Source organism: Terrapene carolina, unplaced genomic scaffold (genome assembly GCF_002925995.2).
Source record: "Terrapene carolina triunguis isolate 2854851 unplaced genomic scaffold, T_m_triunguis-2.0 Scaffold210, whole genome shotgun sequence".
Taxonomy (NCBI): domain Eukaryota; kingdom Metazoa; phylum Chordata; order Testudines; family Emydidae; genus Terrapene; species Terrapene triunguis.
In genome coordinates, this window is record NW_020664561.1 from 37,823,132 (window position 1) to 37,895,220 (window position 72,089).

Consider the following 72,089-nt stretch of genomic DNA (forward strand, 5'->3'; position numbering starts at 1 on the left):
CAGATGCTAAGAGGATAATGAAGCAAAGCTAATCCTGACACTTGGCTCAAACTAACTGGCTGTAATATCTTTTTTAACATCGCTAGCGATCGTTTTTTGGTACAAACTGCTATTTCCTAATTGAATGTTATTCTGCATTCCATCAGGCAAAAGGATCATATGTTTTGAATGAGAAAATCATGTGTGTAACATACACAAGAGACAAATATGTGTGTGTAGTTTGGTGTAAAGAGTTTAGTGGCATGTATTTAGGATGCTTAGTTACAAAAGATAAAGTGAGTCATCTCAAATGAATGCTAACACAGACGCTTACCCTGCAAAGACTTACGTACATGCTTAACTATATGCACTGTGGGTAGTCCCACTGAAGCAGAAAGCTAAGCATGTGTGTAAGTCTTTGTGGAGTTGGGGCCCCAATCTTTTTTCCACACCATTTTGTGTTTTGTTTAATGCCACACACTAATTTCTTAGGGTATGTCTACACTACGGGATTAATCCGAATTTAGATAATTCGAATTTGGGAAACAGGTTGTATAAATTCGATTGTGCGCGGCCACACTAAGCACATTAATTCGGGTTTTAACCACATTAATTTGGTGGTGTGCGGCCACACTACCCCATTAATTTAACCACATTAATTCGGTGGTGTGCGGCCACACTAACCCTAATTCGAATTAACAAAATCGATTTTGGCGCTACTCTGCTCGTCGAGGTGGAGTACAGAAATCGATTTTAAGTGCCCTTTAATTCGAATTAACTGGCTCTGTAGTGTGGACGGGTGAAGGGTTAATTCGGATTAACGCAGCTAAATCCGAATTAAAGTCGTAGTGTAGACCAGTCCTTAGAGCAAACTCTTTTAGGAATGGGACAGTTCTCAATTTTTATTGATGCTATTTTTCAGATATCTGCCTCTGCTTGAAAACCCTGTGCTTAGTATCATGAGTGCAAGATACATTTTAATTCTCTACAAATAATCTAAAATAGTTTTTCTATACATGTTCTGTCATGATTTATAGTTTAATATCATAGACTACCAGAGCTAGATACAAAAGGTTTACATGATTGGAAAGGGGGCAATTCCTAGCTCTCCAGTGGTATATAGTACCTGTTTCTAGCTCTGAAGGCTTGTGAACTATTGCCCTTTAAACATGTTAATAGTCCTAGACTGAATACCGCTTGTCCTCCTCAGAAATGTATAGTTAGGAGGCAATTCTACAGTTGTGTTAAATAAAAACATTCTCAAGCTTGGCTTTTATAAAAAGAAAAGTGCTGTTTGAAAGCTACATAGGTCTCTATCCTGTATACACTTATTCATGTGCTTAACTTTAAGTTAAGTTTCCACAGGCATCCTCCCCACCCCTTTTCTAAGCATCCAATTTATAGGCCTTCCTCACAGGATCTCTGTTAGAGGAGGGGGAAACTGAGCTGAGGCTAAATAATTGTTCTCAGGGAAACTGGTAGTACCACTACAATCTGGATTTTTTGGATCTACCACTGTCAGGCAGACTAAAAAGCCTTCTCATTCATACGAATGCTGCCACATGCAGAGACAAATAATAAATTATCTCTAAATATATAATTCAGTTAATTATAGTCCATTTGGCATAGAAGGAATTTATTTACATGGTATATGTTTATTTATGTGGTTTTTCAAATACTTTCTTCTTTAAGGTTTGATATGTATGCACTGTATAATTCATGGCCTACAGTGCTGCTTTAGGAAGCACTAGCTATATCCCAAGAGAAAGCTGCCCTACCTTGTGTGCTTTGCATCAATATGTTCATTGGACCAAGATGCAGGTACTGTAGGCTCTTGTCTGCACACAACTATGGTAGATAACTCCAGCAAACAAGACAGCTGTTCTTTCCATTACAGTTAAGAGTGTGATCTGAACTGCATCCAAGTTCTGCAAAGGAATTTTTTCCAGTCTAATTGAACTAGCTTACAATAATCTGTTATAAACTGTGGAGACTCTTGACCATAACTCCTCTTTTACAAATAAGATTTAGCTGTATTATAGTAAAAGAAAATCAGATTTAAAGACTTTATTTCTTACTTCTCATTACAACAGTTGAAGACAGAAATGAATTTCCTGCTATAATTTTTTATTATAAATTCAAATCCAAGTTTTGTTAAAAAGTAACAAACAAGGTGTTATGTGTGATAGTGTGTTAGGCAGGGATATACAGGATACAATACTGTGTATTAACGAAATGTATAAGAAACTCATAAATTCAAAGTTAATCACAGATATTTCCTGCTCTTTAAAATTATGCTACGTTACCCTTTGTGTGGATGTTGAATTAATTAATTATTCTAAATATAAACAATATCTTCTCTTTTCTAAATATGACAAAGAAATCCACAAATGCAAATATCTAGCCACACACCTAAAGGTGTACTTGTTATAGGTAGGTCTTGGGGTTTTGATTTGTTTTTTAATTTTACTAATACTTTGGAAAGTACTGGTTATAAATGTTTATTTAATCCATCAGATCAATAGGTTCAAATGTCATTGTTCCTGCTTTCACTACTGTGGAATAGCTTTTACAGTTACTGGTGTTTGAAAAAGAATCTTTTAGTGTTAAGCTTGCCAACAACATGACTAAGGCTTTGTCTACTAGCACTTCTGTTGGCAAAACTTTTGCCAGTCGGGTGTGAAAAAACACACCTGTGACTGACATAAGTTTAACCGACAAAAGCACCAATGTGAACAGCGCTATGTTGGTGGGAGCGGCTACACAGGAGACCTTACAGCAGCGCAGCTGCAGCAACACAGCTGTGCCGCTGTATGGTCTGTAGTGTAGACATAGCCTTAGGCTTAGTTGCTTAATTAATTTACTCTAAAAGAATCAGGAAGCAAGAGCCTTCTTCAAAATTTTCTGATGAGACATAAAAAAGTCTGTGCAGCACAGAGCACACAAGGTTACAATATGTAATTAATTAAATTGTTTGTCAAATTTGGGAAGAGCTTGTAAGATGTTAGGTAGTACAGAGAGTAACTAGAATTTTCAGTGTGGTCAGCTAACTAGTTGCCAATCACTATAGCAGACTTAATCAATTAACCATGGTCGGGGTGAAAGTAACATTAAGCACTATGGGGCCGGCTCTGGCCCCCGGAAGGGGCGGGGCCTCGGGCGGAAGAGGCGGGCTGGGGGTCAGTATCCCCCAACCAGCCCTTCTGCACTGCCTGGCCTGTGCCGCTTTGGGTTCTAGTGGTGATTTAAAGGGCCCGGGGCTCTGTAGCAGCAGCAGCAGCGGTCGGAGCCCCGGGCCTTTTTAAATTGTGGCCCCGGGACAGCTGCTCCTTTTGCCCCCCTCCCCCGTCAGTGGCCCAGGGGAGGGCAAAAGGGGCAATGACAGCAGTGCTTTAAGCAGGGTCCTTTGCTGTGGCAGTGCTTTAACGTCAGCTGAGTACAGGCCGGTACCGGCGGCCACTTTTTACCGGTATGCCGTACCGGCCCGTACCCAGGGCCGGTGCAACCACTAGGCGGACTAGGTGGCCGCCTAGGCCGCCAAGTGGTTGGGGGCGCCAAAAAGCGGCGCCCCAAACATTTTTTTTAAACAGCGGAGCACAAGGCTGCCACTGCTCCCCACCTCCCGGCTCCAGAGGGGCTGCCTGCGGCGCGGCCAGTCCCTCCCCCCAGGGGAGCAGCCAGCGGTGGAGTGGGGAAGAGGAGGGTCTAGCGCTAGCAGCTGCGCCTTCTTCCCCACACCGCGGGCCGAGTCGGGCTCCCCGCCGCCCCCGGGGCTCTCAGCGGCGGCGGTGGCAGCAAGCTCAGGCGCGGGGGGGCTGGCTGCCTGTGCCGCCGCTAAGAGTCCCGGGGGCGGCGGAGAGCCCGTCTCGGCCCGCGGTGCAGGGAAGAAGGCGCAGCTGCGCTCTGCTCTTCCGGCGGAGAAGCTGGGTGTCTACTCTGCCTGCAAGGTACCTAGCTAGGCCGCAGGGAGCCGCACGAGCCCGCGGAGCGCCGGGGGGTGGGCAGGTCCAGTCCCTGGCCTGGGAAATGGTGTATGTGGGAGCAACCCGGGCACCCCTCCCCCATCCAGCACCACCCCCTCCAACACCCACCGACCAGCTACCTTCTCCCCTGTGCACCCCCTGTCCCAACAACCCACCCTGTCCTGCCACTTTTGCCTCTGGGCAACCTCCACCCAGCCAGCCAGCCACGGTCACCTTCACCCCTGCATCAACCTCGGGACACCCCCCCCCACACCTGCCATCTCCCTTCTGCCCATTCCTCCCTTGTGCAAACCCCTCCGTGCCACCTTCACCCCCCTGCAACAACCTCGGGTACAGACACCCCCCTGCCTGCCAGCCCCTTGCAACAACCCCCTTCTGCCCACTTCTCCCTTGTGCCACTCTGTGCAATCTCTTCCCTGCCACTACACCCCCGCCCCCTCCACCTCTTGGCCACCTCCACCCCCTGCAACAATCCCATGCACCCCCCTCTCTGCCACCTTCACCCCCTGGAAGAGCACTCATACGACCCCCCTCTTTGCAGCCCCCCCGCCGTGCCCCCTGCACTTTGTGAACATCTGAGCCCTTGGGGGGAACTTGGCCGTAGGAAGGTGGGGGCTGGACATTGGAGGGGGGGCGCCAGGTGAAAGTTTCGCCTAGGGCGCAAAATATCCTTGCACCGGCCCTGCCCGTGCCAGTTTACTTTCACCCCTGACCACGGTCCTCCTTTAGTAGCTGGATCTGCTGTGTGTCCTACACATTACTGCAACTGAGACTTAAACCAAGACCCTCGTGACAGGCAGGAAACAGCTGTATCAGGTTAGCCAAAAGGGAGCAGTTCTCTAATCAAGGCAGTACAAGCGCGACTGGTGCTCTTTGCCATTCTTGCACATACAGTTATGCAATGGATTCTATTCACCCATATGTGTACAACCTCCAGTATCACAAAAAGGTTGTTTGGTGTCACTTAATTAGCTATTAAACTAGATCCTCCAGTTTGGCTGAGTTGTGATTGTTGTAGAACTAAAGGGGTGGGGCAAAAGTGGCTTTAAGCTACTTTTATGTTCCCCTGAAGTGGTGACCAGACCTGTCCCTGACATAGTTTATGCAATTCAGGGATTGATCTAGTGGCAAAGGAGTTGTTTCAGCAGCTCGGGATCAGCCAGACTCAGCAGCATCCTACCCATGTACACTTCACCCAAGCTTGTGGAGAGGGAGGTTGTGTAGGAGCTGGTATGGGAGTATATACCCATCATTGCCTGGATTTTTCAGATGCATGTTGTCTTTGTGCTAGCAGACTTGTGCAAAGTTGCTGCATCAAGACCATGAATCTGGCTCAAATCTTTCTAAAATTAAGGTCTTTCCGGCTGTTAAACATTATTGTGGCAAGTAAAAGTTTATCATCTGCTGCCCTCTGGTGGACATTTTGAGAGGTTACTTTGAAGAGTAGGTCCTGTGGAAGCTCTGCTTTGGAAACATTAGATGATTAGAATGAAGTATTGTTGCTAAGGCCTTGTCTACAGGGAAAATTTGATCTAAGCTACGTAAATTGAGTTACGTGAATAGTGTAACTCAAATTGACGTAGCTTAGACCTCCTTAGTGCGGGGTCCACACTATGTGATGTCAACGGGAGACACTCTCCCGTCGACTCCCCCTACTCTTCTTGATCTGGTGGAGTACAGGAGTCAACGGGAGAGCGATCTGCGGTCGATTTAGCGGGTCTTTAGTAGACCTGCTAAATCGACCTCTGATGCATCGATCGCTGCTTGTGGATCTCCCGGTAAGTGTAGACAAGCCCTAAGTGTTAATGAAAAAAAGCTAAATAAAATGTTCATCACTTTGCAAATCTTTTTTCACATGTGACTTCCTCTTCTTAGCTCCATGCATGCTGCCTCTAGCTGTCTGACTACTTCTAGCTATTAGAGAGACAAGGTGGGTCAGATAATATCTTTTATTGGACCAATTTCTAAAAGTGAGAGAGAAGTTGGGCCAATAAAAGCTATTACCTCACCCATCTTGTCTCTCTAATATCCTGGGACCTACGTGGCTACAACTACACTACATAATTCTAGCTATATCTAGGCAGGTTTCTTCTGGTTAGTTTCTGACACACTGATTCTCTTCAACCAACTCCTTCTCTCTTACTGTATATGTATTAACAGATATATACACACATTAAATATGTACTGGTAATATCCATGTAATACATTTATCATCTGCATTCCAGCCTGATAATCTCTCTCTTCCATTACTACTACTGACATGTTAAGCCTCTTAGCAGCTTCACATCGTTCCCATTAAAAAATAAAATAAAATAAAAAATCACCAGAAAATGGATTCTCCTATCCCTCTCATGTGTAATTCCCCATCCAAATAACACTCGTCTATGGTGCTGGATGTTGTAAAACAAGAATTGGATTTAAGATCTAATATCTTGCAACATCTATGTACCCTTGTAACAGGAAGATTCATGCTGTTTCTTCTAACTCGACAAAGTTCTATGATATTGGACCTTAAAAATCACAACATTATTTTGCACAGAAAAGCTACTTAAATCATATTTGGAGTTTTCTAAAATGTGTTAGTGTGGAGAATAAGGGAAATATCATGTACACCTCAATTCACCTGGCTGATATTATGCTGCCTGACTGCATAGTTAAATCAAAGGAGGCGGTTGAGGGGAAACAAACAGGAAACAAAACAATGGAAAAGATAAGGTGCAGTGAGAGAATACTAATGGTCTTTGATGAAACAGTGGGGAAACTGTTGATTGGGGGATAACCCCCGCCTGACTCCAGAGAGGCTGGCAAGGTTTATTTTTCCAGGACTCAAATCTAGGATCAACCGGTACTAAAGCCGTAGAGATCCTGGGCTAGAAGGAAAGGACAGGGGGAGTGAGCAGCAGCGACTGAAACGCTGACAGAGAAAGAGAAAGAGAAAGAGTACATACTGCAGCAGGGCATCTTGCTTTTCCCAGACAGAAATTGGAGTAACTGGGCTGAAGGGAACTTACAGAAGCCTGCAAGGAAGGATTACCATATATGCTGTTTTCCTGCTTTGCTCTGTGTGCTATATATGTTTGGGTGAAGAAATAAATAATGCTTTGTTTTGAAGAAGCTGCTTTTTGAGTCATTTTAATCAGCTGCTGTCACAGGCTACTGGAGTAAGGCCTGGCCTACACTACAGAGTTAGGTTGACGTAATTACTCATAAGCGTAACTCTGTAAGCGTATACAGTAAAATGGAGCTCCCACCGATGTAAGTCGCCCACTACATCGACTAAGGCTACGTCTACACTACAGATCTTAAGGCAGCACAGCTGTACCGCTACAGCTATGCCATTGCAGGAGAGAGCTCTCTCGCTGGCATAATTAAACCATCCCTGCTGACATAGTGCAGTCCACACCAGCACTTTTGTTGGTGAAACTTATGTCAGTCAGGGGTGTGTTTTTTCACACAAGTGGGGGTTGCCAGACTGAGATCCAGTCTCAGGGTATGTCTACACAGCAGTATGTACCCAAGTATGTACCTACAATCCTGGGCAGGATTGTACTTCTGTGGCTAGCCCATGTTGCTGCAGCTACACTGCTATTTTTAGCGAGTTAGGTTGGGTAGGGCTGCATGGGCTGCAGTTGCACCTCCCAATTGCTGTGTAGACATACCTCCAGAGTGGTTGAACCATGTGGCCACACCCACTATAGAGGGAGAAGAAGCCAGGCCAGTCAGCCAAAGGGTCCACTCAAGGAGGACAAAATGGAGTCTAAAACATAGCTTGCCCTGTGATTGTGACAATTAGTTATAAACTTTCCCACTCTCTCAAAATCTTGTACAGTTGGATTTATGATTAGGGCACTACCAAATTCACAGCCATGAAAAACACATCACTGACCATGAAATCTGGTCTTTTGTGTGCTTTTACCCTATACAATACAGATTTCAGGGGGGAGACCAGCATTTCTCAAATTGGGGGTCCTGACTCAAAAGGGAATTTCAGAAGGGTCACAAGGTTTTTTAGGGGGCGTCGCAGTGTTGCCACCCTTACTTCTGCGCTGCCTTCAGAACTGGGCAGCCCGAGAGCGACGGCTGTTGGCTGGGTGCCCAGCTTTGAAGGCAGCGCCATGCCAGCAGCAGCACAGAAGTAACGCTGGCAATACCATACCATGCCACCCTTAGTTCTGCACGGCTGCCTTCAGAGCTGGGTGGCCAGAGTGGCAACTGCTGACTGAGGGCCCTGCTCTGCAGGTATCAATGCAGAAGTAAGGGTGACAATATCATACCATGCCATCCTTACCTCTGTGCTGCTGCTGGCGGCAGCTCTGCCTTCAGAGCTGGGCTCCCAGCCAACAGGCGCCGCTCTCCGGCCGCCCAGCTCTGAAGGCAGCACCACCATCAGCAGCAGTGAAAAAGTAAGGGTTGCAGTACCGTAACCCCCGCTACAATAACCTTGTGACCCCTGCAACTCCTTTTTGGGTCAGGACCCTTACAATTACAACATTGTGCTATCCTGTGACCTGTATGGTATTTGGTACCACACACAAGCTGTACATTGTTTACCATTTTGTATTTTTTAATAATTCTTTATGAACATTAATAAAATATTAATCACACACACAAATCGATCCTGGGAAACCTGGATAGGTGGCTACATATCCTGCTTGTTCCATGTAGGGATGGAAGGATTAATCCCCATCTTGTTGCTGTAATGGGGTGGGGGCATGACACCTGTTGTAGGGGAGATGAGTGAGGTCCCTGCATCTGTTTGGGGGGGAGGGGGGTCACATGCCCTGGTTGCTCTATAGCAGTGGTTTTCAAACCGTGGGTCGTGAACCAGAATTGGGTCGTGGAATGGAAGGCACTGGGTCGCGGCGGCTCTGGTCAGCACCACCGACTGGGCTGTTAAAAGTCCTGTCGGCGGTGCTGCAGAGCTTAGGCAGGCTAGTTCCTACCTGTTCCAACATCGCGCTGCGCCCTGGAATCGGCCAGCAGGTCCGGCTCGTAGGCAGGGGGTGGTGGGGCCCCACAGGGATCCTTGTGCAGTCCCCACCCCGAGCACCGGCTCTGCACTGGGAGTGTGTGTGTGTGTGGGGGGGCAATACCTGCGGGTGAGAACCACACGGAGCTGCTTGCGGTACCTCTACCTAGGAGCCGGACCTGCAGCTAGCTGCTTCCGGGGCGCAGCGCGGTCTGCGGTGCCAGGACAGGTGGGAAGCCTGTCTCTGCACCCTGGTTCTGCCGCTGACTGGGAGCTGCCAGAGGTAAGCCTGTGCTCCAATCCCCTGCCCTGAGTCCCCCCCCCCGAACCCAGAGCCCCTTCTGCACCCCAAACCCCTCATCCCTAGCCCCACCCCAGAGCCTGCACCCCCAGCCGGAGCCCTGACCTCTTCCTTCAACGCAAGCCCCTGCCCCAGCTCTGAGCCTCCCCAAACCCAAAGCTCCTTCCTGCACCCCAAACCCCTCATCCCCAGCCCCACTCCAGAGCCAACAGCCCCACCCCACAGCCCTCACCCCAGCCCTCTGCCCCAGCCCTGAGCCACTCCCACACCGCAAACCCCTCATCCCCAGCCCCACCCCAGAGCCTGCACCCCCAGCCAGAGCCCTGACCTCTTCCTGCACCACAACCCCCTGCCCCAGCTCTGAGCCTCCCCAAACCCAGAGCTCCTTCCTACACCCCAAACCCCTCATCCCCAGCCCCACCCCAGAGCCGGCAGCCCCACCCCACAGACCTCACCCCAACCCTCTGCCCCAGCCCTGAGCCGCTCCCACACCGCAAACCCCTCATCCCCAGCTCCGTTGAGTCACGGTCATCAACAATTTTCTTCAACTAGGTCACCAGAAAAAAAGTTTGAAAACCACTGATCTATAGGGTGGGGGACACACGCGTGGAGTGGGGAAGAGGCGCCCCCAGCGCCCGGCCGTGCGGCGGGGCTTTCTCTGCTGGGGGTGGGTCCTTAGGGGCAGTGACTGGGTCACAAAGGGGAGGGGAACCGGTCCGGGCACAGACAGTCGTCTGGAGCCTGGGGAAGGAGGCCCCGGCCTTGCCTCTCTCCCTGTCCCCGCCCCTCTCGGGTGGGGCGCGCCGGGGCTGGGCGAAGCGGAGACGGTGAGTTGCGTGTCCCCTGCTCGGGCTGGCTGGGCCGCCGCACACGCTACGCCCGGGAGAGGCCGCGCGCGGCCCCGGGGTAAGGGGACAGCTGGCCTCGGCCTGCCGCCCGCGCCTCGCTCCCTTCCAGCCATTTCCCGGGCTCCTGCGGATTCCGCAGAGCAGAGCAGCCGCCAGTGGTAGGCAGGGGGCTGCGCCAGCGAGGAGGAACTTACAGAGGGCCCCCAGACTTCGGGGGGAGAGGGAAGGACTGCAGAGAGCCCCCAGGCTACAGGGGAGGAGGAGCACGGGGGGCAGCAGAGAGCCCCCAGGCTACAGGGGAGAGGGGGCTGCAGAGAGCCCCCAGGCTACGCGGGTGGTGGGGTGTTGTGGGGAGTACGGGGGTAGCAGAGCGCTCCCAGGCTATAGGAGAGGGGTGGGCTCCAGAGAGCCCCCAGGCTTGTTTGGGGGACATTTCCCACTGTCTTCTACTCCCCAAACTTCAGAGAATGGGGAGCAGACTCCAAAGCTGGTTCTAGATTTTTGCCTCTATCTCTGTAATGATCTCTAAATACCAAACTATGGTGAGGTTCAAAATCAGGCTGCAAATCTAACCGTGTGCGACAATCCTAAATAAATAAATCTGTGATTTATAGAGTGGCTGATGGCTTGTGGGCATCCCAACAAAACTGAAATGGAGGTACTGGCATTGTAGCCGATTCAGACTGGGTCTACAACTTAGGTTGACCTTGGGCTGGTCTACACTGGGGTGGGGGGATCGATCTAAGATACGCAACTTCAGCTATGTGAATAGCGTAGCTGAAGTTGAAGTATCTTAGATCGATTTACCTGGGGTCCTCACGGCGCGGGATTGACGGCTGCGGCTCCCCCGTTGACTCCGCTACCCCCTCTCGCTCTCGTGGAGTTCCGGAGTAGACGGGGAGCGTGTTCGGGGATCGATTTATCATGTCTAGACGAGACGTGATAAATCGATCCCCGATAGATCGATTACTACCCGCCAATTCGGCGGGTAGTGAAGACATACCCTTAGTTACATTGAATGGGGCTATGGAAAATGTCACACCCTTTGTAACGTAGTTAGGTCAACCTGACCTCTGCTGTAAATGCAGCTAGGTCTATGGAAGAATTCTTCCATCCATCTAGCTACCAGGAGGTGGATTTAGGCCATGTCTACACCACCTCTTATGTCAGCAAAATTTATGTCACTCGGGTGTGGAACCCCCCCCCCCACAACAACATAAGTTTCGCCAGCATAAGTGGTAGTGTGCACAGTGCTATGTCGATGGGAGAGTTTCTCCCACTGATATAGCTACCGCCACTCATGGAGGTGGTTTTATTACGTTGACCTATCGGGATAGAGCAACTACATGAGCATAGGTGCTGGAACTAGGGCTGTGGGGGATGCTACAGCACCCCCTGGCTTGAAGTGGTTTCCATTATATACAGGATTTACTGTTACAGTGGTGTAGTCACAGTGCTGCTGCAAAGCTTGTAGTGTAAACCTACCCTAAGGCAGGTGTGTCTCAGTGATATGGCCTTTATTTCACTGTGAAAGCATTTCTGCAATTCTTCATGTTACTCTGCTAAATCATAGAAAAAAAAATTTATGTTGAGAGCACTTAGGCCCTCATACTGCAAGGTTACACTCATGTGTAGCCCATTGAGGTCAATGAAGTTCCATATGAATTTAAGGGGGTTAGCCCATGCCAATCAGATTGCAGGACCGGGGCCACAGGGCCTTCCATTTCTGTGCTGCAAATGTTACATGCTTCAGGATGAAAATAATCCGTAGTGATTAGGCAGTTATCAGTGAAAGCATGAAAATAAATATAATATTAACCCACTAAATACTAAAGCTAGAGTGGAAATTAAAATTACAACTCAGCTCCCTGCCATACAGTACATTTTATGTTCTCTTCTCATGCAATATGAATCTAACACGGAAACAAAAATGATGAATCTTGCCCAGGATGACAACATAAAAATGGGTTTCATGCACATCAAAGACTTGTGTGTCCTTCCAGAGAATGGCCTGCCTGTCCTGACCGTACCCCTCTAATGTTAACTTTAGCAATAATTGGACAATGGATAATCTCTTGGGTTGACCTATCTTGTATTTTATAAAGGGTATAAGTAAAACCTTGGAGTGAACTCAGTCAGAGGAGACCCTTTCCTTGCCCTAAGCCTCTATGCCCCAGACATAGCAGCCACATATGAAGGCACAAATCTTAGGTTTGGTCCTTGAAGCACTTGAAAACAGGAGAGAAAGCTGGTTTGAGATGTTGACAAGCTCCTATATTTGCAAGTCCAACAGAAAATGTAAATATACATTATTTTGAGGACTGACGTGTTTTTAGTATTTTTGAGTATCATCTTCCTCACCAGAGCACACAAGGAAATGGGGCTACTCACAGTATATAAAACTACATGCAGGCTTAACTCTGTGAGATCAAGGCCCAGGAGAGTTTCTTCAAGCTCGAGAACAATGAACTTTAAAGGGAATTAGAATTGTTACAAAAATTTAAAGATAGCTGGAAAGTGAAGTGTTGCTTTTGGTCTTTTATTTAAAAGAACAAAACAAACAAATCCTCTCCCTCACACAAGTTAATTTTATTTTGATCTAACTTCTTGTCTTTTCCCACTAGATAGCTCCGTGTCCTGGTTACAGACCCATACATGAACTACCTTGAAGATCCTGTTTGGTCAAGAGCTTGAGCGATAGTGCAGAAGATGTTAGGTCTGATACTGGGTTACTTTGCCAGGAGGAGTCAGGTGCTGGAGAGCAGGTTGTGGGTAGGTGGTGCAGAGTAGGGATGGTTGGGATCTGATCTTGGTCAGAGAGGAAAGGTGTTCAGTTGTGTACCAGGCACTGGGATACAGATGCTGAACAGAGAACTGAGGAGCAGCATGAGACCAAGACCAGAGGCAATTTACTTGAATGATAGGGGAGCAGGAGGAGCAGAGAGCAGCACTAGGGATTGCCAATAAGAGGAGACCGTAAGAGCAGCCACTAGTTCTTTTCTCTTCCAGGTAGCTTCGCTCTAGGGCCTAGAGGCATCAGGGGCTTGAGTTTCAGAATGGCGGAACATCCAAAGTGCCCTTTGATTACAACCAGAGGTCCTCAGCTTCTGTGAAAATTGGGCCCCAAGTGTCAGATCTTCTCATCCACTGCTGAACACTTTGGGGCTCCCAGTCACTGCTTCTTGCCCATACAGGAAGCCGTCCCCATGTAGTCTGGCCATCTAGTGCAAAAAGAGAAAACAAATTTAAGAGACAATAATTTAACACCTCACCCCTTCCCCCATAAAAGACCAACATTTTTATTTCTAAAGAACGTCTCAAATTAGCATAACTATGATTCAGAACACCTCTAGAATTGTAGTACACTGCAATAATGGAGTTTAATGTTCTTGAGCTGGAAGAAGCTGTGCATTTTCACGAGCAAGAACATAACATAGGAACATAAGAACGGCCACAGTGGGTCAGACCAAAGGTCCATCAAGCCCAGTATCCTGTCAAATAAAGGTTTATTCTGGGGCTTTATAAAATGTTTCATCCCCCACTCAGAGCAAATTAATTGACAAACTGTTTAAAGTGACAGAGCCCAGAACTGAACTCACCTTAAAAATAACATTTAAAAATCCCCCTTGATCCTGTAGAATGTATCAGTCTATCTTGTACAACACAGACCTAAGTGGAGGCAAACACATAGCAGGTCATGTTGCCTTTGCTTTTCTCCTGAGAGCAGAGTATGGACTTATAAAGGAGCCACCTGCTCTTCCCGCTGTAGAAGACTCTGTTTGGAAGGAGTTAATCTGGGTTACAAGAGGGAGAAAACAAATATTTCTGATGGGCACAAAACTGAACACACTTGCACAATCTAAATAATGGTCCCCTTTAAATCTGAACAAAGAAACCAAAACGTGGCACCAACAGAGGCTATCTTACAAGTCTAGTTTGGTAGTTATTGCATGCTGAGACTCTGGGCTTTCTCTGTTGATATTGTTCAACAAAATGTTGATAATTTTCCCTCACTTCATAAAACTTTCACAATTCGGTGTATTTTAATGGTGATAACAAAGGTCTCCCAATTTTTAATTCCAGATGTTCTTATTGATAGCAGTCAAACATCGGCAGGGGTCCAGGACTGCTGCTCTGTACTACAGCATAATGCATGCTACCTCTTGCTGTGCTCAGACTTCAGCTTGCTTGTCCATTATGGTGCTTATCATACTTTTCTTTTTTGGTGTACAACATTTTGACCCTGTTGTAATAATCACTTACATGCACGAGTAACTTCGCTCATGGGAAAACTTACTTGTGTGCATAAGGATTTGCAAGATTTCAGTCCTTGTTAATACTTTTGTTCTGGTCTCATCTTCTGCTTCTGTTCCTATTAACTCAGCAACAGCAGTGCAAAGCAGACAAGCTTCAGTGTGGAATAACTGCTGAAAATGTTTGATGCAGTGCTGCATGAGAACTAGAGAAAGGCTGTCTATGCCTAGCAGTTGGAAAAATAGTGCTATTGTGTAATCTTATAAAATCAATGCTATCCATGGTGTTTATACTAATATACACCTCTACCCTGATATAACGCGACCCGATATAACACGAATTCGGATATAATGCGGTAAAGCAGCGCTCCAGGGGGGGCAGGGCTGCGCGCTCCGGGGGATCAAAGCAAGTTCGATATAACGCGGTTTCACCTATAATGCGGTAAGATATTTTGGCTCCCGAAGACAGCGTTATATCGAAGTAGAGCTGTATTTATAAAATAAATTAAATATACATACAGGGGCCTTCAAAATCTGGGCTGATTTCACAGTTACTATAAATGATCATATCACATGGACTAAGTGCTATTCTGAAAAATATCTGTAAAAGTAGATACAAATCAGACTCAGCAGACCTGTTTCTTTTCTATATTCAGTCATATCTGCTGACTTTAGTGTCAAAAATAGGTTTTGTTGTGTTATTTCTGTTAGCCCAGCAGTTCACAGAGCTGATGAGGCTACTGGATACTATTTCTATTTGTTGATCATCGACAGAATTGTTTACTGAGTTCCAATCAGCTACACCTTTGCAAATTTTTGAAGGTAGTAAGACTGCGCAGATGTCAGTGAGGGTCTAATTTGGCCTGCAGGACTCTTATTACTGGTGATGGCTGCATGAGATAGAAAGAACCTATTTTGACTCTCAGGACTGTGATAAAGTTTGTAGTTCTGGCATATAGTGGTGATTGGGAATCAGTATACTTTTAACTGGACGCATTTGATATGGAGTCATTGAAACAATACATATGAAAGTTCAAGATGCTTTTAAAAAAAGAATATTTTTTGGGTATGAACCACACTTTAAGGACAAGGTACAATCATTCATCTTTGACAGAGGATCTGTCCTCAATGCTGAAGTTCTGTGCTCTTCTGGAATTAAATCAGACCCTTTCCGTTTTATTTGCATAGTTTCCATTGCATTTGTAGTCCACTAAATCTTTCTAGTTTAGGTACATATGGGCAGCCTACCTCTCTCTTTATTTTTTTTTAAGACATTATTTCTCAGATTCCCTTTAACATCTCTCTCCATCCCCCATTGGATATACAGTCTGTAGTTTTCCTGTTCTCTAATCATTGAGCTTTGCAGTACAAAGTTAATAATTATATTGCTGTGATGTTACAGTTGTGAAGTAGGTCAGTTAGGTTACATTGGAAGTTATTAGAGAAAAACAATCACTTTAACATTGTCATCCAATACATTTACTTAAATACACATTCTAAAAGTGGCTGTCCTGTAGTACCAGCTTTTATTCCTTCTTTTTTGTGGTCATGATTTACTGGGCTCATTTTTTCAGGTCAGTGAATGGTCTGTTACTCTCTACAAAATGTCTTCTGTAGGTATATTATTTTCTGCTCTGATAAATTTGATGTTTGCCAAACCAGTTTAAACTTGATAGTTACTTTTATATAAAAGTAACTAAATAATACATAGGTCCTGATTTCCACATTGACTAGTGATTTTTTTTTTTTAGGCGTCTCAATTTTGGCTTACCGAATTTGACACACCTTAAAGGGGATTGATTTTTTTCAAGGATGGATTCTTAGTACTTTAAAATCAGTCGCCTTAATAGCATTTCTCAGATGGGCACTACCAACTGTGATAGTAATTTTTTTTCTTTTTTGTTCGCTATGTGAACACTTGTTCATAAAAAATCCATCTGCAACCACTAACTTGTTTCAAATATGCTAATGAAGAACCATCAGATGATGGTAATTTTTAGTTGCTCCAGACCTGGCTGGATTTGAAGTAGTGGACTAGAGACAAGTTTCCATATCCAATTATCAATCCCCTAGCTGTATAGACTTTGGATTTAGGTTTTTGTTTTTGTTTTATTTTCATCCATCTCTTGGTGAAGAGACCATTATTTAATTCAGTTCTGTCAAATAGATTCAAACTTCCTTTTACATTATATTAAAAAATGTCTTGCAAACTCACTGTTTAAAAAGCTTCACCCCTATATTTAGGTATGATAAGGAAATAAGCTACTAGGGTGGGTGTGGTTAGGGTTGGGAGAAGAAGAAAAATCTCAGGCTCTAAAATTGCTTAACTTTGTGTAGGAAATGCACATTTCTGGTCTTGCATCTGTAAGTACTAGATAAAGGCTTACCTTTTTTTTAATCTTATAAATTATTGTGCAGGCATGTTTTTTGCTCAGCAAAGCCTCAGCTGCCTTGGCATTAGGACACAGCTACTGAAGACAGTTTATCCTGTAAGATTCTTCAGATTTTCGACCTCTGCAGTATGTATTCCATCAGTTTGTAGATTACACTATATGTATGTCATGCTGTATTTATTTTAGAGATGCACTCATTTTGTGATGCTGCCGGTAAGTATATATTGGATTGGATGTCTACTTGGTTTAGTTCACTGAACCGATGATAAAAATGAGATTTTTGCCAGGCAGTTTAAGATTCATCCATGTTCTGTGAGGAATTCCACAAAGCATTATGTTTTCTCCATTTTTTGTTGCCTTAATCCCAGACATTTAATATGAAAACTGCAATAAATTATTGTTCAGATCAATCAAATATTAAACCACACTAGCATGGTTATTGTTCTACATATCTGTTTCATTCTTTAAGGCAATATTAGTGGACACTGGGGAGGAAAGATGGTCCCGTGGTTAGGGCATTAACCTGGGACTCAAGAGATGGGTTCAGTTCCCTGCTTTACCATAGATTTCGTGTGTGACTTTGGGTAAGTCAGTCTCTCTGGCCCAGATCCATAAAGGGACTTAAGTGCTTAACTCACAGTTTTAGACCATGGCAATTCATTGCTGTCACCTAACTCTGTAGTTGTCTAAACTCACTTGGTCCCTAAATTTTTCGCTGTAGAAGTTCCCTAGGCACCTATGTTTCTGAGCATGTGCACTGCTGCCTCACTCTAGGTGTCTGGATGTCCATCTCCTGCTTAAGCCCTAGTACAATCCACAAACCAGGGGATGGTAGACATTTGCCGACCAGCCCCAGTCCAATATGCATGCTAAGAGTATGCCTACCAGATCGGGTCCCATTCAAAATCAAAGAGGTGATGGTGAGGCCTCCCTCGTGGTGGTTAGAGCACTCATTTGGGATGCAGGGATCCCAGGTTCAGGTCTCCCATTTGCCCGATGGGGAGAGAGGATATGAACTGGGATTTCCCACTTCTCAAGAGAGTTGTCTAATCACTAGGCTATGTGATATTGTAACATGGGTATCTTAGTCTTTCCAACGTGGAACACCTTCAATAAGAGAGACTGAGAGCGCTCAGTCATTTGAATATCGTCTCGCCTAGTGGTTAGTGCACTCTCCTTAGAGGTAGAAGACCCCTGTTCAGATCTTCTTTCCCCCTCATGTGGAGGGGGGAATTGAACCTAGGTCTCCCACCACAACCACCTTCTCCTCTGGCATTTCTTACAAGAGCTGCCTAGACACCTAAGCCACCTGACTTCAGGAGAGAGGTTCCCAGCTGTGGACTGCAAGCAGAGATAGGTACTTCCCTGCACTTAAGCGCCTAACTTTTTGATGGGGTGGGGCTTAGAACACATATCTTTCATAGGCATTGCCCATTGGCTAGCTTATGTGCTTCCCATCTAGCATGCTGGCATTTGTCGATTACATTCTTAGGTGCGTATCTCTCCCCATTGATTGTATAGGGACCCTAGATGCCTAACCCAGGCTTTGTGGATCCCACTGTTGTTCTAGTGATTTTTGTAGGTGCCTAAAGCTTAGGTGTTGCAATGCCTAAGTCCCTTTGTGGCTCTGGGCCTCCATTTCCCATCTATAAAATGGGGATAATAGTATTTCTCACAGGAGTGTTGCAGGTCCTCAGATACTATACCAATAGGAGCTAGCTATACAGGTACTTGAGAGAGAGCTACACTTGATTAAGTGTATTGTCTACAATATATTCTTGAAGTCTCAACTTAAGTTGCTTATGGAATCATGTGACACCATTTTATATCTAACTTTGTCAACAGAAGGTGCAGTTTTTCACCATGATGGAGGAGATGCTAGGGACAGTGTAATGGAACATAGTACTTACGTTACTGGATCAGTCCAGAATCCTGGTCTCAGACAGTGGCCATCACTAGATACTTCAGAAATAGGTGCAAGACCCCCATAGTGTACAGTTATAGAATAAATTCCCCTTGGGAGAAGTTTCTTAAAGTCCAAGCCAAGTTGGCTTATGCCCTAGAGCAGGATGTTTTATATGCATTGTGTTTTATATCTTATCCAATAATGGCGTAGGTGTTGTCATTGTCCGTACAGATCCTTTTTTTGAATCCTGTTAAGTTCTTGGCTTCAATAATAGTTCATGGCACTGAATTCCACAGGTTAATTATGCATTGTGTAAAAGTACTTCCTTTTATCCGTATTAAACTTTCACTTTCATTGGGTGTCTCCTTGTACTTCTATTATAAGAAAAGGTAAATAGCACCTTCTCTGTCATGTCCCCTCTTATTCATCTCCTTTCTAAAACAACCATTGCTAATAGGGTCTGGATGTGGTTGGAGGCCATGAATTTAGATCTTGAAGGGGGAATACTTTGTGTTGCTTAACACTGATCCACTTCAGATGATTAAGACTCTGCTAGCACTTCATCTTAAATAAATCACTTCCATTCCTTAGCTTGAAGGATGGTAGAACTAATCATGTAATTGAAAGAGTGGTGTATGATATAAAATAGGGAAATTCTCTATTCTCACTAGCATCTGGACACACTTCAGCAGTGTTTTTTCTTCTCCCTGGAAGAAAGCCCCATTCTCTTAATTATACCTCATTTTAATAATTTCAGTTAATTGCTTGGCCTTTTAAAAGTTGAAGTAAGCAGAGCTAGAATCCAAAACTGAGCTGAGGCCCTTGATAGCCAATACCGGGTCATCAATTCCATTTTATGACATCAGAATCAAAGCTAAGATCAAGGTACATAGGGAGAGAAAGCTCTAATAATTAACAATTGAACATACAATGTTCTGTGATATGAAGGCTGAATCTTTTAGTTCTCAGTAAGATTTCGGCCAGCAGAGAGAGATTTAGTACTGTTTAAACTTACTATAATTCAGTCATAACAATCCTGCTATTGATCAGCCTGTTGTGGTTAGCTAATTGAAGTGATCTTAAGAGTTGGTCAATACAATGAGCTACCCACTGGACCACACAGAATTCTGATTATTAACTAGAGAGATTCAGCGCTAGACTTCTCAGTTCTACATAGTAAAAAAAAAAAAGTAGTCTAGCATGTGAAAACAGGGAAGCTGCCAGAAGTGCTTATTTGAAAAGGACATGATAAAATATTCATATTATTGGGGGGTGTATTATAGCCAAACACTAATCTCAGTCTGCATTGTGCTCATCAGTGCAGAGGTTGAGTACTCTTTTAGACACCTGCATATGCCAGAGTAATCTGGTAAAGGACCATATCTAACCAAAACTCCCTTTTAACCACTATTTGGATATGTCCCTTGGCACATTCACTTGCCAAGTTCTCCAAAACGGATTTGATGTCTTGTTGGGATAAATGGGACCTGTAGTATGCTGAACTTCGTTGAAATTTGTGCCATGTGTCTGAGATTAGAATCTGGCCTGTGCAATAAAATTATAGTGAAAGAAGTGATTTGACATCATAGGCCCCTATCCTGCAAACACTTGCAACATGGGCTTAACTTTACTAGCACAAACAGTCCAATCAAAACCAGTGGGGGCTACTCACACCAATAATGTTAAGCATGTGTATGTTTGCAGGATTGGGGCCTGTTAGTATTAAATTAGGTGGAATAATTGGGCCAAAGGTGTTAATATAACCCAGATACTGTCCGACATTAAATAGTTTTAAACAAGGTTTGGGGTTTGGCATACAAAGACCTCAGCCTCCTTAGTACAGTACCATGGCAAACACACCATTAAAATCTTTCTAAGACTTTATTATAGATACAGAAAAAGAATGAAAAACAGTTAAAGCATTTGAAATGTAAAGTATTGAATAAGGCTTTTGTTTTACAAAATCCCTTGTTCCCTTCCCTTTACCTGGAGAGGTAGTTTGACAATCTCTTAGGTGGTATCAAAGATTGAAGTAACTGTCATTTTGGGTGGAAAGAGAAGAAGTTAGTTGAGATGGGCTGGAGCTGCTGTTGCTGCTATTAAAGTCAAATCCCATTTCGTAAGAGGAAAAAACAAGACACAAACAAAGGGGGAGAGAAAAGAATAGCAAAGAAAATGTAGCTTTTGTCTCTGAAGTTGACTTTCACTTGCAAACCTCACTGCTGGAGAAAACAGGCACAGCACACCATCTTATTAGCCATTCTGGGACTCAACAAGCTCATCCCAGCATTGGGGTGCTTCGGGCATTACTTTTAGCTGCCTCTCTGGTCACAGGCTCACAGCAGTGTTGCAAAATATGCAGTCTTGTCTGACTAAGCCAGGCTTATATTAGACAGAAGGAGAAAGGGGAGAGCAAGAAAAGAAATGTGGTACGTAAGGAAAAGAGCACAGCGGGGGTGGGGGGAGTGAAGTTTTATATCCCAGGTTGTGTTCAGGATTTAGCTGAAACTTCTGGAGGTTGTGATGTCATCTGGCTCCCTCTCTCTAGCCCAGCATGGTTAGGAGGGATTAGGATGAAGATGGTCATGGGTTCCAGGAGACAGTGGGGGTGGCAGTCATGATGGTGAAGCTTGCTTGACAGCCCTAAGTCGCTTTTTTGAAGGACCTTGAAAGGTAGCGATGGGTGGAATATCCCATCCCCTCAATATTTTTGTTCACCAGTTAGGCCTAGTTTCTGACACAAAAGTTTTGGTTCACTGATTTCTGATCCCACACTTTATGCAGGCATGATCTTAATGCAGTTATTGAGTTCTATCATTGAGTTACTGTCTGCATTATAAAGCGGGAGGCAGGGGGAATGGGTTTGCGCTTTTATTCTTTGTTAGACTGTATGAAGAAGGCCAGAAGAGTTTTTCCTGCTTTCTCTCTCTTTCGGTGTGTGTTGTTGTGTTTTTGTAAACTTTAAAGATACCACAAATATCGGGTCTGGTTATCCCTGGTTTTATAGGAAGGATCCTCAGAGGTCTATTATATGTGAATTTTCTCAGCCCCTAATTCAAGAGCGTGTGTGTTTATAACAAAAACGTTTTCTCCCCAGTGTTTGAGATAAATAAGTGTTAAAAAGTTTTGAGTAGTCTGAATAAAAATACTTTCAATGAATCTTAATGACTATTGCAAACTGCTCCAAGTGCAATGTCCATGTCTTTGACCTTGCCTTCTCTAACAAACAGCTATATATATATTATATAAAATATAATTAGGGCTGTCAAGCAATTAAAAAAAGTAATTGCGATTAATTGCACTGTTAAACAATAATAGAATACCATTTATTTAAATATTTTGGATGTTTTCCACGTTTTCAAATATATTGATTTAAATTCTAACACAGAATACAAAGTGTATGATACTAACTTTATTTTTATTTTTGATTACAAATATTTGCACTGTAAAAAACAAAATAAATAGTATTTTTCAATTCACCTTATACAAGTACTGTATTACAATCTATGTATCATGGAAGTTGAACTTACAAATGTAGAATTATGTACAAAAAATAACTGCATTCAAAAACAAAAATGTAAAACTTCAGAGCCTACAAGTCCACTCAGTCCTCCTTCTTGTTCAGCCAATCAAGTTTGTTTACATTTGCAGGAGATAATGCTGCCTGCTTTTTGTTCACAGTGTCTCCTGAAAGTGAGAACAGGTGTTCGCATGGCACTGTTGTAGCTGGTGTCACAAGATATTTACATGCCAGATTCGCTAAAGATTCATATGTCCCTTCATGCTTCAACCACCATTCCAGAGGACGTGAATCCATGCTGATGATGAGCTCTGTTCGATAATGATCCAAAGCAATGCGGATCGATGCATGTTCATTTTCATCCTTTGAGTCAAATGCCACCAGCGGAAGGTTGATTTTCTTTTTTGGAGGCTCGGGTTCTGTAGTTTCCGCATCGGAGTGTTGCTCTTTTAAGACTTCTGAAAGCATGCTCCACACCTCATCCCTCTCAGATTTTGGAAGGCACTTCAGATTCTTAAACCTTGGTTCGAGTGCTGTAGCTATCTTTAGAAATCTCACATTGGTACCTTCTTTGCATTTGGTCAAATCCGCAGTGAAAGTGTTCTTAAAACAAATAACGTGCTGGGTCATCATCCGAGACGGCTATAACATGAAATATATGGCAGAATGCGGGTAAAATAGAGCCAGGGACATAGTTTTCCCCCAAGGAGTTCAGTCACAAATTTAATTAACACATTATTTTTTTTAATGAGCATCATCAGCATGGAAGCATATCCTCTGGAATGGTGGCCGAAGCATGAAGGGGCATACAAATGTTTAGCATATCTGGTAGGTAGATACCTTGCAATGCCAGCTACAAAAGTCCCATGAGACTGTCTGTTCTCAATTTCTGGTGACATTGTAAATAAGAAGTGGGCAGCATTATCTCCTGTAAAATGTAAACTTGTTTGTCTTAATAATTGACTGAATGAGAAGTAGTACTGAGTGGACTAGTAGGCTCTAAAATATAGCATTGTTTTGTTTTTGCGTGCAATTATGAAACAAAAAAATCTACATTTGTAAGTTGCACTTTCACGATAAAGAGATTCACGTTATACAAGTACTGTGGTGCAATTGAAAAATACTGTTTCTTTTGTTTATCATTTTTACAGTGCAAATATTTGTAATAAAAATAATAATGTAAAGTAAGCACTGTACACTTTGTAGTCTGTGTTGTAATTGAAATCAATATATTTGAAAATGTAGAAAAACATCCAAAATATTTAATAAATTTCAATTGGTATCCTATTGTTTAATAGTGTGATTAATTGCGATTAATTTTTTTGAGTTAATCACGTGAGTTAACTGTGACTAATCGACAGCCCTTTTATAAATAAATAAAACAAACTGATAGAAAAAGATGCTTTGCTGCACATAGTTCTCTCCGGGGGCAAGAGGATGACCAAACACCAGAACAGATGTGCACTACTAAATGGTGCTCAAATACTCTGGAGATGAGCATAGTATGAGAACCTGTATAGAACAGAATGATGTTTCATTTCCATGGTATTTCTGATGTCATAATCCTACCTGTTCTGAACTCACCCATAGATTTTTCTAGGGAAAATTGTCTAGAAAATACAGATTTTCAAATCGGAAAGGGAGGAAAGTCACTCAGCCCTTCAGATCTTTATATATATATATATATATATATATTTTTTTTTTAAAAAAGGGTTCAAACCCTTTTTTCCCATCTGTAGGTCACTGGCAAATTCTGTTGCACTAAATTCTGCCGTGACCTCCATCCCTGCCCTTACTTCAGTGAGTTTGTGTAGGGGTAAGTCATAATGTAGGGTATTTTGTTTATTTTCATGTTAGACTGAACTCAAGCTATTATGATCCATTAAGGCTTTTATAATATCAGCAATGGTATATTATTGAACTTGTTCAGTTATGGTATCTTTGAAAGGGCATAGGAGAGGGTTTCTCATGCAATGTTACAATGTCTAACAATATAAGACTTTGTAATTCTTAACAAAACCCCTTTGTTTATATATTTTGATCTTGTAGACAATGGCCTTCAAGCACAAAAACACAAAACGAATCGAAGGGCTTGATGTCAATGTATGGTAAGTGACATATTAAAATATATGCAGAATTCTAAAAATCAACTAGTGTGTTATCTTTTCTAAACTGATTATTTATCCAGCACCACAGAGATATACAACTCTTGTTATCCCTGGTGCTGAATTGTATCCACACGCATACCTAGAAGATAGATTCAGTGGGCCAAATGTGGTGGTGGTGATGTGTATTAAGCCAATACAAGGTCATAAGCTGTGACTAAGTTAGAATTCTGAAGTGCAGAATGAACCAACATAAAACAAAAGTAATTCTCAGCAGGGGTGCTGAAACAATTTGTATATTGGGGGTGCTGAGAGCTATTGAACCAAATTGTAAACCCTGTATATGATGGAAACCCCTAGTTCCAGCACCTGTGATTCTTAGGTATGGTGGCAACACGGGGCTACAGATTTATAGATTAGTTTTGTTGAACAACCTAGCTTTGCTAATTTACACTGGTTTCATTTAACCATCTTGAACATGTCACTGTAGAAATTAACCTAATATATTTTACTATATTTTTATCCAGGGCTTAAATTGGTCTCAAAGTAGCATCAGGTGTGTCATTGCCAACTAGTGGGATTTCATTAGTTTGTAACATTAACTGAGGGGTTGGACAGATTGTTTAAATGCACTTAGTGCCCTCTCGCTAGTGACCATCCTGCCTCAGACTCCTCGCAGCAATTTCTGTTATTGATGGCTGTGTCTGTGACCCTGTAACCGTAATTTTTTATCTGGTTAACATTTGGATGGTGAGGGAAGGGCAGAAGGAAAGAGCACACATAAAAGGAGGAAAAATTCTGTAATTAACTGTGGCAGGCTTAATGGAACAACTAACAAACTGTATGAATCAGCCCATAGACTGGTATGACTAGGAATGTTTACAGAGCTCAGTGAAAGCAGCAAAGAGTCCTGTGGCACCTTATAGACTAACAGACGTATTGGAGCATGAGCTTTCGTGGGTGAATACCCACTTCGTTGGATGCATGTAGTGGTCCACTATGTTCTGAGTGGAGGGATTCACCCCAGCAGTATTGTTTCACTGCTGCCTTCCTTCAGGGAGTACGTTGGGGGTTGTCAGTTTTTGTTTGCAGCCAGGGTCCCATATGAGTCCTGGCAATACAGGCTGTTCAGGAGATATGCTCTGGAGACACCATCTCACCAGATGGTTCTGCTCACGCTTGGGGTTCCCAGTAGCTTTGCACTGCCCCATCCTCTCCTCTAGTGGTTTTTCCTTTGCTAAAGGCCAATTGCCTTCTGTGAATTTGGCCCACTGTGGATTCAGCCCATTGCTTTTACATTTAAAGTATGACAAATGAGCAGGATAATTTTCTTGGTAAAACTTTTAACACACATTTTTCCCTAGGGTTGAATTTACTAAGGTGGCTGCAGACCCCTCAATTGTTAATCTTGGTCAAGGCCTTCCGGATATATCCCCTCCTAGCTATGTTAAAGAAGAGCTAGCCAAGGCAGCGACAGTTGATAGGCTGAACCAGTACACACGTGGCTTTGTGAGTACATTGAACTTTGGGGAAAGTTTGTTACATGGGAAACTTGAAGACTTGGTTTTAAGTTAGGTGTATAACTTTGTTCCCTTTCATCTTGGCTCCTCTTCCTCCTCCCAGGCGTGGGTTTCTGTAATAGAGCTTACCAGCTGCGGATCAACATCCCCAGTGTAGGTTTATTTAAAGCAGCGTCTTTCACTCAGATCATTATCTTATAGTGCAGCATGTGTATCCTGCCAAACCTCTGGCCAGGTCACTTGTGGTCTCACCCCTTCCAGGGAATCCAATTCCAGTACAACAGTAGTCCAGTAGCTTCATGCCAGGTCTTCAGCCCAACTTCACATTTACAGGGGAGTCGCATCTTACGCGGGGGTTAGATTCTAAAGTCAGCGCGTAAGGCAAAAATAGCGTGTAATCAAAATTACCCGTGAAAATTCCTTAAATTGCCCATAAAGTACAGTATACTGTACATGGTTTTGTGTATACAACTCTGTACAGTAATATGTATAATGTATACAGTAATGTACAGCATATAATAAAGAGTACATATGCAAAATATAATTTTACAGTATTTTAATTACATGAGAGAGAGCGAGATGGAAGAATGAAAGAATAAAAAAGGAAAACAGTAAACCTAACCACTCACCATTCATCCTGGATATTCTTGCTAGTCTATGACGACGATAGTGGTGATATGATGACTATGACAATGGTGATGCGATGACGATGAATGATGAGACGATGAAGATGGGCGTCTGTATGATGAATGATGAGACGATGAAGATGGGCGCTGTACACACTCCGATGATTAGTCTTCCTCTTCCTCTTACAACACTATTGGGGGGTCGTCAGGGCTTGATGTCGATCCAGGAGACAGAGGTGATGGAGAGCGAGTCGTAGATGAAGTGGTTGGCTGTGGTTCAGCTTGAGAAGTTGATTGGGTAGGCTCATCTGCTGCTGGTTGTTTTTTCTTGAAAAACATGGTGATTGGCAACTGTCGCTGTTGTCTCTTGAGCTGCTCAAACATTTCTTTATACGGTCTCAAATCGTTCGTAATACTATGTGTGATTTTGAGGCTTTGTTCCATAGAGGGATCATATTCAGAAATTAAATCATTCAAGTGTTTTGCTGCTTGGAACACTTCAGCAAATTTATGAAGATTATAGCTTGCTGGCTCTTCCTGTTCGTTGTCCTCATCTTCGTCTTCTGTAGACGATTTTATCAGTTCCTCTAACTCTTCGTTAGTCAATGTTTCTCTATGGCCCTCAATTAATTCTTCAATTTCTTCCTCAAGGATGTCGACGAAGCCATCACCACCCACTTGCCTGGTCACCTGAACAATGCGTTTCACTTCTTTGTCAATGGTTGGGAAACCCTTAAAATCATTCACACGTTCTTTCCATAGGTTTCACCAACATGCATTGACTGTTTCAGGCTTGATTGCATCCATTGCCTGTTTAATATAAGTGATGCAATTGGCAATGTTGAAGGACTTCAAACACTCCATCACATTAAGATTGGGATCAGCATCCATAGCGCTACATATCCATGAGAACGTAAGCCTCGTGTACGTGGCCTTGAAACAGCGAATCACGCCTTTGTCGAGAGGTTGGAGGATGGAGGTGGTATTGGGGGGGAGAAAGACTACTTCAATGTTGTTATGCACAAACCGGAGTGCTTCAGGGTGGCCAGGAGCATTGTCTCCGATCAGCAACACTTTAAAGTCAAGTCCTTTCTCTTCGAGGTACCGCTTGACCTCTGGAATGAAACACTTGTGGAACCAATCCAGAAATAATGCTGCCGTCACCCAAGCCTTTTTATTTGATTGCCAGAACACAGGCAGGAGATTTTTGTTCTTGCCTTTTAGGGCACGGGGATTTGCAGCCCTGTATAGCAAGCCTGGCTTTATTAAATGCCCAGCCGCATTGCCACAAAACAACACAGTCACATGGTCTTTAGCTGCTTTGAAGCCAGGGGCTTGTCTTTCTGATTTCAAAGTGTAAGTGCGGTTGGGCATTTTTTTCCAGAAGAGCCCAATCTCGTCAGCATTAAAAACTTGTTCCGGAAGATAGCCCTTTTCTTCTATGATTTTCTTTAATTGTTCGGGATAGGCTTTTGTGGCCTCTTCATTGGCAGATGCAGCTTCACCAGTAGTCTGCATGTTTTTGAGGTTGAAGCGGTTCCTAAAACCGTTAAGCCAACCTTGGCTGGCTTTGAATTCCTTCTCGTCAGAAGGCTGTCCCTCTTTGGCGGGAGGTTTGAACAGCGCATAGAGGCTAAGAGCCTTTTCTCGCAGCGTGTTGCCATTGATAGGCACACGTTTACAGTTCATGTCTTCCAGCCATAAGTTTAATGCCTTTTCAGTCTTCACTAAAGTCTTATCACGCACCTGGCTCATCACCTTAGCAGTTATTGGAGCACTTGATGCCACGGCTTGACGAATTTCTCTCTCTCGAATCTTGATGGCACGGATGCTAGATTCGTTGCAGCCATATTTACGCGACACATTGGAGACCAACATACCGTCTCTCAATAAGTCCAACACAGCCAGTTTTTCCTCCAGCGTTGGAACAGATCGCTGTTTCTTTGGTTGAGCACCAGATGAAGTAGTTGGCTTGCGTTTAGGGGCCACATTGTACGAAAAATACGTATCTTTAAACACTAGAATCCCACTCAGTGCGGCGAGATGCTCACACTATGAGAGGCATGCAGGAACCGAGACTGACTGAGGGAACAGCAGATTCATGTCTCCCATCTCCTGCTCACTCTGGGGCATACGCTCATTGAGTGGAATGGTGGGCGGAATCGCCCGCACTACTGTATTTAAATTGTTATTTTTCTTGCCGCGCGTGTATAGTTGAATTCGCGTAAGTTAAATGTGCGTATGATGCAACTCCACTGTATTGGCCTTCCAGCCCTTGTCTCCAGGAATCTCCACACCACCATCCTCAGAGGGTCAGTAGGGGAAGTAGACCCACCCTTCCCTGTGGGTTCCAGTCCAGGGACCCTGCAATAAGTTGCTAAGGTATGTCTATTCAGACTTTCGCTTCTTCCGTAGGTTACTTCCTACCTCAGCCTGGCCTCAGATTCCAGTAGGAGAGTAAATTAGTTACAGGGAACAAAGCAAAGTCAAAGGTTGTATACGAGGCCTACGTGCCCCAGAGAGACTCTGGCATCTAGCGGTTTCTAGTTTTCTGCTGGGTCCAGCTGGCCTCTCTTCAAGGGGCTAGCACAAGAAATCCGCATCTTCTCCCAGTTAGCCACTACTAAGTTGGGCCGAGGCCCTAGAAAGTTGAGACTTCCTTGTCAACCTCCTCCTGGTGCTGGCCAAGATGGCCATCCATTACACCAGGAGGAGGAATCTGGACAGGTTCTGATGCTCTACGACTATGGGGGTCTATTTCCAGTCTCATCCAGTTGCCTCCAGGCAGAATTCCTCTGGGCAATACACAGACTCCTTAGATCCCTTTAAGGAGTAGTGAGTGCTGTCCAGGGTTCGCTGCTTGGTGTCCCCTTCTGGTTCCTGACTTTACAACCTTTCACTCTAAACTCTTTTTTTTTTTTCTCCCCCCTTTCTTTCTTTCTTTCTTCATTCATTGTCCCAAGAATTCAGTTGTGGCCTGGGTTCAGGGTCCCCTTTGGTCTAGTTCTGGCAGGCCTAGGCCTGCCCATCTCAGTACCCACGATAGATACTTAAGCCAGGCTTTTCCTCTTTTATCTCCTCCCTCCAGGCTTGACAGCTCTCACAGGTGTAATGTGTTGAGGTTTATTGAGCCCACAGGCTCTCATTAACCTCTTTCAGCCAGTGGGGGGCCTATATACCCCATCACAATACAGACAGATGGGGGAGTGCAAGGAAAGGAAACAATGTTACCTCTCCCTCTCTGTGTCCCTATAGGGGAGGGGATGAAATGGGGTCATATATTATCCTTCATAACTGTCCTAGCACATCAGAGGCTCCTGGAGCTACTTTTGTGGTAGGATGATGCTAAACTGGCATTTTAGAACGCAAAACCATCAGATGTAGAAAGAATTGCCTGGTAGGAATCAAGAAATTGAACCTCTCCTCCTTCCCCATCACCCACAAACCCCTTTAAAACCCACTAGTGATTTTTGGCTAAAACTCCTAGTAGTGTAGGGGCTCACCTCGTATTTTTCTTATTTTCAAACAAACAACCTCACCCCCACCCCTCGTTTTTATTTTTGTGTATGAAAGAAATCAAACACTTGCAGCACAAAATCTCCTCTAAATCATCCCAGTAATCTCCTAACTATTAATAATTCTGCCCTCAGTTATTTCTGTTTATTGAGAGGTAAGGCGTGTATGTGTGTGTAGATAGATTTTGTATTATCAGTTGTCTGTATTACCTATTACTTAATACATAGCACACACATCCAAGTGTGTTTTTTCTTTATTTTGAACAGGGCCATCCATTGCTGGTGAAAGCCTTGTCCCAGGTATATGAGAAGGTTTGTGGAAGGAAGATTGACCCTTACACAGACATCTTGGTGACAGTGGGAGGATATGGATCTCTGTTTAGTGCAATACAGGGGTTAATTGAAGAGGGAGATGAAGTAAGCTTTATCTGAAGTATTTTATTATAGCTACCAAAATAAAATTAATTATGTTGATGTTTTGTTTTTAATGTTTTAAAAAATATATAAATTGCAGTTTTATCTATTTGGCCTACGCCAGACAATTAAGAGCCCTGTCATGTAGATGAGGGGCTGGCAAACATTTTTAGAGATTAGGCCAGTGGTCCCCAACCTTTTTCGTCTGGCGGGTGCCAGACGACGAGCCACGGAGGACCCTGGTGGCGGACGAGCATCCGCCGAAATGCCGCCGATAAGCAGCAACGTCAATAGGCATCACCGCCGAAATGCCAGTACACGCGCGCACTTAGGCGCCCCGGCGGGCACCGTGTTGGGGACCCCGGACTAGGCCACATCTCAATAAGGAGACTGTCTCGTGAGTGCCTCCATCCCATTCACCAACATTTAGGCCTCCTCTCCTATTTATTGTACTTTTCGTAGCTTCTACATCATTGTTGCTGTTAACACCCACTGATTCCTATTTTACGAACTTTGTGGGCTGCTGTCTGCATCAAGAAGCTAAATATGGTGCAAGGTATCTGTTCTCAATGTTTGAATAGCCATTATATTTCAGATTTTGTTTCAGACTATTATATGGTACCAATGTGAAGGGGGGAAAAAAAGTATACGCATTTTAAAGTTAGGATCATACCCCAGTATTTGTGTTCGTATGTTAGCTCTGATGATTTATCCTTTCATTATTGTTTTGTTTCCCACTGCTACCAGATACTTGAAATGGCTTTTTGGGAGGCACTGTAACTGACAAGTGCTTTTTCTGGTGTGGTACATTGGCTTTTTTCCTTAAGACTACTTCTGTTTTGTGTTCTCCTCTGTTTTCTCTCTCTTCCCGGTTGCTTTGATCTTCTCTCCCATTTTGTCTCTGTCACTCTTTGAGTCTTTCGTATTACCCTAATCCTTTGCCATTGTTCACTACCCCTTTTGCCTCCTCTCTCCACATTTTAATACCTTTTGTGTCTCTGTCTGTAAGCACTTCTAACATTATATGCTAGAAGCAACTGTAGCATTTAACTTGAGAAGAACTGCCCACGTCTAACCTCTGAAGTACTACCAATAATTAGTAGTACCTCTAATTTTCAGATTGAGAACATTGCCATATGATGTCCTAAGACGATGAAAATTGTGCATTATCAAATCAAGGTTGAATGCCCAAGATGCACAGTAAATGCATATGGCCAAAGTAAATCTGAAGAAAGTAATATGATGTTACTACACATAGTAATTTCTCAATTCTAGGTCTTGCTGACTGTGTTTTAATTTCAGGTGATAATAATAGAGCCATTTTTTGACTGTTATGAGCCCATGGTGAAGATGGCAGGAGGAAAACCTGTTTTTATCCCATTGAGATATGTATGTTTTTTTTAAAAAATCATTATTATTAATCACCAAATTCAGAATTCTTTTGTGAGACTAATAACATTTGATAATCACATTATAGGAGATGGTCTCTGTCTAGTTTTTCTTAACACAACTATATAATAAATGAGATAAAATGCAACAATATAAGGCTCAAAGGTGATGCTATCCAAAGCATTATAGACATAGTGTTCTATAAGTGTTGTAAAGAGTAGGGCCCTGTTTCCCATTTAATTCAACTTCTGCATGCTGAAAGCTCCTAAAGTCCTTTTGTTTGACACCATCAGAAAAGTTTTTTGAAACACAAAATAATGGAAGGGTGATCACATGCCCATACAGTTTACATATTTTTTATTTTAAAGAGTTGGTTTCTGATCCTGTTCAGCAGCTTGTGAAGTGATGAGATATAGTCTCTATTCCAAAAACTGCCTACTAAATTAGGAATGGTCTTCCATTTACCACAAAAAGTGGAATGACTGTTTCCTTTTTAGTTATGGAGATGAGCAATTTCTCTGTGGTTGATTTTCAAATAGCAACACCTCAGATATTTGAAAGAAAACTACTAATTAGTTGTAATGAAAGGACTAGAAAACTTTTGTTCTTTGGAACAAAAATCAAGAGGGATGGGTATTGAAGCATCCTAGTATTATTCTTCCAGTCTATGGAAGGCATTATTCCTGCACTCTGTGCAGTTGAGCTCCCACAGTTTTGTGGGCAGCAGAGCTGGGGATAACTGTTCTACAGCATTAGTAACATCCTGAAGACTTGCAGGGATTTCCATGTATAAGAAATTTTGACCCTGTCATTGTGAACGTAGGTGAACTCCAGCAGTTCTTATGCCATGTCCCTCACTGTAATGTGTAACTGTATGAAGCTTAGAAGGGTCATGCTCCCTATCTGCTCCATGATTGGCTGAAGCTTTCTCCTCTTGACTACGTGTTGCAGCAGGGCACAGATAGTTTCCTAACTTTGGTCTTCCTGTGGGCTTTGCATAGAGAAAGGCATGGTCTGGGCTAGAATGTGTGTTGCACTTAAGTAGTACAGACATTTATTTCTATTCTAGAAAACTGTTGTTGGGAACTCTGCATCTAGTGCTGATTGGGTCTTAGATCCCACTGAACTTGCAAGTACATTTAATTCCAGAACAAAAGCTATCATACTGAATACTCCTCACAACCCTATAGGCAAGGTAAGACTTCCATTCTAGTTGAACATAGTAGCTGTAATTTCAGAGTGTATCTTAAATACACTGATTAATGCATTGGCCCTTCCTTTTTGCATTCTAGGTATTTACCAAAGAAGAACTCCAGGTAATAGCTGATCTCTGTATTAAACATGACACCCTGTGCTTCAGTGATGAGGTATATGAATGGCTGGTGTACAAAGGAAATAAACACATTAAAATAGGTACTGATTTTTGTATAGCCACGCAGACGGTTGTGGAAGGATGTCATAAATGTGCATCTCAAAGTTAACTGATGCTGTCAAGTAGTTCAAACCATAATTATGGTTTAGTTTAAAATGATGAAACTCTGATGAGGAACGTCCTTTATTTTCTAAACCTTTATTTAAAAGATTAAAGGTGGAATTTTCAAAAGCATCTAAGTGACTGAGGCATGCAAGTCCCATAGAAAGTGGATGGGCCTTGTGCTCCTAAACCACTTGGGTCCTATTGAAAATCCCACCCTAATTCAATTCTTTGTTGCCAAGAATAAGATAATCACTGTTTAAGTATCTACATCTCAGTGGTGTGCTTTGTTGCAGAGCTAGCTGAGGGAAGGGAACAGGAGATCACTAACAAACCTCTTTCCTGGAGCTCTCCTGATATAATCAGTGAGGCTAGTGCATAATAAGGAAACCACATTATTGCTTGCCCCATAATAAACAGGAAAAAAAAAACCATTGGCAAAAGGTAAAGAACAAAAGTGTAGGAAAGATTATTTCCTACACCCTCCTCCCAAGCAGAGGGTATTAAAAATAATGGGCATTTCAAACAGTGAAATAACTCTGGGGGCTATGTGGAGACGTGCTTCAGTAGTTCTCTCAGGCAGAGATGCTATGTGGACAAACTAAACCATTGCAAGGACAAATCAGACAACTAAACATTTAATGCTATCATGGACCCTGCAATATTTTCCTTTCGTAGGGTCTGATCCATCTCTAACTGAAGTCAATGAAAACCGTTCCACTGACTTCACTAGGAGCTGGATCTTAGTATAGGCACATCCAATATATGCTACCAATAACCCTAATGCAAATTCTGCAAACACTTTTACATGTGCTTAGTATTACGTTTATGAGTAGTCCTACTGAAGTCTATGGGATTGCACAAGTGCTGAAGTTAATCAAATGTGTAAATGTTTGCAGGTTGTGGCCTTAGTTTGAATCCTAGTTAGTGGATTGTGAGAAGTCTGAAATCCCTTGCCTTGCTAATTAGTACTAAGGATTATCTTCTCAGCTATACACAGGTTTTGGTTCTGGAAGTAGCTATTTGCATGAACACCCAGCTGAAAGGTAGAGTTATACAGTCCCATGTTATCACAAGGAAGGTGAATTTTAATGATGCCCAACAAAGTAGCCCTGTTGAAATTAAAATGTTAACCCAAAAGGCATAAAATTAACTTTCCTGACAGTCGGAAGAACTGTGTTCTGTTCCTGGCTCTGATGCTGATATAATGTGTGGCCTTGAGCAAACCATTTCATGTTTCCATGCCTCGGTTTCCCCATCTTTTAAAGTGGCAATCATTATATCCTTCTTTATAAAGTGCTTTGAGATTGACAGATGAAAACCACTAATTTTTATTAATGATAAAATTGATATAATTAACTAGGAATACGCAAATATTGTTTTTTTTGTCTACAATGACTTTGGAATGCTGGTAATTAAGATGAGTTTAGTGTAACTGAATTAATGTATTGTTTTCTGCTTGCTGAAAATGCAGTCCTTTTGCACGCTCAGCTCCCACTGATACCCGTGGGATGTGCTGGCCACAAGTTTGTTTTTTGCTTTCTAATGCTATTTAAAAAAAATGGTGGCCTAATGATAATATCATGCAAGAGGCCTGTTGCCCACTGGGACATGGAGGAAATAAAACTCTTAGTTTTATTAGTATATTATTAGTATAACTTTGTTTTAACATTTTGAAGGGAAAATACCAGATGAATAAAAAGCATTTTTATTGCACAACATAAAATTTACAATTCCAGTGTGATAATGACTCAAGTTAAAGCTTAGAGTGTTAGTCAACTGGGTTTAGCTACATGCTCTAACAGATCCCATCAAATGATCTTACAATTTATTGTTAAAAACCTACCAACCATAAAACCTTCAGAGTAAAAATGTAACTGATAAAGTCATTTTTACTAAAAGAAGCAAGACTTTTTTTTTTTAAACCTCAGCTTCTTAGTTTTTATAACTGTACATTAAAAATAATACAAGAAAAAAGATTCACTACTTAAAAGCTGCAAGGTTTTTATATTAAGCTTTACATACTCAATCAAATGCAGTGACACTTCTTACATGAAAGATGCAAAATGGATATTACAGAGTCTGGTGGTGGTTCTTATTATATAATCTAATAGGGTAGCTAGTCATATATCATAAAATTAGCATAGTCTTTATTCTGTCGCCCAGGCAGTCTTCTCTAATATAGAACACTTCATCATGTCTCTAACCCTTATCTGACTTTTGTAAAAGTGCAAATCTCTTATGAGTAACCATTAGAGGTATAGTGGCAGATTTAGAGTTCTCATATCATAACTGAGGATTCTGTTGGCATTTCAACAGAGTGCCAGCCCAGGTAACATGCTTATACGTGTTACCTTACAGATAATTCCCAGCACTTGATTGGTGTTAAAATGATATTAAACCATACTGAGTTTGAATATAATGATACTGCCATACGGCATGGAAAAAATGCTCCCCATTCCATTTAATCCTGCGTATTAATTTATTGCTTGTGAAAGTGATAGACTGCCCTTTTCCCCTCCACTTTCTCCCTGCTATTATTGTTTGGAATGCTCCTGCTATCTGTCCCCAAGCTTGAATTCCTGGGAACAGGTTGCAAAACAGTCTCAGGTCTACTTTTAAAAGTTAGGTCAACGAAGCTATGGCGCTCACGGGCTGAGCTGCAGCTTCCATTGACCTAGCTATCACCACTTGGAAAGTTGGATTATCTACTGTGAAGGAAAAACCCCTTCTGTCACTGTAGGAAGTGTCTCGACTAAGTGGCGTGCTTGTAGCTGTAGCACCTATAGTGTAGACATGGCCTAAATAGAGGGCACCTGGCTTTGAAATTCACTCGTCCTTGCAATATGCTAGAGACAGTTTGTCAGCCTTTAGGACATGGTGCTTAAATACTACAGCCTACATAGCTGAATCGAAGATGCATCTGTTCAAACTGACTTTTTGTTTTCAAGATTACTGGTCAGTTGGAGTGGGTAAGTGCTGGTTAGGGGGAAGATCAGGGCCAGCGCTTCCACTAGGTGACCCTAGGCGGTCGCCTAGGGCGGCAGGATTTGGGGGGCGGCAATTCGGCGGCGGGGGTCCTTCCGTTCCGCGTCTTCGGAGTGCTTCAGCGGCGGGTCCTTCACTCGCTCCGGGACCTGCCGCCGAAGCGCCCCGAAAACACAGAGCGGAAGGACCCCCGCCGTCGAATGCTCTGAGGACGAGCGCTGCTGCCTAGGGCGGCAAAAACCCTGGCGCCGCTCCTGGGGAAGATGGGTCTCTCGTTTGCTAATTGTTTTGTGCTTTACATTTGTAAATGTGCCCCAAAATGACAGTGATGGGCACTGGCTTGAACCAGTTCTAGTGCAGGGAGGTACTGTGAAAACTTGCCTATGGAATTTTGCCATTACGTCTATGACAGCCTTGCTTATGGGCCTCCCTAGAGAAAACTCCTGACAGTTGTGCTGGATTTGGCAATAGCTCTTTAGTATGACAATATGGTAGAATGGGATGCAACGGGACCACTAAAATCACTACTCCTTGTGCCCTCCTCTAACCTTATATGTAACAACTTTGGGAAACACATCTGGGTTTATCCTATGAAGTGATCCATGGATTGTGAGAGTCAGAAAGGACATTCCATTGAAGCCATCTGTGAAAAAGCCTGCAGCTACAAGAAAAATCTTTTGCTCTACCAGAATTAAAATGGCCTTAATTTGGTTTAGCATAATTCACTATATATTATACCAACTGAAGGTCACTTTAATGCTGAATGGAGTTTCCACACAAAAATTTAATGTGGTTTGACAAATTCACTTTAAATTCTCAACTTTAGTTAATTTGTATTAACTTTCCTGAGTGTCCCCACCTACCATGTGTTCGATAGCATGAATTAAGAACACACCTTTTTTCCTAGTGAAGAGGCACCCTGAAAGGTGTGATCGCTCATTCATCTCAATACACTATTAATTCTGAGGCCTGGCAATGACAGTGTAATTGTCAAGTATCAGGGGGTAGCCGTGTTAGTCTGTATCCACAAAAACAACAAGGAATCTGGTGGCACCTTAAAGACTAACAGATTTATTTGGGCATAAGCTTTTGTGGGTAAAAAACCTCATTTCTTCAGATGCATGGAGTGAAAATTACAGATGCAGGCATTATATAATGACCCATGAAGAGAAGAGAGTACCTCACAAGTGGAGAACCAGTGTTGACAGGGCCAATTCGATCTGGATGGATGTAGTCCACTCCCAAAAATAGACGAGGAGGTGTCAATTCCAGGAGAGGCATAGCTGCTTTTGTAATGAGCCAGCCACTCCCAGTCCCTATTCAAGCCCAAATTAATGATGTTAAATTTGCAAATGGATTTTAGTTCTGCAGTTTCTCTTTGAAGTCTGTTTCTGAAGTTTTTTATTGGGAGTGGACTACATCCACCCTGATCGAATTGGCCCTGTCAACACTGGTTCTCCACTTGTGAGGTAACTCCCTTCTCTTCATGGGTCATTATATAGTGTAAATGTCAACATTCCGTACTTCTGCACTGGAATAAAAGCCCTGTGGCACAGTCATGGCTGGCTCGAGTCAGCTGATTCAGGCTTATGGGGCTCAGGCTGCAGGACTAAAAATTGCTGTGTTAGGGCTTGGGCTGGTGCCCGAATGTCTACACAGCAATTTTTCAGCCCTGGATCCTGAGCGTGAGTCAGCTGACCTGGGCCAGCTGTGAGTTTTTTTATCCCATTGTAGACATATCCACTGTTAACTAATTCACTGCTGATCATTGTAACAGACTTGTCCAGCTAACAATCCCCGTGTAGCTGGATACTACAGAAATCCGAGATGAAAGAGCTATCAAGGTCTGTGGCATAAACCAACAGCCCAAGAACCATCCAAAAGTGTTGAGAAAAGAGCAAATAACTCCTGGATTTAGCCACACTGCAGCTGGGAGGTGTAATTCCGGTAAATCTGCCAGCTCTGATCAAGTTAGTGCGCTAAAAATAGCATGGGTGGCAGCTCAAGCTAGCTGCACAAGCACAATCATGTCTAAGATCCTAGGTATGTACTCGGGTGGCGGCTCTGGCTAGCTGCCTGCGCTGCTGCAGCCACATTGCTATTTTTAGCACACCAGCTTGATCAGAGCTAGTGCCTGTATGTCTACCTGAGTTGGGAATCACACCTCCCACCTGCAGAGTAGACCTATTGTATATGCTAGATAGTCGGAACAGATCTGGGAGTTTCAACCAAAAGCAGATAGCCAGGGATGCTTTTGGAAGTCTCATTCTGTAGCTCAGGTCAGCTCTACAATGCAGACTTCTGCCAGCATGGTTATGTCTGTCAGGGATCACACCTCTGCACACTCTTGACAGACATAACTATGCTGGCAGGTCAGGAGTGTGAAGAGGTTTGATCCCTGACAGATAAAGCTGTGCAGGCAGAAACCCCTGGTCTAGATGCAGACATGCCAGCAAACCTGTTTTCATTCCTGGGATGTGGTTTTGCTATATTGGTACGAAGCGCAGCTTTGCCAGTATCTCTGCATCCACACTAGGGCACTTTGCTGGTATAGTATAGCACTAGTCCTATACCTATAAAGTGCTCCTAATGTAGACATAACCTAACTCTGCAAAACTCAGTGAGGAATCCACTTTCTGCAAGTCTGAAGGCACATTTTGACTCTCAGCAGCTGATGAAATCTATTTAAGTACGTTAATATTAAATTTTGGTGGGAAATAGCACCAATACCTGTAGTCATAAGGGTCTGACATTGATTTTTTTTTTTTAAATTAAAGCTTAAATTCTACAGAAATTGAGGTGTTGAGAAACACTTTGGCTGGCTGCAGGAAGGCTGAGACTGTGCATTACAGGGATACAGTTGTGAGTCTCAGTAGTAGATGTAACAGTTCAACTATTCCCGTGTATTTTATAAACGGTAGCGAAGATTGGCAGATACTATGGATTTTGAGATACACTGTAATCAATCCCATGATGATTATTTGGATTTTCTGTTATCCGGTGACAGCTGAGAAACTATTTCATTGCCCTTTCTTTCACCCCCTCTCAGTTCGAAACTTATTCTCAAGAGATAGATGTTTTTCGAGTTGCTGACGTAGAATTAGTAGATGTCTGGGGGTGTGGATGGCTCAGTCACCACAACTGGCACTGGTTAATATTCCTAATGGCAGCACCAGCAGAGTGGACAAGGATTGAATGGCCATAGAGGAGGTAGATTTCTAGGGGTGATCCCACCAATTCAGATTAAAGCACAATGAGAGGGAAATGTAGCATAGCTTTCCAGTGGTCATGCAGCATTTGTTCTGTGGTTAGATGAAGGCCTTGCTCTCCAGGGCTGACAGTCTGGTTCTTTTTCACAAGAACAAAATTCATACTAAAACGAAAGATGTTTTCACTCTGTGTGTCTTGCCTCATTCCTTAACTTTCTTCTTTTGTTGATCCTTGCCTAATTTCTATTCCAAAATACATTTGTCCATTTTTCATTTAATTTAAGAATTTTTCTCCTAGCTTTGTTTGTTACAATATTATATTTAAAATACTGCTGCTCTGAGCTAGGAACAGTACAGGTTTTGTGACTGTATGGAACATGAATGTGCACTGGCAACCAAGTCACTTTATTTTATGTACAGCTACACTGCCAGGCATGTGGGAGAGAACAATAACTATAGGAAGTGCTGGAAAGACATACAGTGTCACTGGCTGGAAGGTAAGAATAACAAGAGTAAGAGATCTGTTACATAAATAATATGTATTTATCTGACCTGAACCCTGTCTATTTTTGCATTCTGTCATTTGAAAGCTTACTGTGCATCCAACTCACAAAAAATTACAGACAATATTCACTTGGAGATGCTACCTACCTTTAATATGCACTCTCTAACAATGCTCTTATTAATTGTAAAAATAAACGCTTGTGAAAGTGAAACAGAAGGGTGAATATTAAAAAATTAAGTACAAAACACTATTTGCTTTGCAGAATGAGCCAAGACTGCCGAAGGATAAACACAGAGTATTGTTTAAAACCTGTTTCCAGTTTTGTGAAGCGGGTGTAAATGTTGGCATTAAAACATCTAAGGATCTTATGGTTTCCACAGATCAGTCTAGAACACCATTGCTTGTGTGCACAATTATTTTAGCCTACAAAATTGCACCCGTAATACATTGGAAATGCAACAATTCAGGCTAGCTTGAGGTCCCATTATTTGTGACCAATAATATTTTATTTCGCTCTGGTAAAGTAATGACAATGCTTTATACTGATTACTAAAACAAATACAAAAATATTAAAACATCTAGCAGCAGATTTTCAACTTCAGTTGCAACAAGTATGTTAGCAAAAATATCCATAATCAGAGCAGCACCTTTCTCTTCTTTCTTATTTATCAGCTGTATCCAGTCTACACCATGGCACACTAGTTTCTGTGTGGCATTTGGCCAAGTGTATATTTGGTTGTGTATCACACACAAAACATTTGTTTTTGCCTTTTATGGCTCCTTTATAAAGGTGGCTTGAAACTTTAATTCCCCCACTTCCCTCTACCAATGATTTGGGGGAAGGGGAGGAACAGTTCAAATCATGGCCCCATATAACATCAGTAGTGAAGTCTTCCAAAAAGAGAGTGAAGCAATTAACTGATACTTCTAACAGTTTAAAAAACAACAACAACAAAAACCCAAATTGGCAGGGTAGGAAAAGAATAGGAAATTTGACGGCATGGTTACACACTACAAAGGGACAGCAAAAGAAAATACCACTTTGTGAGTAAGAGACAATCACTCCGCTGCCATTTAGGGACTTGTATACCATTGTGTAGTTTTTGATATATTTTGGGGCAATTCCATGCATCTAAAACACCTGTGTGACATGAAGAAGGTGCCTAGGAAACAAAAGATGGAAGTGTTTATATAAAAAAAGCCGGAATAACTTTAATTATTACAGTGTAAACACTCAGTCTGTTTTCTGCCCGATGGTATGTGATGCATTAGGTTTGTGCTACACAACAGCAGAGTTCAAGGACATTTTAATTAGTATATATGAGTCTTATCTCCAGCATTTCTAAACCTGCCATTTAGCAAAACTTGTACAGTTTCTATGTCAACAAAAGTGCACTATTGCTTCTTCCCACTGTGAAGACCTCGAATTCTTTCAACTTTTAATTCTTTATTATGAGTTCTAATTGCTAACTTGCCTTATGTTTAAGATGTGTCTGTGTTTTCTCCTCTCCCTTAGCTTGGATGGTCCATTGGTCCACAGCATTTGATAAAACATTTGCAAGTTGTTCAGCAGAATACGCTGTATACATGCCCATCTCCGTTACAGGTAGATACAGATGGGAGAGGAGAGAGGTTCTGTTTGTACTGTGTCTTCCATAAAGGAGCTGTGGCCTCTAGGCACTACTGCAATACAATTAATACAAATTAGTATGAATTTTGAGATGTCTAAATATTTTTATGTAGATTCTTGGGGATAAGCGTGCTGGTAGAGAAGGCAAATTTGAGAGTCACTAATGAGGCAATTTAAAAAATTCTTGCAAATTCTCACTGCATTAATCTGCAAAGGTGAGCATTGTTGCACAAAGCCTGGCAGCCTCACTCCTTTCTCAGCAAAAATGTAATTACAAGATGCTGCAGTGACCACTCATATTGCTGTGAATTACTTTTACCAAACAGTCTACAGTTTATTTACTAGTATTCTATCATGTATTAGCATCAATAATTAAAACTAAACTATACTTCAAATTACACTGTAAACTCTTGAGGCAAGGACTGTAACTTCCTCTGTCTGGAGCAATGCCTAGCAGAATGGGGCCCTGATCCTGATAGGGACTTTTAGGTGTTACAATACTAGAAAGAGTAAATAATAACTTGTCAAAATAAATGCACAAGTTACATTTTGTGATGCAGTGGTTTGGGGTATTTGTGGACTCAGTAAGACCCTGGCCCTGCAAAGGGATCTATGTGAGAAGGCCCATACACCATGCAAAGTCCCAGTGACCTCTCCCAGTAACTTCAGTAGGACTCTGCATGGGTGCAAAGGTCCACCTGCAAGAAATCTTTGTATGCTGATTATGTTTGCAGGAGGCGTTGGCACAAGCACTTTGGATTGACTTTAAACGCATGGATGACCCAGACTGCTACTTTTACTCGCTGTCTCGAGAGTTGGAAGGCAAGCGTAATCGGATGGCTCAGCTACTCCAAGAAGTTGGATTGAAACCTGTCATTCCAGATGGAGGATACTTCATGATTGTTGATGTTTCTGCACTCAGTTAGTGAAGGTTTATTATGGAGGGAGTGGGAGCATATGCTATAGTTAAGATTAAAGTGCAACTTCCATTTTAACGGCCCCTTTTTCTCAGTTTCTCATAACACTTTCAAGCAAACTCAGTTTTGGGCTAAAATGTTCTGTGTGTGAACTTGGCCCAGAGGTGATTATTATTGTAAGTTTTGGTAAAATCCGTTCATCCATTTTTGAGTGGTGTGATTTCTAATTACTGCCTTTGTATTACTTTTTCATTTAATCAAGTCTGATGGCTGTTGCAGGGAAGATGTGTAATTAGGGTTAGGAGAGAAGGTGGTTAACTGGATTTCTATTTTAGGAAGGTATATGATTTGCAAAAGTTTGAGAATTACTGATCTGTGCCTTAAAATCTTGGGCCCACACCCACAGACTTTCCTGTTCAGTTTTTTCCCTTAATCTAAAGTCAAACACTGGAGGCACTGTAAAGCACTTTAGTTCAATCAATATTTAAAAGGACTTTCAAATTTCACCAGAGTTTACCAATCCTTCCGAAAGTTCTGGATATCATAATATCAGAGGAAGAATTTACCCTAGAATTCATTCCTCTAGGGATGTGTACATTTAAATCGCTACAGAGGCACAACTGCAGCTGTTGCACTTCAGTGTAGGTAGTACACTGATGGGAGGGATTCTGCCAATGCCATAGGTAATGGACCTCCTTGTGTCAAAGGAAGAATTCTTATGATTATGCTGTCTACGCCAGGGGCTAGGTCATTATAGCTGCATCTCTCAGAGGTGTGGATTTTTCCTAGTTCCTAGTGTAGACCGGGCCCCATTCTCATGTCTTCCATTGACTGCCTGTAATAGCACTTTGCACTTATGTTAATTAGGCCTCATAGTACCCCTTTGAAATAGGTAAATATCCCATTTCCCCGCCACCAAAGTCATACAAGTCAGTGTCAAAACCAGGATTAGACTCTGAATGGAGCACAAGACTTGGTTCAGTTCTTCCTAGTGTTTTTGTAGTGATTCTAGTATCAACTGTAATAAAGAATACTGAGAGATAAGTGTCCTCCCACTGGAATCTGGGAGGTCCTATAATATTATGCTCCATTTTACATTCATTTTTATTTTAGATGTGGATCTGTCTGATATGGAGGTGAATCAACATTATGATTATAAATTTGTGAAATGGATGATAAAATCTAAGGTAAGATGTCTCTTATACCCAGTCACTCTGATATACATTAAAAATCAGGAAAATTTTTATACCTAAAATAAAAATATACCTGCACCTATAAAAGGATATAGCTCAGATATTTACATTTTAAAGCATGCCTAGAAGTTTTTCTGTGCATATCACCCTAACTGTGGGAATCTAGTGGCTAAAATCCTGCTGAACTATAACATCCTACTGAAAATGTAGCTTGTAGTCTTAGCGCAAAACAATAAAGACAAGTCCCAATAATTGCTGTTTTCCACACTTACATGTTTGCAGTAGGCAAGATCCTGCTACCAGTCTTGCCTAGAAAAAGTGGTTGAGTTTGGGTCAGACTTAGCTAGCACATGCCAAACCTAAACTTGATCACGCTTCCTAATCAAGATAAACCCATTGATTTCATTGGTGCAGAATTAGGTACTTATATTTGATATGTGAATTCTGAAAATTAAGTCAATTCAATTCTAATGAAGGAAGGGAAGGCTCCAAAATCTTGGCTGTACAATTTATCAAACCTAAAATTGACTTTATCTGTGTGTAATAGGCAAATCATTATGTTTCATCATTTCAGAAACTGTCAGCAATTCCTCTTACAGCATTCTGTGGCCCAGAGAGCAAAAAGCAGTTTGAGAAATATATACGTTTTTGCTTCATCAAAGTAAGTTTGTGTCCTGCTCTAGAAGACCGTTCTGATAGCAGTGTTGCTTATTACTAAAGTGTTTGTGCTGGTTTAATCTAAAGGAGTTGTTTTGTGTTGTTTTTTGCTGTTAAGCAGTTAGTTATTTGGTTGTTTTTATATTGACATTTTTAATAGCATTACTGAAAAGTTAGTTTTATTAAGAATGCAACAATAAACACATGGAAGAAAAAAAAATACAAAATACAGGCCCATGCTGATTTGAAGCAGGAATAGAAATGGCGAATGGTGAGGTTGCAGAAACACAAAGCAACCTGACTGCCTCTTTTCCCTGCCCAGTATGCACAGAGATAATTTCTAAGAAAATTCTAGGCAAATCAAGCTATAGACTACATGTGCAACTCACAGGGCTATAGCCAAGTCACAAAACTGTCCAGAATATGGAATACCCATGCTTGGAGCGGGCGAGGGGGGGAGAGAATTCATAGCACAGCTTCATTACATGGGTATTTAAAAACAAAAAACCCCACCTTTACACATAGGGTAGGTTAACTATGCTAGCATGACTTCAAATGTAGCCTGGACAAGACCACTACTGTAAATGCAGTAGATAGCAACACAAATGTAATGGGAGTGATTTCTACATACGTTTAATAGTATTGACACTAAGGAAAGCAAAGGAGTTGTTTGGAAATGATATTTTTAATGTACAAAATTTTATAATAATTACAAGAAATCTTAACTTTGAATTCCTTTCTTGGTGTACCCTCTAGATATATAGTTACAAAGTTTAGTGGCAAATTATTGAATCCTTTGGATATTTACAAGATACAATTGTAACTTTGTCAAAAAATACTAGTTTGTAGTGCTGTAAAAATGGCTGATACTCTATTTTGTAGAGCTCTGTACCTACAATAATTGTGGCATTCTATACTTGCAGCAAGACAGCACACTGGATGCAGCTGAGGTGATCCTGAAGAACTGGAATAAACCTACATCTTGATTTTTATATTTGTATTAGTTATTCCATCTGGTATAATTATTTTATACATAGGTATTTCATTATACCATTAAAAGCTAATGTACTCTAAATACAGTACATGATTCATATGGAATTGCAAATAACTCTCTGGGAGGCTACCTGCTGAGTAGCTAAAATAACAATTTATCCATTGCAAATAATGTGATCCAAGGAATTATTTTCAGTCTTTCCAAAGTATTGGCTATTTCACAAAATAATCACGGGAATCCACATTTTGGGGGTGGGAGATTTACTAGGGCACTGAAAAAATAAATACATCATATAACTGTGTTAGGGCTTAGGAGGAAGAAGTCAGAATTAGAAGAATAAGAGCTGTTCTGATGTAATGGTATAGAAGCCAGTTGGAAATAGCAGGATTTGAAGATGGAATGTTGTGTTTCACATATCATCCTAGCTTGATGTGAAGGGAAATTGAGAAATGCTTTGAAATGGTGCATGTTAGCTAGCTCCAGGGACTTAGTACCTAACAGCTTATGAACATACAAAACAAAATTGATTTAGTTAAACCAATGCAATTTTTGGTGAGTAGACAGTTCTAAATGTGTTTCATTACTGTTTTAATTTCCCACAATTACTTTCAAATTAAGTACTTTCAAAAATAGTAATCTTCAAAGTTCTAAAATAGCATGTGGTGTAAGAGTTTAAAAGTTTAGTTTGATTTATATATGCACACATAAAAATAAGAGACCTTGCTCTAGATGCTCCTTGACAATCCTTAAATATACAACACTGGAATAGATCACTCCTGTAATTCCTTTTCAACTCTTAATCAGCCTATCCTCAACCACCACCAGTAACTCCACAGCAAAACACATATTTAGAAACCTTAACTAAGATCTCTGGAAAACAGGAATGGGCCTTGCATTGTGCTATGAAGGTTAATAAACTTAGGTTATTTCAAGCTAAGGGGATGAGGGGAGTGAGTCCTAAAGAAGAGGCTGTTATGGAAAGTGCTCTACCAGCTGCCTCATCTTTGAATATCCTTGTGGCTCTGTGTGGTTTTACCAACCTCAAACTGGTTCCCAATTGAATAGAAGTAATCCAGAGCAGACTGCTTCTAGAGGATGATTCCTGTGCTCTTTTTTCCCATGACTTTCATCATTGTGGTCTTGCACTGCAGAGTTGGAACAAACTCAGAAAACAATTCTAGAAATATTCCCTTCCATGTTCTGGAATCTGGAGTCAGTGCTGGTTTTCTGAAGTCTTGAGAACAATTTAGGATATGTCTACTCTGCAATCAGAGGTATGATTGCAGCATGAGGCATATCCATGCTAGCTTTAATCTGGCTAGCACAGTTAAAAATAGAAGTGTAGAAACAGCACTGACTTCAGCACAGGTTAGCAACAGGAGTACAGGGTTCCTGGCAGATTTTTATAGCCTGTGCTGAAGCCTGTGTCACCACACCTTCACTGCTATTTTTATGTCAGTCCATGATGCAATTACACCTCCGACTGCCATGTAAGCATATCCTAAATCCAACCAATCTGTGGTCATGGGTTTAGTCCAACAGTGCCTTTATCCACAAGTAAACTGTACAGCCGTGGAGTGGGCTGGTAGCAACAGTCTGGCTTCTCTCTCCGTTCCTGATCTTGGTCCTGGGCTTTCAGCCAGAACATCCTCCATTGTCTCTTTAGTTACTTTGTACTGCTATCTCAAAAAAAAAACCAAAAACAACAAAAAAAAAACCCTCCACCAGAAACCCCTTATAACAGTGGAGATTGAGTAGAGTTAGATCAGGTCTCCATGCTGAAAAAATAATTTGGCGATGAAATTGGCTCCAGATGAGTTATGGAATACATCTCCGGGAAATTCTGAGTCTCCAGGGGCGTTATGGCAGTTTGACCTCTCCTTCCAAAAATCCCATAATCTCTGAGGTAACCCACACTACCTACTGAAATCTCCCAGTGTGAACTGTACCTGGGAGCTGTGCCAGGAACTGTGGGATATCTACCTAGAGCAGTGGTTCTCAACCTTTCCAAACTACTGTACCCCTTTCAGGAGTTTGAAGCCTGAGATCTGCTGCTCAGGGCTGAAGCATGTAACTTAGCTTCATAGGGCCCCCTGTCACATGGGACCCAGAGTAATTGCCCTGCTTGCCACCACCTAATGCTGGCCCTGCACTTGCAACTTCCCTGACCTAGAGGGCATTACAGTAGAATCTGTTGAGCAGAGTGCTAGTTTGGGTGCAGGACAAAACTGTTAGTGTTGTTAACATGCTTCAGCTTGTAACATGCTTGTACCTCAGTTGGTGCAAAACAATTGACTCAATTACAAACCATCTACACTAGAGAATATGGAATTAAGCACATAGGGAGAAGGCAGGTGGAGTAGAGAAAGGGGAAACAATACTGAGGCTTAGAGCTGCCATTTTTTCAAGCACTGTCAAGTCTCTTAAAATTTAACAAATCTGCTAATATAAATATAACAAATATATAGATTTCTGTGAGAAACTGGGTTCCTAGGGTATAGTATGAGTTAAATTTTACTAATCCCTTAGACTGATGATACAAAATAATACAACACTGGAATTTTGGCTTCTAACCTTAGAAACAAGAGTTCTAGTACCTTACACAATTCAATAGTTTATAATTGCCTATCAAAATGTAATAGTAAATAACCATAGTGCCATATCTGTATTTGAAGATAGCAGGTTTGGAGCATAACAAATGTAATACTGATTAGAGATGCCAATTATTTCTACAGCTTATGTTGAGATGTCCCCAAGATAGCTGTTTTTATGTCCACATATGAGCTTTCTGAGTAATTGGGATGAATGAGTGATTAGACATAGCCTCACAACAGGAATAAAACATGGCACAGATTGCTCCATGTGAATCTCAGTGCTTGTGAAAGGCCGACTCTCCAGAAAGTCATGGTTTAACATTATTACTATATTTGTATTACTGTAGCATCTAGGAGTCTTGGTCATGGATCAGGACCACAGCAATGTGCTAGGATGCATATAATCTGCTTATCTTTTCATTTAATCAAAAGTCTAAACACACAAGCGGTGGCGCATACATGAACTGGCATGTTGGAGTTGATTCAGCTGTCCCACCTCCTTACAATTTCCATAATATGCTCATTTGAGGTGTGTGACTGCTGCTAATGTTAGAGAATGAATGTAGGCTAATTTAACAACCCATTAAAAATGAGAAATTTACCAAATCTACTATTTTGTGTTTCATTAAGGCCAAACGCACAAAATAGTGTGTTCATGAAGACAGTAAGTATCCCATTGAATAATACTGTGAAAATGGTACCTGTAGTATCAGAAACATAATTGCCAGCGGTCCATCTAGTGCTGTCACTGACAGTAGCCTGTACTGGATGCTTCAGAGGATGTTCAGAGGCTAAAACTTTCAAAAGTGGCCACTGATTTTGGATGCACAACTTGAGACACCTTGCACCTGGTTCAACTTTTACTGTTCACTATAAGTAAAAATTAAACATGTGTATGTTTGCAGAATTGGGGCCATAGGTGCCTAAATCAGGCCTTTAAAATTCATATTTTGGTATCTAAACCAACGTGGCCTGACTTTCAAAGATGCTGAGGATCTGCAGATGCATGAGGAAAACTGTATTAAGGTCAGTGGTGCTTTTCTAAATTATGTCTTGAATTAGCAGTCTGTCTTGAATCCCAATGAGTGAGGATGCTGCAAAATCTTCTACCAATATTAATGGAGCGTAGTCCAACCAAACTCTGGATAGATGGTAAAGGGATGGGGCTACCGAAGTGGTCGTCTTGTCAAGTCGTCCTACTGCTTCCTGCTGTGTCCTGTGCACATGCGATTGCCCAATTATTACACTCTGCCAGGTCACTGGAAGAGCATTCACAGGCAAGAAGCTGGCATTGCAGGAGATCCTTCATATTTTGAAGCTGTCTGCCACAGGTAGGTACAGGGGTCAGTAATGTAGCCTCATTTAGTCACTGCGTCTCCAGACTGGCCAACTCCAGGGCAGAGTCTATTAAGGTAACGCCACATAGTTCAGGGCGGATGCGTGTTACCCGGGGTTCTCTCAACCCAAAGCTTGGGGGTAAATGAACTCTTTGCAACGCAAGTCAGGAACAAATCAAAGGGGGACACAGTGCATCCATCTGATTAAAGCGTGGCACAAACGCAAAATGCTTTCATCCAAACTTACTATTCCGTTAGATTTCAAGCACCCACATCTGAAAAAGGGTTAGAGCACCCCCAAGGAATAGTGACCCACAGTCTGCGGGGGTCTTCAGTGGTCGAACGATAGGGTGCAAATGGCCAGCGATCTGCCTGGTGCTGGGGATTCCAAGAGAGGTCCAGAAGGTCAGACCCCAATCCCCCAGCCCGCTCTACTCCTTTTATGTTAGTACCGGCTACAATTACTGCAACAACCTGTCAATCAAATAAAAACCATGAGGCAGGCACTTAAGCCGTTAGCCCCGCAGCTGTATTTCCACACGACAGCCCAACAACAGCCTCCAGAGGCGGGACAAAGTGAGTGTCAGACCCAGAGCCGGGCTGAGGGAGAGCGCGGGACGCCAGCCGGCGCCCCGCCCCTAATCATTGCCCCACAGGCGGGCACCGCCTCCAGAGGCTCAAGTTGAAGCAGCTGAACGCGAACCCTTTCGTTTTGTCCCTTCGCGCGGCCCGTACTGACGGCCTGGCAGAGCCCCGCCCCCAGTGGCGGAGGCTATATAAGGGAGTGCGCTGCGTGTTGCTCTTGACCCGGCCCTGTGCAGAGACAGCACAACCTGGGACGAGGAAGGAAGGAAGCAACGAACATGGCGTCTACCAGCCGGTGAGTGGCGCGAGCGGCGTCGTGGTCGTAGTAATAGTGGTGGTGGTGGTGGGTGGTAATAGAGTGTCTGAGTGGAGCCCGGGAGCGGGCGTGTGCGGTGATTCCGGACTATCTGCCGGGGAGAGAAAATGGCCGCGTCTTCCCCCACGTTCAGCTCCTGGGACAGCAACGCTGATGGGTCCCCCCGCCCCCACCTGCTATCTCGGGGCTTGGTTCCTGCTCGTCAGTCCCGCTCCCTTCCCCCGCCTCGGACCCCTTCGCTTCTCCCCCACCCGGCCCCCTTTTCCCCTCCCTGTCCCTGCGGGGGGAAGAGGGGCTCGGCCTCCGCCAACCACCCCCTTCCTCCCTTGTGCGGGGGGGGCGCTTTGATTTTCCTCTCGCTTTAGTGCCCCATCTCCGTTCCCTGGCCCATTCCCGGCGGTCCTTCCATATCTGGTTTCTGCTTCTCTCTTTCTCTCCCCCCCCCCACGCCCCCCCTTTCCCTGACTTCTTGTGGCAGCGATGAGAGTTTGTCCAGAAAGGCTCATGGTCTGGTCACCTGTGAGTGATTTGCAGCTTGGCCAGAGTGACTGGTTCTGCCTGAACTCTAGTTTCAAACGTTTTTGTAAAGCCCGGAGTCCGTAAGTAATGGGGTGACATGTAGGCTAGTGACGGGATCTGCTGCTGCTGACAACTCGTAAATATTGAAATAGGAAGTCTGCGATCTCCAGCACGGGGTTCTCAAGCTTCATTGCACCGTGGCCACCTTCTGACAACAAAAATTACTATATGACCACAGGAGTGGGTAGTAACCGAGCCTGCTGTGTCCCGCAACCCCAGGTGGGAGGGCCAAATCCTGAACCCTGCTGGGGGCAAAAATCAAAGCCCAATCTGCCCCGCCCCCTTCAGGTTTTCAGAGGAGAGGAAGGTGTATGTGAGGGTCTCTGCTGGGCATGGTGGTGTTGGCACTGACCTGCAGGTTGGGTAGCCTGCAAAGGTGAGTCAAGGGTGGAGGTGGTGCTCCCTTCCTGAGCCCTGCTGCTCTGCCCTCCCCACCCCCACCTGTTCTTCTGGGTGCACCTACCCCATTTTGAAAACCTCTGCTTTATAGTACTTTTTAAAAAGTTTAATTTACATCCTTGATGGTTTGAATTAAGATGCATTCTGGTCCGAAACCAAGGCCTGCTAGAAACTGGATAGTCTGTTACCCCTTCTTGCTGTATAAAACTCTTGTGCAGGTTAAATCAGGCCTTTACACATCTTGTATTTTAATGTAAATGGAAGAGTTGCCACAGTATGTCTGGATGCTTATTCTGTTTCTTCTGAATTTTCCCAGTAAAAAGCTCCTTTCAGACTTTTCAGGATTTACTATAGAAAGATGTTTACAGCCCCCTTCAGTTTCGTTTCCTTCTTTTTTGGGGGGAAAAAAGAGTATTTCTTCACATAGTGCCTAGGGGAACTCATTGCCAGGGGATATTGTGAAGGCCAAAAGTATAACTGAGTTCAAAAAAGAATTAGAATAATTCAGAATAATTTAATGGAGGATAGATCCATTAATGGCTATTAGGCAAGAAGGTAACCCCACCTGGGTATCCCTGAATCTCCAACTGCCAGAAGCTGGGCCTGGACAACAGGATGGATCACTTGCTAATTTTCCTCTTCTATTCATTCCCTCTGAAGTATCTATCCACTGTCTTGAAGACGGGATACTGGGCTAAATGGACCATTAGTCTGACCCAGTATGGCTGTTCTTACGTTAAAAGTTCTTCCATTCCACACCCCATAAAATTCATTGTTAGGTAACATTCCATCATCCCCAATTTTCCTTGTTGTCATGATCATGTGGTATAGGTAGGCCCCTGTTTTGGCCCAGATTAGCAGCACTGAAAACTGTATCTAATTACTCTTTGGGTTCCTGTCACAATTTTCCCTTTTTGACATTTATCAGCAGACGTTAGTGATTGAATGGACCTAGTGCCTGAGCTATCCTTTATGGGTGAACAATGTTCTTTCAAATTAGGTACTGTGATGGGACTGCAGAGTGAATCTACTTCCCCCTTCTGTATCTGCTCTGAATTTAGTGAACATTTTCCAGTGTTATCACAACTTCTAGCAGCAGTGAAATAAATGCCATGCTTTAATAAATGGCCATGAATTTTATTGAAATATTGCAGTGTACAGGACGTATAAACTTCAGGGGGAATAATTTATATGCCCAGAGAAAAGGGCAGATTTTACACTGACATGCTGCTGATAAAAGATATTGTCAGAGACCGCTGTTCTGCTTTGTGGATCTGGATTCAGTTTACTTTTTATTTAATGTGCAGTCAGCCTTGTGAATATGGGATGCCTATTTAAATGCTCCACATGGCAGAGAGTTGTTGCTTACGGACCAGCACCTCTTTTGTGAGTTCTCTGAAACTGTTCCTTCATAGCTCGTTTTTTTGTTTTGTATTAAAAATGTGATGCAGCTGGAATCTGTTGAATGTCTTAAATAAAATTTACTTATTTTAGTTCTTGCTTCTTTAGTATGTGCTTCTGTGAATCGCTGCTGCTTTATTATCTTACTAAAATTATTTAATGTAAAGATTTCCCGACTAGCAAGTTATGGTTTAATTTTAATTTCTTTATATTTTAATCTGGTTAAAACTGTTTTTTTTTAATTTATTGATCAAGTTGATGAGTTGTTTTCTAAAACGGTAAAGAATGCACTGCTCACTAAAGGAATAGCCTAATTGGATTAAAAAAAATGTCTAGCCAAATGCAGGAGTGGATATTTAGAATGACATGGTCACCACTAACTTCTGGTAGGCATTTATTTAGCAGGAATGGATTTTCCGGTAGACTAGTAATTTAACTTTTTTTTTTTTTAATTAGAGCACTTTATTCAAAGGAGGTAGCCTTTTGGATTTTAGATGGCAAGATGTTTCAGAGTTCTAATTTCCATAAATCCTAGGTTACCAAATTGTTGTTCTCTGCCCTAAATTACTCAGCTCATTTGTGCTGTATGCTAAAAATAGCATTAAGGGCATGTGGCTTGAAGTTTTCTTCCATATTGTAGTTTAAATTGCTTTCCTCTAACTTGAAATCTTTTTCTGGAAATAAACTTCGTTTAAAATATTTTGAATGCTGTATTCAATCTTTTTCTTTTAGTTTGGATGTGCTTCCCAGAGTGACATGTCCAAACCATCCAGATTCCATTTTAGTGGAAGATTACAGAGCTGGAGACATGATCTGTCCTGAATGTGGACTAGTAGTGGGTAAGTAGTTATTCAAGTTGTTGTGACTCAGTTGATCTCCATTTTGAGAGTATCTGAAGAAGTAATTTGTTTTTTCTCATGGTTGATGTGTGAGAAATTAGCACTGAATAGATATTTTTCCTTTTCTAAAAAGAATCTACCATTTTGAAGAGGCAGTGTTCTTGTAATGGCTGGCACTTTTAAACAAATGAGCTGTATAAAGTTCCATAGTTTTGTAGCAGATACCCACATTGTGGAGAATATAATCGACCACTGCTGCTTGATGGAAGTCAAGCTGATAGCCTTTAAACCACCGACTTTCCAAATTCAGGGGGAAAATGGGGTTCTTGGGCTACAAATAGCCATTTTAAATAACTCAATTTTGTGAGAAACATGAAATGTCTCAAATATATATATTGGAAAAGGGTTGATCTTTGCAGTGTTAGAGGCATCTGTTTCATTTAAAGCTGGGATGCTTCATATAACATGGACAAATGTCAAGATTTTACTGTATTACAATTCATGGCCGTTACAATGGTGACACATGTAAATTGGGATACATATTTAAACATGATATAAAATTAAGCATGGAAACTCGGATTTCAAATGTGATTACCAGCTAGTTAGAAGATCTAACAAAAGGGATTCGATTAATGTATTGTTTTCAAAATACTTTGAAAATGTTGGTACAAAGGAATGCAGTAATTGCTATGTTGAATCAGACCAGTGTGTCATCTAGTTCAGTCTCATGTCTCCGGTAGTGACCAGTACCACTTTTTTTTCAAAGGAAAGGGCAAGAAACCCTGAAGGTAGTTACGGAATAACCCGCTCATAAGAAGTTTCTTGCTGATCCCCATTTAGGTTGGCTTCTGCCCTGAAAGAGGCTTTATATCCCTTCCAAAACTTAGTAAACTTTTAAATCCTCCGTGTTCTAACTTTGGTTATTCTTATCCAAACAAATGCCCACTCCTTTGTAATCCTGTGAAGTGCTTTGCCTCAGTGGTATTTTGTGACAGTAATTTCCACAGGCTAACATTTTATGATGTATGGAAAAAGTAGGGATGTCCCAGACAATTGGAAAAAGGCAAATACAGTGCCCATATTTAAAAAAGAGAAGAAAGACAGACCAGTCAACCTCACTTCAGTCCCTGGCAAAATCATGGTGCCAGATCCTCAAGGAATCCTTTTTGAAGGACTTGGAGAGGAAGGAAGGAACAGTCAACATGAATTCACCAAGGGCAAGTCATGCCTGACCAACCTGATTGCCTTCTATGATGAGATAACTGGCTCTGTGGATATGGGGAAAGCGGTGGAAGTGATGTATCTTGACTTTAGCAAAGCTTTTGATACGGTCTCCCACAGTATTCTTGCCAGCAAGTTAAAGAAGTGTGGATTGGAAGAATGGACTATAAGGTGCATAGAAAGCTGGTTAGATTGTCGGGATCAATGGATAGTGATCAACAGCTCGATGTCTAACACTGGTCTACAATTTTTGAGAAGTCGTCTGCTTCAGAGATAAAATGTGCTATTTATTATGTATTTTGATGTGCTGAATTCAAATATGACAATTAAAACAACTGGCTACTGTTTCTAAGATATTTAAGTTTTTACATTTTATGTCTATGTATATTGTGTAGCTAGTAGAGTTTTAATCATAAATTGTAAACCTAGGTCTTTTCATGTGTTTATGGTTGCTTTACATGATATTTCACCTGTCCTGTTTATGTAACACTTTAAAAATCAGCAAAAGGGTTATATAAATAAAATTTATTATGAAACAAAAGGCAAACTATTCTGTACATAGTATAGTCCTATTCAGTGTCTACTGAAATGGAGCATCTCTTGTCACTGTCCAGCAATAGTCTGCAAGCATTGATGGGCTCCATTTGCCCTGATAGCGTTTCTCCATTGTTGCAATGTCCTGGTGAAATCGCTCGCTGTGCTTGTCGCTCACTGCTCCGCAGTTCGGTGGGAAAAAATCTAGATGAGAGTGCAAAAAATGTATCTTTAGTGACATGTTGCAACCAAGGCTTTTGTATGCCTTGAGGAGGTTTTCCACCAACAACCTGTAGTAGTCTGCCTTGTTGTTTCCGAGGAAATTTATTGCCATAAACTGGAAGGCTTTCCATGCCGTCTTTTCTTTGCCACGCAGTGCATGGTCAAATGCATCATCTCAAAGAAGTTAACGAATCTGAGGACCAACAAAGACACCTTCCTTTATCTTAGCTTCACTTAACCTTGGAAATTTTCCACGGAGGTACTTGAAAGCTGCTTGTGTTTTGTCAATGGCCTTGACAAAGTTCATCATCAGACCCAGCTTGATGTGTAAGGGTGGTAACAAAATCTTCCTTGATTCAACAAGTGGTGGATGCTGAACACTTTTCCTCCCAGGCTCCAATGACTGTCGGAGTGGCCAATCTTTCTTGATGTAGTGGGAATCTCTTGCACGACTATCCCATTCGCAGAGAAAACAGCAGTACTTTGTGTATCCAGTCTGCAGACCAAGCAAGAGAGCAACAACCTTCAAATCGCCACAAAGCTGCCACTGATGTTGGTCATAGTTTATGCACCTCAAAAGTTGTTTCATGTTGTCATAGGTTTCCTTCATATGGACTGCAAGACCAACTGGAATTGATGGCAAAACATTGTCATTATGCAGTAAAACAGCTTTGAGACTCGTCTTCGATGTATCAATGAACAGTCTCCACTCATCTGGATCGTGAACGATGTTGAGGGCTGCCATCACACCATCGATGTTGTTGCAGGCTACAAGATCACCTTCCATGAAGAAGAATGGGACAAGATCCTTTTGACGGTCACGGAACATGGAAACCCTAACATCACCTGCCAGGAGATTCCACTGCTGTAGTCTGGAGCCCAACAACTCTGCCTTACTCTTGGGTAGTTCCAAATCCCTGACAAGGTCATTCAGTTCACCTTGTGTTATGAGGTGTGGTTCAGAGGAGGAGGATGGGAGAAAATGTGGGTCCTGTGACATTGATGGTTCAGGACCAGAAGTTTCATCCTCTTCCTCTTCCTCGTCTGACTCAAGTGGGAATGATTCTGGTGCATCAGGAACCGGCAGTCCTTCTCAGTGGGGTACTGGGTGTATAGCTGATGGAATGTTTGGATAATGCACAGTCCACTTTTTCTTTGACACACCTTTCCCAACTGGAGGCACCATGCAGAAGTAACAATTGCTGGTATGATCTGTTGGCTCTCTCCAAATCATTGGCACTGCAAAAGGCATAGATTTCCTTTTCCTGTTCAACCACTGGCGAAGGTTTGTTGCACAAGTGTTGCAGCATATGTGTGGGGCCCACCTCTTGTCCTGATCTCCAATTTTGCAGCCAAAATAAAGGTGATAGGCTTTCTTAACCATAGTGGTTATACTGCGCTTTTGTGATGCAAAAGTCACTTCACCACAAACATAGAAGAAGGTATCTGCACTGTTCACGCAAGTACGAGGCATCTCTGCTCACTTTGGCTAAACAGAAATGTGTCCCTTTGCAAAATCAAACACTGACAAATAAGAGCACGACACTGTATGATTTCTAGAGCTGATATAGGGCAATTTGTTCAGCAGAGTGATGTAAGCTTCGTTATGATTGCATCATCCATGACTTCTAGGCATAACATGATGCAATTCATATCATGTATGACGCAATACCAGCTTCAGATTGCATCATTCATTGTTTTGCCTAAAAAGCAAGTACTGTCCAAACCCAGTCACAGATTTATTCATAGATCCAGTCAAAGATGTATTTTAGTCATTTCTGGTTTAAATTGAGATCCCTTCCCTTTATAACTCACGTATCCTCCGCCATTCCCAAGTCAAGGCTCGTATATACTGACCCAATAGCATATCTTGAAAACTAGAGCCAATCAACAATTTTAAGCATCATTTTCGTTCTCAGTGACCCAGAATTAGTAAAGTTTGACTACATTTATTTCAGAAACATTTTGGCTGTAGAGCAGTGTAATTAGCAGCCAGTATCAAGCGGAGTGCCCCAGGGGTCGGTCCTGGGGCTGGTTTTGTTCAACATCTTTATTAATGATCTGGATGATGGGATTAATTGCACCCTCAGCAAGTTCGTAGATGACACTAAACTGGGGGGAGAGGTAGATACGATGGAGGGTAGGGATAGGATCCAGAGTGACCTAGACAAATTGGAGGATTGGGCCAAAAGAAATCTGAGGTTCAACAAGGACAAGTGCAGAGTTCTGCACTTAGGAAGGAAGAATCCCATGCACCTCTACAGGCTGGGGACCAACTGGCTAAGCAGCAGTTCTGCAGAGAAGGACCGGGGGATTACAGTGGACGAGAAGCTGGATGAGAGTCATCAGTGTGCCCTTGTTGCCAAGAAGGCCAATGGCATATTGGCCTGTATTAATAGGTGCATTGCCAGCAGATCGAGGGAAGTGATTATTCCCCTCTATTCGGCACTGGTGAGGCTACACCTGGAGTATTGCTTCTAGTTTTGGTCTCTTCACTACAGAAGGGATGTGGACAAATTGGAGAGAGTCCAGCGGAGGGCAATAAAAATGATTAGGGGGCTGGGGCACATGACTTATGAGGAGAGGATGAGGGAACTGCGGTTATCTAGTCTGCAGAAGAGAAAAGTGAGGGGGGGGGGAGGATTCGATAGCCTTCAATTACCTGAAGTGGGGGGGGGTTCCAAAGAGGATGGAGCTAGGCTCTTAGTGGTGGCAGATGACAGAACAAGAATCAGTGGTCTCAAGTTGCAGTGGGGGAGAGGTCTAGGTTGGATATTAGGAAACACGATTTCACTAGGAGGGTGGTGAAGCACTGGAGTGGGTTACCTAGGGAGTTGGTGGAATCTCTATCCTTAAAGGTTTTTAAGCCCCAGCTTGACACAGCCTTGGTGTTGGTCCTGCTTTGAGCAGGGGATTGGACTAGATGACCTCCTGAGGTCTCTTCTAATCCTAATATTCTATCAGTTTTAAATGTCATCAGTCACTTTCACTGAATTTGTGTGTGAACAGAAATGTTCTGTATATATCTTTATATCATTCATTACTCTATAAATTTTTATGATGTCCCTTATGCCTCTCTTCCGTAAGGTAAACAGTACCATTCTTTTCCATCTCTCTTCATATGATTTTTTTCCATGCCTTTAATCACTCTTAGCCTATCTCTGAACTCCCTGTATTTCAGCTATATCCTTCTTGAGAAAGAGTGACCAGAAGAACACTATTCCAAGAGAGGGCATGCAACTGACCTATACAGTGGCATTCAATTTTCTATATTCTTATCCCATTCTTTTAGCATCATAACATTATTTTTTACTGCTGTCACACATTGAGTTAAAGGTCTTCATTAAGTGCCAAAATCTCTTTCCAGAATTATAACTAACTCGGAAATAATGCTTTAAGGGAAGTGTGGTAAACAGGACCTATTATACTCTCTTCTAATGAAAAGCAAACTGATTTTAATTCTCAATTAAATTACTGTGGAAATTCTGTTTTAAGTCCACTGTATATTAACTGATCTAGACACCCTTTTAAAATGTCTTTAATGCCTACAAACCCAAATAAACAGTGTCATTTTAATTAAATGGGTCTAGTTGAAGTATTGTTAATTCTGAAGGTTTGGATGTAATTCTTAGCTAACTTGAAGTTGAACATGTTGAACACCTAATATTCCTTTTTTTAAATATGCCATTTGCCTTCTGGTTTGTAGCCTAATAAATAGTATTTCCAAGTCCGTGTGAATTTATATGCAATGTTGAATAATGTATGAACCAGGCTGAAGCTGTTTCTTAGTATTTTGTGACTTTGCTTAGAATAATCCATCTTAGTGGTGTAACCTTAGTTATAGGTTGATGTCAGCCACCTTGTGTTTGCCTGTAGGAAAAAGGATGAGTGCAGCTGACATAGTTTCACAAATAAGTGCACCAACTGTAAGTTTCAAATTTATCAGAAGTAAATATTGAAAGCCCGTTTCTTGGATTTGCCCTCTCGTTTACCTTTAGTGAGATGTTTGCTTTTGGGATTCAGTTTGGCCTGCTTTAATTTTAAATTAACAGCTTTGATTATTTCTTTGTAATTCTAAAGCAGGGGGTTCTCAAACTTCATTGCACCGTGAAGTCTGAACCTGCCCAAGCCCCACTGCCCTAGGTGGAGGGGCCAAAGCCCAAGCCCCACTGCTCTGGGTAGGCGGGCCAAATCTGAAGCTCAAGGGGGCCTGCAACCTGAATCCTGCTGCTCAGGGCTGAAGCCCTCGGGCTTTGGCCATGGGTAGTGGGGCTCAGACTTCAGCCCCCGATCCCTGCAAGTCTAAGCCAGCTCTGGTGACACCATTTCAAAGGAGGTCATGACCCACAGTTTGAGAACTGCTGTTCTAAAGCAACAAGAATTTTTTGTGGTCAGGGATTTAACAAAATACTATGTTAACACAGGGGTTCTCAACCTTTTTCTTTGAGGCCCCCTCTTCCCCCCCCCACACCCCCAAAAACCTGTTATAAAAACTCCACGGCCCACCTGTGTCCCAATAAGTGGTTTTCTGCATATAAAAGCCTGGGTCGGTGTTAAGGGATAGTAAGCAGGGCAGTTGTCCAGGGCCCCATGCCACAGGGAGCACAGTGAAGCTAAGCTCAGGCTTCTGCTTCAGCCCCAGGTGGTGGGGCTCAGGGCCCCAGGCTTCAGCCCCATGCAGTGGGACTCCAGCTTTCTGCCCTGGGCCCCAGGATGTCGAACACTGGTCCTGCTTGGCGGACCTGTGAAACCTGCTCGTGGTCCCCCAGGGGGCCCCGGACCCCTGGTTGAGAACCACTGTGTTAACACAAGCTTGACTGCTGGTTGAATCATATTGTGGAGTGGTTCAGAGGGCTTATGGCGTGCACAAAATGAACTTAAATCCTCTGGGCTCCTGTTATTGGGAAAACATGCCTTTTTCTTCACAGGTAGAGTTCTAAGCTTTCAACAGTATTGAGGTGTAGGGGTTTTTGTATGGATTCAGTGTTAAAAGGATCTAGCATTTACATTTATTGTGCAAAATAGTGAACTTAGTTTTTCTTATTTGGACTGCCCTTTTTAGCCGTTTGGTTTTCCTGCATGTGTTGAAGTCTTTACTTTGGGTTTATAGGAGTTTGCTTGGAAAATTAAGTGTATTCTTTAAATGAAAGTAAAAGATAACTAAACAAACTGGAGAGATCACCAGACTGGAGAAATAATAGTGTGAACATTTATCATAACTTCCCTTCTATTAGCCTCTAAAGGAATTTAAGTGAAGTACCAGGATAGCAAACCCATAAATAAACTCAAATCTTGGTTCCTGTACTTGATAAGTATGCAGAGCCTGGAAACGTTAAAGGTGTGGAGCCAAGATCTTCCATTCAGGCCACAGAGCTGCTCTATCTGCACTGCTGTAGACTTAAGGATGAAATAGCCTCCACAAGACATGCATTCCCTCTATATGAGAAGCTGTAGTTGGGCCTGCTATTGGAGCCACAAAGTCATGATTTACAGTTCAGCCTCACCAAATCACTGTAGATTAAGACTAATATGGAGCACTGCTGAATGGTGAGCAATCTTTGTTGGTTTCTTATGCCCTGTACAGCAGAAATGGTAATTTCAGTTGCCCTGTGTGTGTGTGTGTGTGTGTGTGTGTGTGCGCGCAAAGCGCAGGCTGAGGATTGGTAAGAATTTCTTTAGAGTAGTAGATCAGTAAAGTAAATAAGCCTCCTGTAAGAGAGTAGTGAATTCAGTTTAAAACACCATTTTTATACTTCAGCATAGAACCAGATTTTTGCCTTTGTGCCCAACTACAGTTGTGAAGCATATAATAAAATACATTTGTGTATAATTTGCTTTTTGGAAAGATGACAGACCAGGCAATACAATAAAAACCAAATTGGTAATCAAATCCTTTTTGAGTGAATGTCAAATTGCCATTTTTCTTTAGCTGTTATGAGTGTCAGGTATTAGGCAAAAGGTGTATTTTTTGTTTTGTTTAATTACAAAACAGAAGTTGGCCTGGAATAAAATACCTGTAACACCTGAAAAGTCTGACTTTCTTGATTTTGATTTTTTTTTTGGGTTCAACTTGGACAAAATAGTACTGTAATTCAGGTGACATAGTTTATATATCTCCATAGCCTCTGGTTTAGAGGGAAAGAGGGAGAAAAGGGCAAGGTGGAGGGAGGAATGGGGGGGAGTTGGGAAAGCTAGAGAAATGCACGTCACTTATTCTTCACACCATTTATTTTTGCCTTTGAGTACTGCAGGAAATGCATATATCCCTTTTTTCATAGAAGGTAATTAAGAAATGTTGGTAATGATTTGATTGGCACTGTTCTGTGTCACTACTTGAAACAGTGCTTTATCTATGGGAAACTGCTGTTGGAGATGCTGTCTTTTCAATGGGATTTTAAACAGATCTTGACTACTTTTAAGGCTAAGGATTCTTTTGAACCACTTGTAAAAGCTGCGGTTTTGCCCTCAGTGTCCTGGTAAAGTTCAGTTTGATTAAATTCAGTCTGCTCACAGTCCCATTTTCATTGCAAGGTAGTTGTCACTTTGTGTCCTAAAAGTTGGTATGCATTGTTAAAACAGCTTTCACTCACTTTGTAGTGGTAATTTGTAGTGAATGAAGGTCTTAAACTGCTTGAAAGTGGTATTATATGTTAGTTTATTCAAGCAAGGACTCGCCTTCAGCTCCTCACTACCCTTCCTTTTACTTTGGCCCACTACTGCTCTTTCCTTTCCTTGCTGCTCAGGAACTGTTACTCGGCTGACCTCGTTTCCTGTCTCCCAGCTGCTAATGTTCAGCCCCTCTAGCTCTCAATTAAGAGTGATTATGGGCCAGAATTGCAGCTATCAGTGAGATTTGTGTGTTAATGCTAGAGTCTCAATCTGGATTGACCAAAACCTGAAATGCTATGGGGATATGATCAGGTTAGGCCCCAGATCTGTTAGAATTTTATTAGGGGAATTCCTGCATTTCATGAAGTTCATCTGCACTACTATTGCCAAAAATTCAACTAAGCCACTTTTTTTGTAGAATGTACAGTACAATAATGTGTTGTGCTTTGTGTGCTGGTTCAGTAGATCTCACAGTTGAGATATCACCTCCTGAAGAAAAAGTGGCTGTTAATTTCAAGTTTGTTTAAAACACTGACCATAGGGCAATAAGGGAGGCTGGGATAGTGCTGAAAAACATCATGCTCAGCAGCATTGACCTGCCAGTAAGTGCAGAGAGTGGCTACAATTGCTGAGTGGGAGTGAAGTAGAGAGTACAGAGCTGCCTTTGGGATAAAGGACAAGGTGGAGCCTAGCAGCTAGTTAGACGGGAGAGGCCTATGTGAAGTCAGCCACGTTCTTAATGCGTTGGGTGAAAGGGACCATGGACCTGCTGAGCATACCTGAACCCCTGTTTTAATATATGGGCTGTTAATAGTCTGATCAGAAGTCTGGTGACTAGGAAGAGTGAGATTGTGGGTTATGTCTACTGTGCAATTAGACACTTGTGGCTGGCCCATGCCAGCTGCCTCAGGCTCATGGGGCTCAGGCTAAAGGAATGTTGAATTGTTTTGGAGATGTTTGGGCTCAAGGTAGGGGATCATCCCCTAGTGCAGGGTCCTAGAGCCCAGGCTCTAGCCTGAGCCTGAACATCTACACCACAATTAAATAGCCCCTTAGCCTGTGTCAGCTGGCATGTCAGCTGCAGGTTTTTAATTGCAGTATAGACATACCCTGGGTCTTATCTTTCCATCTGCAGTCAGGTGGCTCAAAGACAGTTGCCAGAAAGGCAAACAGTTTAATTTTTCTAACTAGGTGGAGGTGGCAGTGTAGCAACTTTTAGAGTTCTTTTAAGCCCTATGTTAAGGAAACTAGTATTCCTGTTAACTATCTGATATTGTAAGTTAAAAATAGTGGTTATTTTTCTATTCCTTGATAAATTTGTGATTCTCGTATTTCAGTGTCTGTTCCTATTGCAGTTACTAAATTTGCCATAAAGATGAGAAAAATGCAATAAGATAAAGTTCCTCTTAGTCTTGGAATAGAATTAAATTAGAAGTGATACAAGAACAGTGCTGAAAGTGTGTAGGTTGTAGTGAGGTCCTTAATTGACAAGCTCCTCATGCCTGCTCTCTGTAAAGAAGCTTTACTGCTCAGACTCAGTGTAAGCAAGCTGCATGCAATACAGTCAGTCTTGTGGGTCTCTTTAGGACACAGGAGAGAACCAGTGTCTAGTTCAAGTTAGTCATCTTTGCTTTCCACCTTCACTAGGTCAGCAGTGAAGGAAGGTGACCTAAACATTATTACCTTTCCATTTCAAACTTGCCTAGTGGTTCATTAGATGTAGTCCTGGTATTCTAGCCCCTTCAGCTAGCATCTTTATGCTTAATGTTCATTTCATGTTTTCCTTGAACTTGTCACACTAGCTTATCCTTTTTTTAGCTTCTTCAATGGATGTATAGTGCCAAAAGACAGAAGACCAAACTAATTTCCTTGGTTAGCCTCTTTGGATAAAGGAGAAGTCTTATTCTTCAGGTAGTAACAAAAAATCCCGAGGCACTTAACCTGGATTCAAAGCTTCAAAGTCGGTAACTGCCCATATAAATTGAACAGATGTTTATTAGCTATATCTTGTCTGTCAGTTTAGGTTGTGTTATTTCATGTAATTTTCATTTGTCTAGGGTTTCTGCTACAGTATGAGCTGTAAATGGCCTACTGTCTTCATTTAGATTATAATTTCTATACTTCTAAAAACTTGGATTTGATTAACATTAGCACATCTTTTGCATGAAATATAAATCTGTGGCACCATAGGACTTCATGGTTACCACTATATTACACGTCAAGACTGTTTAGAATTTCAATGACAATCGGATAGAACTCAAGTCCTCATTTCAAGAATTAAGGTTCCTATAATGAGAGGGAAAATTCCTTTCGCTATTGTTAGTATAGTCTGTGTCTGAGAAACATTTGAGCAGCTCTGATTTTCGTTTAGTAGAGGGCAGTTATAGGCACTTCACTTGTTGTAATGTTTGTTCATTGTATGTATAATACTGTGACATTGTGCAGTCTATATGGTTTTATAAAAACATAAGTGAATATAATGTAACTGGGATATGCTTCATGCAAAAGGTCTCTTGTAAGGTATCATTACAAAGCTTATAATCTACTGAGTGTGATCATCCGATTTGTATAAATGTACCACTCTTGTATCTAAAACTAGAAATATAAAATATAACTCTGAGGGCCTATTGTAATTATGTAAAGTGTGGGCCATTAAGGATGGTTTGGAATCTTGATGACTCCCATTGTCTGCAGATGGCTGTGTTTACCTGTGAGTCTTCCTGTATGTGTGTGCTGGCAAGTGAGTAATGAAGTCTTGCAGTGACATGTGATCATGTCACCTGAACTGGAATCCATCTTTAACCTGGTGCTTTTCCAGTGAGGGGGGGTGGAAACCCAGAGGGACAAAGGGTTCCTGCCTTATGCAAAAGATATATAAAGGGGTGGAAGAGAACAAAGGAGGGAGAGGAGCCATCATGAAGAATCCCCTAGCTATCACCTGAGCTGCAACAAGAGCTGTACCAGGGGAAAGAATTGTGCCCAGGCCTGGAAGGTGTCCAGTCTGAGAAAAAACTTACCGAAGCATCTCTGAGGGTGAGATTATCTGTATTCAGTTTGATTAGGCATAGATTTGCGCATTTTATTTTATTTTGCTTGGTGACTTACTTTGTTCTGTCTGTTACTACTTGGAACCACTTAAATCCTACTGTCTGTATTTAATAAAATCACTTTTTATTTAGTAATTTACTCAGAGTATGTATTAATACCTGGGGGAGCAAACAACTGTGCATATCTCTCTATCAGTGTTCTAGAGGGCGAACAATTTGAGTTTGTCCTGCATAAGCTTTATGCAGGGTAAAACGGATTTATCTGGGTTTAGACCCCATTGGGAGTGGGCATCTGAGTGCTAAAGACAAGCACACTTCTGTGAGCTGTTTTCAGGTAAACTTGCAGCTTTGGGGCAAGTGATTCAGACCCTGGGCCTGTGTTGAAGCAGATGGGAGTGTCTGGCTCAGCAAGACAGGGTGCTGGAGTCCTGAGCTGGCAGGGAAAACAGAAGCAGGGGTAATCTTTGTACATCGGGTGGCAGCTCCCAAGGGGGTTTCTGTGATCCAACCCGTCACAAATACCATATGAAAAATCTGTTCCACTTTAAAGGTTTCCTTGTCAAAACTGCAAACCTCTAAAATTTGAAATGCCAAATCTTAAATTTTACTTACTGGTGATGGAGAACCGAGCATTAGTGATAAACAGCTATTGACTCTTAAAATTTTAACCAAAGCTTTTCCCTGCCTTTTTTTCAGTTTTCTAGCCCAAGCCATTAACAAAGGAAGTGTTCCTTGTCAAAAGTGTCATTGGAAACGTAATATCGTCATCTGTTACAGAACTGTACATTAATTATGAAGAATGCTGATACTTCTAAACATACTGAACAAAATTAACCTTTGCATGAACATATGGTTAACTTGTGTAGGATGTGTGAATAGCAAGCCCTTTTGTTAGGCACTTCGGCATTTCAAAAATGTTTGTTTTAAGTTGAAGAAAACTAATTTTTTTTCTTAAACTTAAAAAAAAGTCTGAACAAGTACAGAACATGAGTGCTAAACAATTTTTTTGATTCAAAATGACATTGTGTGAGACGGGGGGAATAAGGTGTATAGTTGAACCCTGGATAGACCCCTGGCAGTGGGGAAAAGGGCTCTCCATAACCTTGTTCTTTAATTAAAACTTTCCCTATACAGTTTATTTTGAAGACTTTTGCCTGAGCGTGAAGCATGAGGACACCTTTCCAACATACTCCCTCCTGAAGGAAATGAAGAGTCTGAGAGCTTGACTTGCTTTTATGACTCAAACGTCTCAGGATAGATAAAAATCAGTAGTTTTCAAATATGGGCTTTTTATTTAAATCAAAAAACTAAACATTTTGTGTTTAAAAATCTATTTAAATTAAATTTGAAATTAGGACAAATTATGTTGAAGCCTAAATTTACTATAATTTTTTTTTATTTAAATTAAATTTTAAGTAGTACATATTTGCTGCCAAAGTGTTTTTAAGAGTCAAACCACTGAACTGGTGGAAGTCACTGGTGAAGCACCTGGGACCAGTTTAAGTGCTACCAGCTATTGACAGCAATAGCCTCTTCTGCAGATGCAGAGAGAATATTTCTTCATTTCATTCAGTTTAATGACTAGATCATTCAAAGTTGAGAAAACGATTGGGAGTTGAAAAGTCAGGAAAGCTTGTTTTTCTTTTTCTAACATGACTGAAAGCTAGGTGGGAGAATGAGATCGGCTGGCTCTAAAATCATGAAAGACAGGCGACCAGGCACAGTCAGTTGAATTCACTAACTAAAGATAGTTTTTACTTAACTAATAAAAAAAAAATGTTTTTACACACTTTTAATTAATTCCAAATTTCCACCAAATAGAGCTTAACACAAATCTCAAATAAAAATGAACAGTCTATTAAATAAGAAATGCATCACTCACTGTTTTCCAACATAATTGTGTGGTTTTTAAAAAAAAAAAAAGAGAGAGAGCTAAGCTACATAATTGCTTAAATGTATCTATATAGATATAGCATCTTGTCCTGGTTAGCAAAAGGTATCCAATTTAGTGTAAAAGCTATATTTAGTTGCAGACCAACATCCTTATTGGTTGGTAACCATTAAAACATCAGCCTTCCTTTAGAAAAATGAAGTACAAAATAAAGTACAAATTCAAAATGTGATTAAAATCAACTATCTAAATCAAGATTTCTGACTTGATTTAAATTAAAATCTGATTTAAATTGCTTTTATTTAAATCATTCCATTCTGAAACAGCTTGTTTGGAGTCAAGTATCAGGTTAGTGTTTCATAGTGAGCCAATACACCTTACTGACTTGTTTCAACAGATGTGTTCCTATCAGGTCAGTAAGGAATGGTCAATTTAACTGGTGGCACTTAAGATTAAAGTGAGTGTTCTTCCATTTAAGATATCAAGTGAACTATTTCAGTCTTACTAGACTTAAACCACCAGAAACCCCCCCCCCCCAGCTCTCCAGTTCTACCTGTATCTGAGCTTTTTGATTGGTTGTAGTGATGTTTACTCTTCAAAGTGGGATTCTTGTCTAATCTAGCATAAACAGAGGTAGATACCTTACATATACATATGACATGCTTGTACTTGGTCTAAAAGTATTTTAGGTTTGTGTGTAAAGTTGCATTTTTTTTTTTGAGGTAATCATTTTGCATACTTGAAATTACTGAAATTTCTTATAGATCTTTCATACAGGATTGTTAGTTACCTGTAGGTAGAGCCTCTGTTAAGAGGGACTGCCATTTAACATATTTTCTCAAAAGGAGTACTATCATGGAAAAGATTGCCAGAATATATTGATGTGTTCAGAAGCCACTGGTTGGTTTTCATTCTGTTTTTTGCTTGATGCTGCAAGATCATGGCTCTTAAAAAGAGCAATAATTTCAATCATCACTAGATGGCAGCACATTCCTTAATTAACTGTAGGAACAAAATTAACTTTAATTGAATTTTAAAATGGTTCTGTACTGTATTTACAGTGCTCTTGTAAAATACAAATTTTACTGATAATTGCACATATTTAAGACTAAAGTGCTGAAGTCTATAAGGTGTACTTTCTTTTGGATGCAAATGTATAGCTTCCCTTAAAGCACATCAGGAGTGAAAATACTGCAATTTGTTTTTAGGTGCATTTCCACAAGGGGAAACTTTAGAGACTATTTCAAGGTGCAGTATGACAAGTAAACTGTGAATCTGTTACTTTAGGTTCTAATTTTAATCCTGTTGATCTTTATTTTGCTTAAGCATTTCCAGTTTAAGCTATGCTTTCTTTATATTACAAATAAGATTAAAAACCCATTTTTCAAATGGAAAACAATCAATAAACATGCATACCATTTCAGATAAGGTATTACAAATGGGAGTGTACATTTACTATAAAGTAGTTGGCAGCATTCCTTTAAGGTGTATAATTGCAGATAAAATGTTCTCAACACTAAGTTTTGTTGCTACAAAAATATTTCCTTCATTGAGAAGTCGTGTTTACTATCAGTTTTTTGTAAGACTACAGTACATACTGTTTATTTGACAGACATTTCTTAAATCCTAAAAAGAAAGAAATGTGAAGTATTTTAATTTTAGATGCTGACTTGAATAGACTGCTGGATTCCTGTAGTATTTCCTCCACTGCATTTGTCAATTGTGGAAAAGGGCAAATGTTAGTCTGTTTTCTGTTTTGAATTCTACTAAATGAGCTTTTCAGATTGGGTAACCTAAAATCAAAGTGGAGTTCACTGTCTGAATTTGTGTGTCTAATTAACTTCAACGTTTGGGTAATATTTTTAAAATGTAGCTGCATACCAGAAGACCTGTTACAGAATGGAGAAAAAGAAATGTTCAGGCAAAGAGTGTATTCATTTGTCCCGTAAGATACTTCATTAAATTCGTCTAGTAATAGCTTTCCTTGAGAACGGACCCTATCTACTGAGGATTTCCAAAAAGGGGAGAAAGTACTTAGATTTACTTGTCTTACCAACAAAAGTTAAATGGATTATAACCCTTCAGAGTGCCTATTGCTGCCTCCAGCTGGCATTACAGAAGTATGTATTAACCGTTTTTGGGATTCTGCATAAAATGGGAGACTTGGAAATAGAGAAGGAAATGTATACCCTGCTTGTATTGTACATACTCTTCCACTACTTATGACAGTTGCAGTAAATAGTTATAACCCATTTAAATCGTCACTATGCAGAAACTTAAAAATAAATTTCAAGGTTTCAAAAGTGCTGACTCACTATTTCCAAAACACTGGTGTTTGTAATGAGGTGCCATTTTACAGATGCTTCCAAACAAGGAAGTCCTTTTGGTAGGATTAGACCTAGGAATTTCAGCTCAGTATTTGGATGCATGCCTCAGGAAAATTCAGTTCTAAATTCTGTTGCTTTACACTGTTTTTTTTTTTTTTAAATATACAACCTGTATTAAAACTTTGAAGTTGTCTGCTTTTATCATTTATTCAAGGGTCACACTTAATTTTGTGGGCCTCAATCTCATCAGATTTTTAAAACAATGGCTTTGTTCATTTTAAAAAAATTAATTTTTTAGCAACTTGTTGCAGTTAAATTGGTAATTAGCTACTTGTAAGAGTACATCTTTTTCTTGCTAATGTAAAATGTAAGCAATATTTGCATACTGCATCTAAATACATATACCACCTTATATTCAGTGGTTGTTCTAGTTAATCCTTTTTTACTATATTGGCATAGTAATGTTGGTCTTCTGTTTGTAATATTTTGTGAAAGCAGGCAGTGATATAATGCTTTTTTTCATTAGCGCAGGAATGGCTCATAACTCACAAGAGGCAGATCTTTGAGTGAGTCATTTAGGTCATTCCCATTTGTGTGGAAAATTATTACATCATTGCCCTGTACTCAGTGTTCTATTTATACCATGCCAATACTTTTAAGTACATTTTGCTTTTTTTAGATGCAGTAAACAGTATTTGGGGAGGTTGTCTTGAAGTGAAGTTATTACTAGGCCATAGAAGGAGCACTACTTAAATATTTACAGAGTTCAGGAGCCAGAGGAGCATGCTGTCTGCTAATTTGAGTTGGGAAGATGTGAGTAGTGGAAAGGATGGATATCTGCTTTCCTTGCACCATACATGCTATATTTTCTTAATCTTCTACCTCTATACTTTTAAATGCAGTTCTGGTTCATGCTGATGGTTTTTATATTCTTTGGTTTGTGTCAAAGCAATTAAGCGTCCAGGGTGGATTTAATTTAAATCACTAGTCAGGAAGACTCGATTTAATCATGGATTTCTTCATAAAAGTGCATTCTTATAGATTGTTATAACTTTAATACATATTCTTCACAACTCAGATGTAGGTTTCATTTTTAGAAGGTATACACTATACATTATTTAAGTGATTTATTTTGAAAACTTTTCAGATTAATTTTGCAGCTACACCTCTACCCCGATAACGGTATAATCAGGTTTGTTTAAAATTGTTTAACTAAAATATTTTTAAAAAAACAATCAATTGTCAGCCAGGTCAACGTGAGAAACTAAAATATTGGCTTCTGCAGCTAACTCAGTCGTCTTCATCTTCATTTTCCTGTTTGTTCATAATCTGGAAAAGAAAAACAAGCTTTTCTACTTTTTCAGGTCCCAAATAATTTCTCAATTTGGAATGAATTAGTCCAAAGGAAGAAAAATATTCTTTCTACACCGGCTGAAGAAGCTACTGCTGTTAAAAGTGAGATTATCACTTCAACAGTCTCTGAATCCAGTTGTGTGAATTTCTTTAAAACATAATCAGCAAACATATATTTCTTGAATGGTTCTTATTCCCAACTGGGTCTTTTACGGCCTGCTGTTATAGGTTTTCCCTTCTAGAGAGAGAATGGTATGGTAGATCTCAAATCAAAGAGGGCTACACTCAGAGACCTCAAGATTTCTGAAATATGCTGCTCAAAACAGTTTCGCTTTTGTTTCTGCCTGTCCCTCCCTTCTCACATTTATCTCCAGACTTCTTCTCCTTATCCAGATCTATTCCGCCCCCAACAATCTTCTATTCATTGAGCTTTTTGAAACTGTGCACTTTTAGAGAGGACAATAGGGTTGAGGTCTGTTATTTCTCACCCCTCTATATATTTATTTAAAAACATTTTTGCTGTTAAGCACGTTCTCTGGAGACACACATCCACAGTTTGAGAACTGCAAAACTAAACATCTCTGATGGTATCTTCTAGACTAGTCCCATTGGGTAGATAGAAAGATTAACCTAAATAATCTATACAGAAGCCCCTGGAACCCCATAAGATTGGGTCCCTAATCCATGAACAATTGGAACTAATTTACAAAACTTTTCTTAAACATTACATGAATATATTCTCATACTATAAAATTAGAACTTATAATCCCTATTCCATGATGAGATATCTTTGAGCTATAATGATAGGTTTTTTCCGCAAAGCATTTGATCAAAACTGATTTAAATAAATCCATTTTTTAATTTTTTTAAAAAAATCATTGATTTTTTATCCACCCTGTAAGTGTCAAGGTGCTGCATGGGTATGAATATAGTTAAGACAGACAGCTACCTATTGGGTTGAACAGCTAAATAGGCTTATGCTATGTTGGTAAGGGAGATATTTCACTAATTATTCAGTATTATCTAAAGATGTTTTTGTCTCAAGTTGATTAGCTTAATGAACTTCAGACATGCTCCTCATGGTCTTCATGAAGACAATGTTCCCTTTACAAAAAATTTTCCTATGAATTTTTGCAGTTGGGGCTATATCCATTATTCTTCACACATTTCTTCCAAAAGGTCTTTCTGAGGGAAGTTTATGCTTTATAACTTGGCAAACTATTACTACCTCAGAGTACCAATGTCTGTCTTGCTATTAGTTGCTTATGGTTATCACCATTCTATTTGAATCCTTACCTAATGACACAATTACATTTCCTTATGCTAGTCTTGCTAACAAGCCTGCTTTTGAGGGTCTGAGCACTGTTCATCAGGAGTAAAAATCAGACTCCAGTTTATACAATCAGATTTCCATAATGGAAATGTATCATGCACTCTAATTTATATTCTAGATAATACTTAGCACTGCCTCAGTGCAGGGGACTGAACGAGATGACCTGTAGAGTTCCCTTCCATTCCTACAGTTTGATTCTATTCAGATTTTTGCA

The 72,089-nt window shown here is 41.5% G+C and overlaps 2 protein-coding genes across 8 annotated transcripts in view; both read left to right on the plus strand.

The window, feature by feature from the left end:
- Positions 1–9,949: 9,949 nt before the first annotated feature.
- Positions 9,950–46,882, plus strand: LOC112109866 (kynurenine--oxoglutarate transaminase 3). 7 transcript variants are annotated; one of them, XM_024204564.2, is made up of 14 exons: positions 9,980–10,059; positions 16,752–16,852; positions 24,202–24,260; positions 25,622–25,766; positions 30,186–30,335; positions 31,635–31,721; positions 32,791–32,916; positions 33,014–33,134; positions 39,813–39,889; positions 41,414–41,503; positions 42,262–42,448; positions 43,558–43,631; positions 44,212–44,298; positions 45,218–46,882. In XM_024204564.2, the coding sequence occupies exons 2-14, from the start codon at positions 16,754–16,756 to the stop codon at positions 45,278–45,280; spliced, it is 1,365 nt and encodes a 454-aa protein (XP_024060332.1). In that variant the 5' UTR covers positions 9,980–10,059; positions 16,752–16,753; the 3' UTR covers positions 45,281–46,882. The 7 variants fall into 7 exon arrangements, with proteins under 7 accessions (XP_026511130.1, XP_024060332.1, XP_024060336.1 ...); XM_024204565.1 differs by lacking the exon at positions 9,980–10,059 and adding an exon at positions 10,060–10,138; XM_026655344.1 differs by lacking the exon at positions 9,980–10,059 and adding an exon at positions 13,084–13,288.
- A 3,178-nt stretch (positions 46,883–50,060) lies between these two features.
- The window catches only part of LOC112109884 (transcription initiation factor IIB), a 29,658-nt gene continuing 7,629 nt past the window's right edge, over positions 50,061–72,089 (plus strand). The window contains exons 1-2 of the mRNA XM_026655543.2: positions 50,061–50,099; positions 53,232–53,338. Of these exons, the coding sequence (XP_026511328.1) occupies positions 50,083–50,099; positions 53,232–53,338 (124 nt within the window). The 5' untranslated portion in view covers positions 50,061–50,082. The remainder of the gene's footprint in view (positions 50,100–53,231; positions 53,339–72,089) is intronic.

What these genes read in the sequence shown, in the direction of transcription:
- LOC112109866 (XM_024204564.2), top strand. Translation starts at nt 16,754, where the DNA reads ATGTTTTTTGCTCAGCAAAGCCTCAGCTGCCTTGGCATTAGGACACAG. An exon ending in TCAGATTTTCGACCTCTGCA is followed by an intron (nt 16,853 to 24,201) that starts GTATGTATTCCA and finishes TTGATCTTGTAG; the next exon opens with ACAATGGCCTTCAAGCACAA. An exon ending in TGTTGATGTTTCTGCACTCA is followed by an intron (nt 42,449 to 43,557) that starts GTTAGTGAAGGT and finishes TTTTTATTTTAG; the next exon opens with ATGTGGATCTGTCTGATATG.